This window comes from Episyrphus balteatus, chromosome 1 (genome assembly GCF_945859705.1).
Source record: "Episyrphus balteatus chromosome 1, idEpiBalt1.1, whole genome shotgun sequence".
In the NCBI taxonomy this organism is placed as follows: domain Eukaryota; kingdom Metazoa; phylum Arthropoda; class Insecta; order Diptera; family Syrphidae; genus Episyrphus; species Episyrphus balteatus.
In genome coordinates, this window is record NC_079134.1 from 60327933 (window position 1) to 60392349 (window position 64417).

The window sequence follows — 64417 nt, forward strand, 5'->3', positions numbered from 1 at the left end:
GATAAAAGTCTGAACACACTACCTACTACTGCAAAGGTAGAAATGTGAACGGACCTTTAGTAATTTAGAAAATATCCCACTGAACACATCTCAAAATATCCCACTAGACTGGAAGTATGAAGTGCCCCTCCTGGAAAGGAAGTTTCGAGAGGCAGGGACGAGAGCCTTCGAGGACGTTCTCGAGTCTCGAGATTCCGGTATAAAAGGGCAGCGTAGACACCGACGGAGACAGTTTAATCTTGAGGTGAAAGAGTACAGTACAAAGTGAAATAAAGTGTTGCGAATTATTAGTAGTAAATAAAGTGATTTAAAAGTGTGTTTGTTTGAGCGATTAATAAAAGTAAATTGAGTTGAAATAAAGTGTGTTCTTATTTGAACGGAAATATAAGTGGAAATTAAATAAGTTTTATTGTGAACCCGGAATAAAACATTACATTGGTGTCAGAAAAGTGGAATAAAACTTATTTATTTGTGCGAATCAGATAATTTCGCGAATAAAATAAAGAGTGCGCGTGTGTTTTAACAATAAACAAAGTGTAAAACATTTTGAAATAAGAAAGTGCTCGCGTTTTGAAAAGTTAAAATGGGTAAAACACTAAATCAGTTAAGTTTGACTGAGTTGAAGGCGGAATTAACTAAGCGAGGTATTCCTACTGAAATGATCCCATTATTCGTCTACAGGATTATTTAACCCAGAAAAACGAAGATTTGGATACATTTCAATTCGAAGTTGAAATGATAGAAGAACGAGTAAGTACTAGTTCCGATATGTCATCCATGATGGCTGTTCTCCTTGCAAAATTTGTAGAACAGAAAGATCAAATGGAACAACAACGTAAAGAACAAAAGGATGAAGCGCAACGAACAGAACAAAAGAGTGAACAACAGAATCTTCTCGAAAAATTGGAAACCCAAAAGAACCTTCTGGATGAACAGAAAAACCTCATCGAAGGTAAGCTTGATGCTATCGAGAACAAATTCGTTGCTCTTGATGCTTCCATCAAAGGTGTTGAAAAACAATCTCAAGAAAAGTTCGAGAAAGTTGAAGAAAAACTCGAGAAAGTAGAAATAAAATGCGATGACAAATTGAAAGGAATGGAAGTTAAAATGCAAAGTTTTACCGAAGAACTTGACAAAGTTCGAAAAATTAAGGTGCGAGAAAGTTCTGGTGAGTATTTAAAGAAGAAAGAAATGCATCCACCAACCTTTGATGGACAAAGTTCTTGGTCGATCTACAAGAAACAGTTTGAGGCAGCTGCCACAACAAATGGCTGGGATGACGAAGACAAATGTATAGCGCTGACTCTTGCTCTTAGAGGTCCTGCTGCTGAGTTGTTACAAACGTTACCACCAGAAAAGAATGGTAACTTTAACGCTCTTGTCCAGGTCATTGAAAAACGCTTTGGAGATGGCCATGTGCAGAAAGTCTTCCGCGTCCAACTCAATACAAGAATCCAGAAAAGAGGAGAAACTCTGCAACAACTTCAAGCAGATATTGAAAGGTTGGCTCATCTGGCATATCCGACAGCAGGAGACGACATTATCAATCAGTTTGCGACAGAAGCCTTTGTACGTGCTGTATCTGATATAAATCTTCAGCAAGCAATTCGAACAGCTGGAAAACGTTCCCTTCCTGAAGCATTAGCGTTCGCACTAACTATGGAAGCAGCAGAACAGGCTTCTCAAGGTGTTCATCGGGTAAGAGAAGTTGGAGTGGAGGAATGCTCTTGTCAAAAACTCGTATTCCAAAGAAACCAGCGAGACGGAGCTGCTCGATGCTGGAACTGTAACAAGACAGGACATCTCCAGCGGCAGTGCAGATTGCCACCAAGAAGAACTGCTTGCGAACACTGTGGAAACAGGTAAGCGATACAACTAACACTCATGCTCAGAAACGAGTAAGAACCAACTTCGAGGGGCAGAAGCTGGTTTCTGGTATCGATGGCCCCAGAACCACAATTCAAGTCTCACAGACTAAACGAGACAACAAAAGTCTGACAGTGGAGGCGACCATAAACAACAAACAACACGTGGCTACAATTGAAAATGGTGCCACCGCGTCTATTGTACGAAAAGACTTGGTAAAGATAACATGGCTACATAACACCAACAGCTACCGTCTGAAGACCGCCACAGGAGAAGCAGCAAGAGTGTACGGAGAAGTTCGTCTTGAGATCCGTTTGGCAGAACTAAAGTTTTCCCATGTGTTTTTGGTGGCAGATATATGTGATAAGCCCATCATTGGAATCGACTTCATGAAGGAGCATGGAATCATCTTGGATATCGGTTATCAAGACCTGAAATACAGAAACGTAGAGATTCCAATGGTCTTTGGCAACAAAAACTCAACAACAATTAGAACTGTCATCAAAGAAGACATGTGCCTGCCTCCTTCTTCAGAAGTTTTTGTGTGGACGAAACTAAAGGGGAATATTGGAAGCCATCGATACCTCATGGTTAAGCCAGAAGTTGAGCAAAGTTCCCAAAACGTCATCATTGGGAAGACTCTTGTGGCACCAAAGAACAACATGGTACCCGTACGGATACTTAACATCAAACCGTACCCAATACAGCTTAAGAAAGGAGAAGTTGTTGGGCAATGCGAATCTGTGCCCGTAATAACTAAGATCAACGAGGCGGACACACAGATGACTATGAACTCGGAGAAACTAAAGACTCAAATTCTTAAATCAGACAAGTTGAGTCAACATCAGCTTAATGTTGCGGGAAGGCTTCTTCACGAATATGCTGATATCTTCTCTTCACCCAGCGGGTAGTACGGCCGAACACAACTGGTGCAGCATCGAATCGATACAGGAGATGCTAGGCCGGTTCGTCAACCAGCAAGACGTCTCCCCTTGGCCAAACAACGTGAAGTTGAAGAAATGATATCGACAATGAAGAAAGATGGACTGATCGAAAATTCCAAAAGCCCTTGGGCATCACCGGTAGTTCTCGTCAAAAAGAAAGATGGAAGCACTCGATTTTGTGGAAGGAGCACAATGGTTTTCGACTTTGGACTTGAAGAGTGGCTACTGGCAGGTAGAAATCCATCCAGAAGATCGCGAAAAGACGGCTTTCTCCACAGGAAATGGTCTGTGGCAGTTTAATGTCATGCCGTTTGGGCTATGTAATGCCCCAGCTACTTTTGAGCGCTTGATGGAGTGCGTTTTTAATGGATTAACCTGGAAATCTTGCCTATTCTATTTGGATGATGTCATCGTTTACGGAAAAACATTTGATGACCATTGTGAAAACTTAAAGGCTGTATTCCAGAGGCTACGAGAAGCACATCTTGAATCCAAAGAAATGTGCACTTTTCAAGACCGAGGTTAAATATTTGGGGCATATCATCTCATCCCAAGGAGTGAAGACTGATCCTGAAAAAGTTGACACTGTGAAGAACTGGCCAACCCCTCAGAACAAGCATCAACTTCGGAGTTTCCTCGGTCTGGCAACGTACTATCGACGATTTGTGAAGGATTTTGCGAGAATCGCTAAAAGCTTGCACCAACTTACGGAGAAGGGTAAACCTTTTAAATGGTCAGGTGAGTGTGAGAAAAGCTTTCAGGAACTGAAGCTGCGGTTATGTGAAGCTCCTATGCTGGTCTATTCGACTCCAGGCAAACAATTCATCATTGACGCAGATGCAAGTAATGTTGGAAATGGTGCTGTTTTATCGCAAGTTCATGACGGAGAAAAAAAGGTCGTTGCCTATTTCAGCAAGGAACTCTCGAAACAAGAAAGAAACTATTGCGTGACCAGAAGGGAACTTCTAGCTCTAGTATTGGCAACAAAGCACTTCCATAAGTACATCTATGGACAGAAGTTCCTTCTTCGCACAGATCATGGTGCACTAAATTGGCTTTTGAACTTCAAAAATCTAGAGGGTCAAGTAGCAAGATGGATTGAGATACTTCAGACGTATCAATATCAGATTCAAAATCGAAGAGGAAAGCTGCATTCAAATGCAGACGCATTATCTCGGCGCCCGTGCAAGCAAGACTGCAAGCATTGCACACGACTAGAAGAAAAGGAAGTTGTCGCTGTTAGAAGAACGACCGAAGCCCCACTCTAAAAGCATATTGGGCACAATGGGACTCACTTCATGTGCAAGAAGGGCTACTCAGGCGTAAGTGGGAATCCGCAGATGGTAAATCCTATGTAATGCAGCTAGTCGTACCTCAGTCAAAGGTAAATGATGTTCTCCGAGAGATGCACGGTGGAATTTCTGGAGGCCATTTAGGCATCAACAAGACGCTGGAAAAGCTACGACAGCAATTCTACTGGTTACGTATGAGAGAAGACGTTGAAAAGTGGTGCCGAAAATGTGATACTTGTGCCGCTAGCAAAGGACCGGCTAGAAAAATCCAAAGCAAGATGCAGCAGTACAATGTGGGTGCACCTTTTGAGAGAATTGCAATAGACGTAGCAGGTCCTTTTCCCGAAACCAACAACGGAAATCGATACATCCTTGTAATGATGGACTACTTCAGCAAATGGCCTGAGGCATTTGCCATTCCAAACCAGGAAACCAAAACAGTTGTGGATAAGATTGTCTTTCATTGAGTGAGCAGGTTGGGAGTACCCATGGAACTTCATTCCGACCAAGGAAGGAACTTCGAATATAAGATCTTTCAAGAGGTTTGCTCACTCCTTGGCATCAATAAGACGCGAACAACACCGCTTCATCCACAATCTGATGGGATGGTTGAGCGATTTAACAGGACACTTAAGGAACACCTGTCAAAAGTAGTCAATGATAATCAACGAGACTGGGACCGACATATTCCATTATTCTTGATGGCTTACAGAAGTGCAACACATAGTTCTACTGGACATACACCATCGGAAGTCCTATTTGGCTCAACAATACGCCTGCCAAGTGATATAAAATTTGGAAGTGTTCCAAACGAGCCACATGAAATGGATGAGTACGTAGATAACCTGAAAGGAACACTGGCTGTTATTCACCAACGGACAAGGACAAATATAAAAGCGTCTAGTGACAGGATGAAAACAAGATATGACGCACGAGCGACAGCAACAGGGTTTCAAGAAGGAGAACTTGTGTGGTTTTACAATCCCCACCGACAAAGGGACTATCACCGAAGCTACAACAAAACTGGGAAGGCATTTACACAGTAATAACCAGAATTAACGACGTGGTTTACCGTACACAGGGAGGGGTAAGAAACAAACTAAAGGTAGTTCATTGCGACCGTTTACATCGTTATAATGGTGAAAGAAGCAATGGAGTTGTTCGGGACGAACAATCCTAAGAGGGGGGCAATGTAACGATGAATTACTGAACTACTTTTAAGATAAAAGTCTGAACACACTACCTACTACTGCAAAGGTAGAAATGTGAACGGACCTTTAGTAATTAAGAAACTACCCTCTGAACACATCCCAAAATATCCCACTAGACTGGAAGTATGAAGCGCCCCTCCTGGAAAGGAAGTTTCGAGAAGCAAAGACGAGAACCTTCGAAGACATTCTCGAATCTCGAAATTCCGGTATACAGTACCTTGCCATATTATTAGGCCCAAGCGAAAAAAATACAATTTTTCGGTTCAGTTTTTGCTCAGTTTTTAAACTTTTTGTCGAAATATCTTGAATTTTTTTTGTCCCATTTACTTGCACATATCATGTAGATACGGATTGACTTGAAAAAAGTTTAAAAATTCATACTTTTTGAAAAAAATAACGTACAAAAGGGGATAAGCTCCAAAAAACGTACCTATGGAATTCACGCCCGGATAATTACCAGACCGGTCCAATACTCAATTTCTTGTACCTAGGAATAACGTGACATTCTTAACTTTATGACAAGGATCGCAACTTGCATAAATATAGCAGCTTCGAGCCTCCAGCCTATTCCGAAATCGTAGAATCAAAACTTTCCCAAGCTCCTTTTTGTGTTGGTCTGGAGTTAAGGCGTCTTCCACAATATAAAAAGAACCTTATCCTTTCCCTGAGATAGTACAACAGCCAATAATGACAAGAGGATGTTTTTTTATTGGAATAATGTACTTTGAATAGCTGTGCTCGTCTGGTCTTATAAAAAAGAAAAAAACTACCCCAAATCTAAGAACATGTTTAAATTTCCAGACGATCAGGGCTTCTATATTTATGCAAGTTGTGATCCTTGTCATAAAGTTAAGAATGTCACGTTATTCCGCGGTACAAGAAATTAAGTATTGGACCGGTCTGGTAATTATCCGGGCGTGAATTCCATAGGGTACGTTTTTTGGAGCTTATCCCCTTTTGTACGTTATTTTTTTCAAAAAGTATGAATTTTTAAACTTTTTTCAAGTCAATCCGTATCTACATGATATGTGCAAGTAAATGGGACAAAAAAAATTCAAGATATTTCGACAAAAACTTTAAAAACTGAGCAAAAACTGAACCGAAAAATTGTATTTTTTTCGCTTGGGCCTAATAATATGGCAAGGTACTGTAAAAGGGCAGCGTAGACACCGACGGAGACAGTTTAATCTTGAGGTGAAAGAGTACAGTACAAAGTGAAATAAAGTGTTGCGAATTGTTAGTAGTAAATAAAGTTTTGAACTACGTTCTAACTACGTTTTAACTACGCTCAACTACGTAAAAAAAGTAGCGAAAACGAAATTGCAAAGTGTAATTGTCTTAAGGACATTGGGCCTTACCAATAATGAAGCGCTAAACACACGTTTAAGTATCGTCGGGTTTAATTTTACCGTCGCGTTATATTGGGTGTATACTAATAATCAAAATAAACACGCGTTTAACTAACTGTGCTTCTATTACCAAATCTATTATATTTGTTGTCAAAATGACATAATTGAAGTGACATTTTTTGCACGTAATGTAATAATGAACAAAAATATAACTACAAAATACCTACATACCTTCATATATTTTTATTTTGGTTGTAAAAGTAAAAAATGGAGCCCAAGCAAGGAGGCCAAAAGTGCATAAAAAAAATGTTCATCTCTCGTGAAGTACGACGATTGACTGACTCAATACAATGGTGTAGTTGCGGCTGTAGCTTGTAGTACTGCCAAAATTTTACTGAGGGAAACAACAACAAAAGTTGGCAGCAGCTGATCAAAAAGTTGAGAATTATTCAACTTGCGCTACAAGCTACAGCCACAGCTACACCATTGTATTCAGGGGTTAGTTTTCTTTTTCAGTAATGAATATTATTAATAAAAAAGATAAATATTTATAGACAAATACATTTTTCCATTTACTTATTTAATAAATTGCCGCCAATATTATTAATTTTTCTCAACAGCTTGTTGACTTGACAAATGTTTTTTTTTTGCTGACAAATGACAGTACAAACCGTGCGTTTACATTTAACCGCGCGTTTATAGTTCAGTTTCCCAACTATAAAATTAACGTGGCGTTAACCCATAACCTGACTATTAAATTGGTTATTGGTATGGAGAAATATTTAACGCTCAGTTAAATATTAAACTGAGTTTTTTTTTTTCTATTTTTTCTTTGCTTTTTTTATCTAAAACTATTAAAACTTAAAGTAAATTACTAAAATTATATACTTACAATTAAAACTAAACTTATTATTAAACTAACTATAACTAAAAAATAAAACGTGAAATATTTCACAACAAAAAAACGTGTGCAGCATTTCTTTTTGGGAGTTGTGGAAATCAACCGAAAAATTCTAATCAAGGCAAGTGTCGCAGTTCAAAATTTGGTCCAGTCGAATCGGATTCCACGTGCGGAAAGAAATCCACACATTGCTCAGCCATCCGAGCACATCGTTAAGATTTTTGCAATCAATCAAGCGTTTTAATATTGGACGCACCATATCGCTACGATTTGCAAACTTTTTGGCGAAAAATCGTCAAAAAATCGTGGTCAGCGTCATCGTGGTCGTCTTCATCATCATAGTTGTTGTGCATTGTGGCACATTTTTGGAGTCCTGGTGCTCTTTCATCATCGTCGTTGTGCATTGTGGCACATTATTTGAATTTTGGTGCCTTTCTTATCATCGTTTGAGTTGTGGCACATCCTTTTTCATCGTCGTGGGGCGTGGTGGCGCATCATTTACAATAGTTGTGCATTGTGGCACTTCATATACATCGTTGTGGAGCGTGGTGGCTCATTATTTTCATTATTTGTGCGTTGTGGCACATTATTTAATCGTCGTTTACAAGTGGTACATCAAAACCACTACTTTTAATCGTATTTGTGCATTGTGGCACATTTTTTGATCAACGGAGCTAACTGTGATTCAGTACCGTTACAGTCACCGTTATTTTGCATCGTATTTGTGCATTGTGGCACATTTTTGGATTAACAAAGTGAACTGTGACTCATCACTGTTACAATCTCCGTTATTTTTCGCCGTGTTTGTGCATTGTGGCACATTTTTTGATCGCTGGAGTGAACTGTGACTCATCTTCACTGTTACAGTTACCGCTATCATCACGCCATCATCATCACCACCCCACTCATCGTGTTTAAAGTCACCACTCATCTTTTTCGAAATCATCAATCATCATCTTTAAAGTCATTATCATCATTTGCGAAGTCGTCATCATTATCATCATCTACAAAGTCATCATCATCATCTTCAAGATCATCAGTATCATGTATATCATCAAGCATCATAAAATTTAAATGTACAAGGTACTTTATACAATTATATACTTCAGTGTTTTTGTAGAAAACTATATTTTTTGCATTATAAATTTTTATATTTAATTTTTCACATATATTTTGATTCGTTTTCATTTTTTTATACGTATTTGGTATCAATATCGTACAATTCACTTATTGCAAATCGTATCTATCGATTTTTTAAAATCATTTTGTTTTTGGTGAGAATCTTTTTAAACGCGGGTTAAAATTACATAGTTATTATGTCATAATGAGTTTGCTGGACGATTTAATTTTTGCATCCGATCAATTGGTTGAATTTTATGCGGCCTTTAAGGCAAAACCAGCCACAGCTCATTCGGTTTCGTTGCTCGAAGCATTTCAAAGCGAATTAAAAAGTTTATGGCAAGACGTTAAGTTTGCATATGCGCGATGCATCCGAGGAGACGAAGATCTAAAAGATTCACTATGCGAAGTTAAAGCAAAATATCAAAGTTCCTCTTCAACGTTCTTTCAATGTTCAAGTGACATTGCGGATTTATTGAAAGCACTTAATGCAAATCCTAAAGTTTCTAACGATCCAGGTGTACAAAGCACTCTTCCAAACAGTGAACATTCCCACAACATAAAAGTCCCTGCTTGCGATACGCAAGATATTCATGGCAATTATTTAGAATGGGATATGTTCACTGCTGTTTATATAAACCATTCAAAGCTTAGCGATGTACAAAAACTTTTTCATCTACGGTCTAAAACAAAGGACGCAGCTTTTAATATCGTAAATAAATTTGGTTTAACCGACAATAATTTTCACTTGGCGTGGAATGCTCTAAAGGAGCATTATGAGAACAAACGAATTTTAGTTAACAATCAAATACAGATTCTTTTAAATCTAAAACCTATTTCTTTCGAATCCGCAAAGGATATTAAAAATTTGCAAAGTCGTACGATATCCAAACCGATGAGTGGAATGCAATTATTACCTTTCTTTGTGCATCTCTTCTCTTAGATACGACACTTAGTCTATGGAAAACATCTTTAAGCAAACCAACCGAAATTCCTTCATGGGAAACCATGGACACTTTTTTAACAAATCGGTATCGTATTCTTGAGAGTGTTTCTGAGATGAAACTTAACTCTCATAACAAAACATAAAAATGTATCGAGCTACAGAGTAGACGTGTTATTTATTGGCTGGCAAAGTAATCAAATTAATCAACTCATTTTATATTCGATTGTACTCGATTGAACCATATAAATTATCTGAATCAGTTTTCTATCTAAACAAACAAAATCAGTGACAGTGACACTAAATAAAGTTGTTTAAATCCACTTTAAATCAAAAAAAAAATTAATTTACATTGAAATAATTTTGTTAAATTCCCTTGGTTTCCTTACTGTTCTTTTTTTTCTCTTGCTCATACCTTAAAAACATGTCGCACACAAAACGGTCGAGATCTAACTCCCCGTCGAACCTCAAGTCACCTGCAACATCACCAACTTCATTGCAACAAAATTCCAAAAAAGTTGCAATAGACGAAAACATATTGGGAACAATAATGGGCGAGAAACTCAAACCTCAAAGTGACCTCATAATTTCACTCATAACAAATAAATTGAAGGAGAATAATGAAATCTTGAAATCACAAATGGTAACACAATTTGCCGAATTAAAGGAGTCGATTTCTGACATTAATGTAAGAGTAAATCAGCTTGAAAATAATGCATCTACTTTAAATAGTCAACATAAGACCGTCAAAACCGTTATTAACGAAATCAACACCTCTCTATCTAATGTACACAAAGCGCTGGCCGACGCACAATCTCAAATCTTGGATCTGAACTCTCAAATTAACACATTCACACTAAAACAAGAGGAAATGGAAAACAAAAATGTTTCACGCGATGCCATTTTATTTGGAATACCCAATATCACAAATGAAAACATAAAATCATACTTTGAACACATCTGTCAAGTTATAAGAATACAACCACCAACTTAAAAAGACATCTTCCGTACACGCCCGCACCCGAACAGCAGCACTTCCACCACCATCATCATTAAATTCCAATCTGCATACGATCGTAATTATGTCTTAGCATCGATTGCAAAGTTCCACAAAGATCAAAATAGACAATTAAAACTAAGTGATGCTGGATTGGATTCAAACTCGAATATTTACTTGCGCGAGTGTCTAACAAAAAACAATAACAATATTTTGCATACGGCACTTCAGCTAAAAAAACAGAAGTCACTTTTTTCTGTGTTTACTATGCGTGGTAATGTATTTGTCAAACGTCACCAAAACGAAGATGAAATTAAAATCGAAAACATCGCCAAACTTAACGACATTGCCAGCCTACAATCATGAATTTTGCAGTATTATTTTTATTTTAAATTTTAATCCAGTTGTTGTCAAACTTTTTCTATTAATTAATTTTAATACATTTTTTTTATTCTCTTTTTTTTTTCTCTTTTTTATTAATTTCATTTTAATTTCATATAATTCATTTAAAATATTGTTTAATTATTACATTTTTTTTTTTTTTAAATTTACATTTGCTAAAAATTATTCTTTAAGCAAAAAGGTTTTAAAAAACAATTTTATTTTTATTTTAATACATCTCCATTTTATACTTTACTTTTTTTATTTACAGTTTTTATATTCACTGTCCTTCATGAGTTTGAGTTTGATGAGTTCTTTTCTGAACCTTTTATCGACGCTTTCCCTTCATGTTATGTCTTTTCCTTTATTTTTATTGATTTACAACAAAAATGCAGTCAACTTATGAAAGAGGAATTTCAGCGAGTGGATCTAATCACGGAATCATGCGTTCGATGTTAGATGTTTTTAGCAAACAAAAGAATGGACTTAGGGTATGTCACTTAAATACTCAAAGTTTAGCTCCCAAATTGGATGAGTTCAAATATTTGTTCGAAGGCTCTAAAGTAGACATAATTTGCGTATCAGAAACTTGGTTTTCTAACCAAATTGAAGATGTGTTGTACAGGGTTCAAGGTTATAGAATTTTTCGTGGAGACAGAGTGGGAAGAGTGGGTGGTGGTGCTGCAATTTATGTGAAAGAGGGAATAAAATGTCGTTTTAAATGTGCATCCACAGTAGGTGGTTTAATAGATTATGTTTTTGTCGAGATCAAATCAATACTTGGAGATCTTCTTGTCGGATCTGTTTACATACCCAACAAGAATATCGACCCAAATCCAGTTTTCGAACTTTTAGAGTCAATTTCATTGTCGTGTCCTAATATCATAATAGGTGGTGATTTAAATAGTAACCTTCTAGTAGAGAGAAGTATAATTGATAGCATGAGTACACTTAATCTGACCCCGGTCAATGTTTCCAGCCCTACTCATTTTACCGCCGATTCAAGTACTCTATTAGATGTCTTTTTTGTTAGTAACTGCAATGACGTACTTTTTTATAATCAATTAACAGCTCCCGGATTTTCTAAACATGATCTTCTTTTCCTGACATACAATTTCTCGGTAAACTATTCAGTTCCAAGTTTCCAATTTAGAAATTTCAATGCAATTGATTACAGTCAATTGGAAATAGATACTCGAAATGTCGAATGGTACAGTGTGTTATACATGTCATCGACTAATGATCAAGTAAACTTCCTCAACACGAACATACGTTCTCTTTTTAATGCACATGTACCAATTAAAACTAAAATTATAAAATATGGACTTCACCCATGGTTTACAACCGAAATTCGACTTCTTATGGAGCAACGTAATAAAGCCTATAAACTTTGGAAGCGATATCGGTTAGACAGTCACTTACAGTTGTTTCGATCTTTACGTAATAATGTGGTACAAAAAATAAAAACATCTAAAAAAATATTTTATAGCAACAAGTTAAGTCCATCGCTTCAAGGTCGCCAGCTCTGGAAAAACTTAAATGATATAGGAATCGGAAAACAAAATTATATCCCCGATGAAAACCTGGACTTAAATGCACTCAATCAAAAATTTACTAATTCTGCTTTACCTACTGTAAGTGTAGATACGACAGACTTGCCTCTAGTTAACTCCGCTGTTCCAAGATTTGAGTTTGAATGTGTAGATGATGTTGAAATTCTTTCTTCTTTGATATCTATTAAATCAAATGCAGTAGGCTTTGATGAAGTTCATCCTAAATTTGTAAAAATAATTTTACCAGTCATTCTTCCATTTTTAGTTCATGTTTTCAATAATATAATAACATCTAGCTGCTACCCGTCCCAATGGAAAATCGCTAAGATACTACCTTTTAAGAAACATAATAGCAATGATTACAGACCGGTTTCAATTCTGCCCTTTCTTTCAAAGGTTTTTGAGCGAATATTACAGAGGCAAATAAATTCACATCTGCGTTCAAACTGTTTGTTGACTCCAATGCAATCTGGGTTTCGCAGACTCCACAGTTGTATAACTACTACAATCAGTGTAGTAGATGACATAAGAGAGTCGATGGATGAAGATAAGGTAACATTTTTGGTTCTTCTCGACTTCTCAAAAGCATTTGACACTGTTGACCATACTAAGATGTGTAACAAACTATCATCTCTGTTTAGTTTCTCGAATTCAGCTGTAACTCTTATGTCATCTTATCTAAATCATCGAAAGCAAGCGGTTTCAGTGAAGAACAGTACATCTGATTTTCTTTGCACCACTAGGGGAGTCCCCCAGGGTTCAATTCTGGGGCCAATTTTATTCTCGATGTATGTGAATGAACTTCCTTCTAAAGTGTTATCTTCTGTCCACATGTATGCTGACGATGTCCAACTTTATAAAAGTTGTCCTTTAGGTATGATTGAAGATGGTGCGCATGCAATAAATAACGATTTGGATAGTATTTCGACCTGGTCTGAAGAAAATGGATTGTTTTTGAACCCTTTAAAAACAAAATGCTTGGTTATTAGCAAAAAGGTGTTGGATCTTTCCTACTTTCCTGACATTAATCTTTAAGGTTCAAAAATAAACTATGTTGAAAAAGCAAAAAATTTAGGAATAGTGTTTAATAGAACCCTTACAAGGAATGACCACATTAATTCTACAATTGGCAAAGTTTATGGTGTTTTAAGGAAACTTTGGATGTCTCATAATTACACTCCACAAAAAATACGTATGTTGCTGGCAAAAACGCTCATACTTCCCATTCTTTCTTACGGTTGTGAAGTTTTTAGAAATTGCGATGCATCTAGCAAGAGAAAACTTAATGTTGCGTTTAATAATACCGTGCGTTATGTGTTTAATCTGAGACGATTTGATCGTGTTTCAAACTATTCGAAGTTAATTTTAAATATGCCATTTGATCACCTCCTTGCCTATAGGGCATTGGTTTTACTTTCGAATGTGATTGAAACTCGTCAACCTAGTTATTTGTTTGATAAGCTACGCTTTGGATCCTCTAGCAGATCTCATCAACTCATTTATCCACGATTTACATGCTTAACATCTGAGCGACAATTCCTAGTTAGCTCTATTCGCCTATGGAATTCTCTACCAGGGCAAATACGGAGGTGCGGCGGGACTGAGAGATTCAGGATCGAACTTAAAGCTCACTACTCTAATTAATATATTTTTTTTTTTTTCTTCTGGTTCCGCTTCAAATCTTTGCAATTTTACTCTCAAGTCTAACTTAAATAACTTTGAAATAGAGACTCGAGCGTTAGTTTTGAAAAAACTCACTAGTAATCTTCCAGCAGTATCAATGGATCTTGATCAAACACACTGTAATTTTAACTTTCCGTTGGCAGATCCTTTCTTTTACCAGAGTTCAAGTATTGATATGCTCATCGGAGCAGATCTTTATCCAGATATAGTTTTGGAAGGGGTGAAGAAAAATGTTTTAAATTCTTTATTAGCACAAAACACAGTTTTTGGATGGGTTTTACTCGGTCCTTATGACGATATTTCCATTATTTCAAATTTTTCCACTTTTGTCTCGTATAGTGACGAGCCTCCACCAAGTCACTGTATTGAAAGATTTTGGAAAATCGAGGAATTATCTCAAATTTACCTACTTTCTCCATCCGACCAATATTGTGAAGATTTATATCGAAGTACAACTTTTCGAGATGCAACTGGAAGATATATTGTTAAATTACCCTTTAAGAATCCTACGGAAGAACCGCAGTTGGGTACTTCACGTTTCAATGCAATGAAACAATATCTTCGAAACGAAAAAGGTTTAAAGTCTAAGCCCATTGTTAAAACAGAATACGATAGAGTCCTTTCTGAGTATATTGAATTAGGTCATATGTCATCCACGCCACCTTACGAGTTGTGGAACGATGGTTGTGTTCAATCTTTCTATATGCCACACCATGCTATTTTTAAGCCCCAAAGTATCACTACAAAACTGAGAGTCGTTTTCAACGCATCTTGCTCATCCTCCAATGGCAACAGCCTTAACGATCTTTTGTATCCAGGTCCCGTTCTACAAAGTGACATTACGTTGCTCCTTCTTAACTGGCGTTTCTATAGATACGTTTTCAACGGTGATATTGAAAAAATGTACCGCCAAATTGGTATTGATCCTGATCATGCACAATATCAACGCATTTTATTCCGTCCCAATGGGGATCAAAAGGTCGTCGATTATAATTTAAACACTGTCACCTTCGGAGTAAATTGCGCTCCATATCTCGCAATACGCACTCTTCATCAATTATCATCCGATGTTGAAAACAGTTTCCCTTTGGATATTTTATCAGCACGTAGAGCACAGACGGAACTTATAACGGCTCTGCGATCCGCTGGTTTTTATTTAAGAAAGTGGGCAGCTAACGATTCTGAATTATTAAATCACATTCCCAGGGAAGATCTTTTAAACAAAGATTTCTTAACTATCAAAGATGACAGTTCAACAAAAACACTTGGTGTTCAATGGAACGCCTCCACTGACACTTTTTCCTTTTCAACCAACCCACAAAGTTTATCCGTGGTTTCTACAACCAAACGCGATGTTTTATCAGCCATCTCAAGATTGTATGATCCTGCAGGTTGGCTTGCACCCGTTGTTGTAACTGCGAAAATAATCATCCAACAAATTTGGAAAGATGGAACTGAGTGGAAGCAAAATCTTAAGGCTCTCACCCATCAAAAGTGGAAATCTTTTATATCCGATTTCTCGGAAATAGAGAAAATCACTATTCCTCGTTGGGTGGATTATTCCCCTTGGAAAAAAATGCAACTTCACGGTTTCTCGGATGCCTCCGAAAAGGCTTATGCGGCCACTGTTTATGTTCGGGTCCGTCATGATTCTTCGTTAGAATCTCATTCATTATGGGCCAAATCTAAATTTGCGCCTGTTAACACACTTTCACTTCCTCGCCTTGAACTCCAAGGTGCATATCTTCTGTCACGTATGATTCGAATACTACTCAATCAATTTGATTTTTTAAACAATATCCCTATTCATCTGTGGACTGATTCCACAATTGTTCTTGCGTGGCTTAGCAAACCACCAAGTACTTGGAAAACCTTTGTTGCTAATCGAACTTCAGAAATTATAACGAACGTTCCTGATGTACAATGGAGTCATGTTCCCTCTGCTGATAATCCCGCCGATTTGGCGAGTCGTGGTATCTCCCCTGGAGAACTTAAATCAAATCAATTATGGTGGACCGGACCTAATTGGTTACAAGAACCAAAATTAAGTTGACCCTCCCTTCAGGAACATGATCCTCCGGATGAATCAGTCCTTGAACTAAAATCAATTTCAAAGCATGTAAATGTTGCACTGCAAAAAATCGAATTCGAAAACAAAATTTTAAACAGATTTTCTTCATGGCATAGAGCGCTCCGTGTAATGAGCTATGTATTTCGTTTTCGTGAAGCCGCTCGTAAAGTTCCAAATAGAACCGAATATCATACGATATCCCTTTCTCATGAAAGTATCAAGTCTACAAAAACAAAAATTATCCAATTAACTCAAAAACAGTATTTTGGAGGTGAATATTTTGCCCTCGTTCAAGTAACAAAAGTACACTCAAAAAGTAAAATTTTATCACTTAGCCCGTTTCTTGACTCCAACCAGGTAATACGTTCTCAAGGTAGACTTGCATGCTCAACTTTATCATACAATGAAAAATTTCCTGTCATTGTTCCCTATAAATCTTATTTGTCACATCTTATTTTGTCTTATATTCATCATTTGTCGTTACATGTTGAAATCCAGTTGATGACCCGTTTGGTGCGTTCCGAGTATTGGATACCCAAACTATCAAAACTGATCAAAGACTTTATTCGAAAGTGTAAACCTTGTGTTTTATACAAAAAATCTGTCCAGGCTCAATTTATGGGTGCCTTACCGGCAGAAAGAACAGTTTTAAGCTTACCATTCACCAACACTGGCATTGACTTTGCTGGTCCATTCACAATTCAAAACTTCTACGGAAGAAAATGTCGTCTAGAAAAGAGCTACGCATATCTCTTTGTCTGCTTTGCCACAAAGGGTATTCACTTGGAAGCAGTCAGCGATTTATCCGCTGCTGCATTCTTGGCCGCTTTTACACGCTTTGTTTCCCGTCGTGGACTGCCGGCAACAGCGTTTTCCGATAACGGAACAAATTTTGTAGGGGCATCTAAGTTGCTTATTTCAGATCTTCAGAAAGCTGTTCAAAGTTATCCTGCTGACTCAGCACCCAATTTTTCAAAAATCACTTGGAAATTTATTCCTCCTGGCTCCCCACACATGGGTGGTTTGTGGGAGGCAGGGATGAAAAGTTTCAAAACTCACTTCAAAAAAATAGCAGGCAACGCAAAATATACCTTCGAAGAATTTTCGACCCTACTTACTCGAATCGAGGCATGCCTCAACTCTAGACCTTTAACTCGAATGTCTGATAATCCTGAAGACCTACTTCCATTAACTCCAGGGCACTTTTTACAGGGTGGTCCTCTACTTAGTCCCCCTGAGCCTTGTGAATCTCAAAAGAACATTTCCTTTATGCGAAGATGGAACACTCTCAAAGTTATTCATCATAAATTTAGTTTGCGTTGGAAGGAAGAGTATTTAAAAGGGCTCATGAATCGCTATAAATGGAAATATCCTCAAAGGGATATCGCAGTGAATTATCTAGTCGTTTTAAGAAATGAGCAGCTTCCACCGAATGAGTGGCGGCTTGGTAGAGTCTTAAAGGTCTACCGTGGTCCCGATGATAGAGTACGCGTTGTTGATGTTAAAATCCAAAAAGGGGTTGTTACTCGTTCTGTCGTCAAACTGTGTATTTTGCCTTCGGACTGATTACAAACAAAAATAAAATTAAAACACTTAACTTTGAATTTTTATTATTTTGTATAAACGTATAAAACACTGATTAATGAATTTTATCACTTAATGGAATTTTTTCCCAATGAACTGCTATAAAATATATCTTGTATAATCCATTTTCTTTTGCTAAGTAAAAAATAATATGTAAAAACTCAAATCATTATCTTCAAAAACAAAACAAAATTTGAATTGTTCAATTTGGATACATTAATTAATTTTGTAATGTACAAGTTAATTTCAAGTCAAAACTATGAATTAAAACATATAATACTATAAATTGATTTTAACTTTATTGAATGTACGAACTTGGTGGTTGTAATGATCGAATTGTGAACTTTCTTCTCTTTACAATTGCAAATAATATTGCAAGGCGGGCGGTAATGTTGAACTACGTTCTAACTACGTTTTAACTGCGCTCAACTACGTAAAAAAAGTAGCGAAAACGAAACTGCAAAATGTAACCGTCTTAAGGACATTGTGTTTGCACCTTGGATTATTCAATTCAATTCAACCAGTTTCAAGTTCCATTCATTCAAATTGCTTCATTCAATCATTCAACCACCACCAACTTCACTCAAAGCTGTCATTCTTTATTCATTCTTTTTTTGCAATCAGTCGAGTCCAGTTCTCCATTTTTACTTTTTTTTCATAAAATTAATTAAAACCTAAAAACTTAAAGCTATTGAAATTTCTTATTACTTATAAACTAAACTTATAAACTAACTATCATAGTATACTTAAATAAAACGTAAAATATAAAACAAACAAATCTTGTGCAACATAATTTTCTTTGGATACGTAGAAGAATCATCTAGTCGGCAAGTGTCGTCGATTACCAGTCTTAAGCCAGAACTATAATTGGCGGATGGAGTCGGACGCTAATGTCAATTGTTGTTGTATTTCCATAATGTCGTTTTCCAAAATTCAAGGAGTGACACTCCTAGCTATATAATCACTCCAAAAGGAGTGATTTCAAATTCCAAAATTGAAAAAGGAGTGAATTTTTGGAGTAAATTCTTCGCTCCCAAAATTTTGAAGGAGTGACGGAGTGATTACCAATACTTCTACATTTGACTTCATGGACTGCTTGTCAAATTGTTGGGTGGTTGTTTTAACTTTTTTTTGTGAAGGAAATTATATTTATTTACAAAAAAAAATCAATAAAGTATTGTAAAAAATCACTAAAAGTGAATTTAAAAAATTGTGTTATTATTTTATTGATTATTTCGTATTACAAACACATGTAAAGCAAACGTCAAATCACTCCACTTGTCAAATTCTTCGTGAACAAATTCCAAAATTGCACGAAAAAAGAGTGATTCACTCCCATAATTTTGGAAAACGACATAAGTTTCCATCCGACGAGTGCGCTCGCAACCGCACTCGTCGGATGGAAACTTATGGAAATACAACAACAATTGACATTAGCATCCGACTCCATCCGCCAATTATAGCTTTATTTATAATTATATTATGTCTGTTCCAAGTCTGTTCAAGTTCTGTTTTTTGAAGATTTACCCCCAATCCACAGTTTGTTACCCATTTTAGTTGCTTATTAAGAGCAGTTTGCATTAGTTCTATTATAGTATGGAGATGTTTTCCTGAAACAGCAATGGCGACGTGTCGTCAGCGTATGCAATCACTTTGAATCCATCTACTTCTAGATTGACTAGTAGTTCGTTAACCACTAAGTTCCACAGGAGTGGGGAGAGTACCCCTCCTTGTGGTGTACCTTTACTAACAGATCTTCTTGCTGAGAAATCTCCTAGAGTTGAGTTAATAATTCTGCTTTTCAGCATAAGGTCTATTAGCTCGCTCAGTGAGCTATCTACTTTAAGGCTCTTCAGTGCATTTGTGATTGCTATGTTGCTGACGTTGTTAAACGCGCCTTCAATATCAAGAAATGCAACTAAGGTGAACTCTTTGTGATGGAGGGAATATTCAATAGTGCGCACTACAGTATGTAGTGCTGTTTCAACCGATTTCCCTTTACAATAAGCGTGTTGTGCTGTAGATATAAGATTGGGATCTATGACATTACGCAAGTGGATATCAATCATTCGTTCTAGAGTTTTAAGAAGGAATGATGATAAGCTGATAGGTCGGAGGTGTTTCGGATTGACATGAGGGAATTTGTATGAATACAACTTTAACTTCTCTCCATAGGGCAGGGATGTGTTTCAAGTTTACACATCCATTCAGAATTATCTCTTAGATGGGAATTAGAATATCTGATGCCATTTGAAGTTCGGCTGGTATTATACCTACCATCTGGTCCAGCGGATTTGTATGGTTTGAAGGCGTTGATGGCCCACTTTAGCTTCTCTCTTGTAATCAGACCGAGATTGTTTTTTGAATTTGTGTCTGGCCCTGATGGGTCGACTCTGTTTATGATGTTTGAGATACTTGGAAAATGAGTAGGTATCTAGTAGCAAATTGAGTGATTCTTCACAGGAGTTGGTCCAGGCCCCGTTATTTGTTTTCAAGGCACTGGGCATTAAAGGGTTTGTTGACAGAATTTTTCTTAATCTAGAGGCTTCTGAAGAGTCTTCTATTTTTTCACAGAAATTTCTCCAAGAAGATGTTTTACATTTTCTTAGCTGTTTTTTGTAGACTTTCAGGGATTCTTTGTATAGGTCCCAGTCTGAAACATCTCTAGTGGATTTGGCGAGATTGAAAAGTTTTCTACAAGCTTTTCTGTGCGGTTCTAGCCCTGAGTTCCACCAGTGTGGCTTCTGCTTTCCTCGTACTTGTATGAGTGGGCAGGAGTTATTCATTGATAGGTTAAGGGCAGAAGTGAGATCATTGACTTTGTTGTCGAGATCGATTGTATTTGAGGGATAACTTAGAAATTCGGGTTTAAGTAAGCTTTTCAGAGTTTCCCTGTATTTTTGCCAGTTAGTTTCGCGATAGTTTCGGAATGCTAACTGTTTAGTAGTTAAATCATTAAGACTAAATTGGATGTATCTATGATCAGAGAACGAGTGTTCTTCAGATACTTTCCAATTTAAGATCCTTTGATGAATCGAATCGGAGACAAGAGTATTGTCTAGTACTTCTTGTCGGTTTCTGGTAACGAATGTTGGTTCATTGCCAGTATTACTTACTATCAGGTTAGTACTCAAAATAAAATCAAAAAGTGACTCACCTCTATCATTCATGTCGGTACTTCCCCAGACCGTGTGATAGGCGTTTGCATCGCAACCAATTATGAGGCAGATCTTTTGCCTTTCAGCATCGGCTACAAGCCTCCGTAGTTTTTCGCCAGGGAGAGGGCCGAGATATGCCGACGCAATCCAGATTGTTCCTTGGTCAGTTTGCAATCTGACCGCGGTTACATTTCGATCGATGTAATTAGGGAGTAAATATACATTAGTGTTACTTCTTGCTAATATGCATGATCTGGGTTCACCTTTGTCCAATGCATATAGCAAGTTGTACCCAGGAGTCCTGAGTCCCTGAACCATGGATTTGCAGATCCATGGTTCCTGGACCAGCACCACGTCTTCCCCATTCTTGTGGATTCGGAGAAGAACGGAGGCCGAAGCCTGCTTGGAGTGGTGAAGGTTAATCTGAACTAATTGGAGCATGAATGCTGCTGTTAGTAAGATCAGCCCCCACCACCGTAAGGTCGAGGTCTTGTTCGGATTCTGACTCAGAAGATGAACGTAGGAGTTCATCTTCACTGAGTAGAATCTTGTTGAGATAGTCCTCTGTTTCCATCTCAACATCGGAACTATCTGGGATTGGAGCCATTATGGCTAGCGTTTTAGAGCCCGAGGGGACCTCCTCAGTTGGGGAGATTACCGGCGTATCAACCTCCATTGATGGAGGGTTGATATTTAAGGCAATATCTTCTTCCTAAGAGAGAACCTCAGGTGCCGGAAGTGCTGGAGGTGCAGCTTTTGCACTCTTCTTATCTTTTTTGTAGATCCTTAAGGTTGTGGAAGTCCATCCAAACCTTATCTGACTTTGGTTCGCGGCTAGGGGAGTCAACGACTCCTTATTGATGACAATTATTGCTGATCTATAAGGGCCCGTTGGTTCCTCCAGCTTTGCGACTTTCCAGTCGTGAGTGGGTAGGGATGGATTTCCAAACTGGATCATTTTAAGTACAGTATCTTTGCAGGCTAGCTCAGCTGGGATACTGATGCGAGCTCTAGGTGTGCAAGGAATGTCTTCCTTTGCCACAACCTCTAGCTTGGCATCAGGCCATAGCCCCTCTAGTCTGCTGATAGCAAGCTTATATAGATCACATGATCTCTTGTCACCGAATGCGACGAGCTTGACGCGGCCTTGGTGCCATCCTGCGTCCTCAACAACTGCAGGCTCACCCGGGTTCTCCATCATGAGAGTCTAGTAGGAGATCTGCAGTTTGTTTGAGACCATCGTCCAACGGTCAAAAGAGATCATGCCATCGACATTACTTCTATCGATAACTGCGAGGACTTGTCCTTAAGAACGTCACTAAAGGACAGGTCTTTCCTAGTGTGAGTGCTAGAATTATGCACTTTTTGTCTTTTAGATTCCGAGACGGAATCTTCAACAGACCTTTGTCTATAAGAGACAGCCTTACTTCCTTCAGGGAGTGGAGTAAACAACGTGTTCTGAAGGGGTTTGCTTTGACTAAGGGTGGATTCGTAAGAGACGGTCCGTTTTTCAGTCATAGCATCCCCTTCAGGGCCCGTAGAATTATCTACATTAGTGCTTGGGGTGTCAGTAGTACTGTAAGAGACAGCCGTACTTCCACTGGTGGGAGCTACCAAGGTAGCAGGGTTTGGATTGGTGGTTGTTCGCCGGCTTCCAGTTTTGCACTTTGCAGTCTTTCTGGAGGCTGAGGTCGACTCAACTTTCCTTTTCTTTTTGTTAGCGTTTTTCTTCCTTTCCGCCGAGCTAACTTTTGTCACTGGCGACTTAAGGGCCCAACCCATACAATCCGTCGCATCCGTTACGTCGACGGATTTAACTGACAGCTTTATAAAATAAACACGTTCTTATGAGAACCGACCCATAAAACGCATTAGTTGAGTCCGTCATGTATGGGTCGATTCTCATAAGAACGTGTGTATTTTATCGGGTTGTCAGTTGAAAACTTCGACCTAACGCACGCGACGGATTCTATGGGTTGGGCCCTTTAGCCTCTTTCGAGGCCAAGCCCTCGCCGGCAGTCGCGACACCTGCCGACACTTGAACGTTCGATTTTCTATATTTTTGTTAGTTTTTTATTTTCAAGTTTTCTAACATTGAGGTTATTTTTGAGTTATGTTTGTGGTGAGATCCTGCAACTGGATTGCTGGAGGATCCCACGATAAGCACCCGCACCACGACAAGGTCAACTCATAGGGGGTGATATTTATATATAAATACTATCAATTATAAGCAAACGGATCTCATTATTTCTTACATTGGATTTACATTGTTTATTTATTTGGTAGAAAGTAATTGAGTTCAGTCTGGTCCCCTGAAGCCTGTTTCTATCCTGAGTGATGGTTGCCCCAGCCTCCAAAAACAAACGTTCGCTTGGAACAGACGTGGCTACGATGGGAAGATATACCATTTGAACCCGTGCAAGTTTTCAAAAAAGAGTTATCATATCTTCCCAAATCAAGATTGCGTCACTTTTAATTGGTATAACAGGAGATGAGAGGTACATTTGTACTTCTGTTTCACTCATAGTTGCATTGATTTTCGTTGGAGACGATTTATCTTTTATGTTCTTATGAGTTATTTGCTTGTGATATTTGCATATATCAGACAAAATTTTGAAGCTTTGAACACTAGACAAAAAAGATTGAGTTTGAGAGTTCAAGTTCTGCTATTATGCAAAAAAAAGAAAAACGAGTAACAAAATAAACGATTTCGATGTTTTGCAAATTTAACGTCGATGTATCGGCTTAAGAAACATCGATGTATCGTTTGCATCCCTAAAAGTGACTAAAAGCACTATCGAAAAAGTAGCTCAAATTCCACTCATCCAGTCCTATTCTGAATGACAACTCCCGGGAAATGTGCTCTGGAGAAGGGCTCCTAAATAAAAAGCTTAAGCAAATTTTGCTCCATTTACATTTGTCAAATGTGTACTGTGGGACACACAGTATCTCTCGTCTCTTCGCCTACCCGAGTTGTGACTGAATATCGAAACGTGGGCTACCTGAAATAGGTATATAAAATGGAATAATTATCTTAAATACTTTATCCCATAATATCGTGGTCAAAGAATTTGCCAGGATTTTAGAGCATGCTAGTCCTAACGAAACGCTTATGATACAAAATTATTGCGTTCGCTTTCCAGTTCGATTTCAAACTTTTAGCTATATACATTCTGTCCAACAGTTAGGGTTGGGAATAAGTTAGATTCTATCAGGATGCCGATTGTAATATGAAAGAAGATGTGTCTCGCATAAACGGGGCTTATCTTGTACATAAAGAACACCAATTTCTTAACTTATTCTAGAAAATAAACTTTGAATTGGCCCCTAATTAATGACTTTTCTTAATTATTTGAATGTATTCCAAGTTGATTGCCGATTTATGATTATTCTGTTGAAACAAATATATTTTACTAAGCCATACATATTTCACCAATTTATTTCTTTTTTTGGAATAGATCTTGGTGAGTTTATACCAAATTTCAAATCGAAGATTTTGCAATGCAGCTTAACTAAACATCGTATCCAACAATGTGGCGCTTTCCAATACATTCACCAACATAGAACCAGAAGCACACTTCCATTGTTACCAATGTGTTTAACCATGCCTCGCGGACAGTAACATTTTTGTATGCTCCAGTACGGGCACCGTTAATAAGTCTGCCGATTCCTTGTCGAATGACGGGTATATCGCCAGGGGTAGGTGGTGTCAGTTCCACTCTAGCGTACTTCATGAAAACGTCCAACTGTGGCCTGGCCTGAGCCATTAGTTCTGAAAAAAGTTCGTTAATGACTATTGCGTAATATATCAGGGTTAGGTAGAATGCGATATTCTTACTGTTTACTAAACCAGACCCTTTTGTAGCGATGCTGGCCATTTTGTTGCTGTTTCTGCCTTTAAATAAATTTAAATTATATTACAATTAAAAGAAAAAATTATTTTTAATTCTCACTTTTACAAATTAAGATGAACCACGGCACAGTAAAACTGACAGCATATACTATAGACAAATAAGTACTTATATATAGATAATTCTTTGCGACGTTTACATAGTGAGACTTAAGAATTGGGTTCAATCCGAATCGAAATTTTAGTCCAGATATACCAGATCGAAAATGCGGAATTGAAAAAACATATTTGCTTTTATTTTAAGCAAACACAAAGGCAAAAGAAACTAAACATAAATAAAATCAAGAGTTTGAAAATTTTTCACCAACTACTGATGTTTCAAGATGTTTCTAGGTTTACTGATAGTTTTCGATTAGATCCAGTTCACGAAGTGCAGTTCTCAAGGGCCCAACCCATAGAATCCGTTGCGTCCGTTCCGTCAATCCATCCGTTGAAGTTGAAGGATGGGACAGAAAGGGGTGACCCATAGAATACGTAGTATGACGGATTGCTTTTGGCAGCTCACTTCAAATTCCAAGGTGTGTTCGATATTTTATCGCTGAATGTGCACTAAGGAAGTTCTGATGCAAGAAATTTTTAACTACACTTATGGCCAGTTGTACAAACGTGGTTCAGCCTCGGGTCAGGAATTTAACTCGCCGATTTCGGTGGATTAGCAGTGGATCAACTCTGGTTCAGGGATGGATTTAGCTATTTCAACCTATATGGACCTAGAAACAGTGCTAAAACTTAATATTTTCAACGAATTCAGAAGATAAAAGTTGCTGAACCACGGATTAAATATTTGTACAACTGGCCCTTAAGGTATAAGGTATTTTCAAAATAATTTTGTGACAATTTTTCCAACCACATAATTAAAAATCATGATGCACAAAGCTTATATTTCAGTTTAAAAAACAATAGGGTATTCACGATCTGGTGCAACAGGCCTAGTAAAAATGTAAAATTTTATTTTTTTACAATAGATCGTGAACGCCCCTTTTCTTATCTATAGTAAATATTGAAGCATGAATGAAATCCATGATGTTTTTTTTTTAACAGGGTTGTTCCTCCACTGTTGCTACTTCTTTTTTTTCCATTTTTTATAATTTAATTCTTTGTTTTGTGCGGGTTAATTAATTTTCACAAATTATTTTACATTAAAAGAAACTAAATTGCGGGACATGAGTACCGACAAGCCGACCACCATAATAAACAGAATAAAAAAGACAAATTGTTTATCATGGGCGACGCGACGGTGAGGTGCCATCTGTCAAAAATAATTTTACTCTATTGTATTTTTATTTTGCAATAGGTCTAGGGTATAGCAAAAGTGCAAGACTGTTGAAAAATTTTAATCCGTATAGGGGTATTCACGATCCGATGCAACTGGTCTAGTATCATTGCAAAAGTGCAAAAGTGTAAAATCTTAAAACACTACAGCAATAAAATATATGGATTGAAATTTTACAATGGTCTTGCACTTTTGCTATACCCTAACCCTATTGCAAAATAAAAATACAATGGAGTAAAATTATTTTTGACAGATGGCAGCTCACCGTCGCGTCGCCCATGATAAACAGTTTGTCTTTTTTATTCTGTTTACAATGGTTGTCGCTACTCATGTCCCGTAATTTAGTTTCTTTTGATGTAAAATAATAAGTGAAAATTAATTAACCCGAACAAAACAAATAATTAAATTATAAAAAATGGAAAAAAGAAGAAGCAACGGTGGAGGAAAAAAAACATCATTCATGCTTCAATATTTACTATAGATAAGAAGAGGGGCGTTCACGATCTATTGTAAAAAAATAAAATTTTACATTTTTACTAGGCCTGTTGCACCAGATCGTGAATACCCCTTATATTTTGTTGTAAGATTTTACACTTTTGCACTTTTGCAATGATACAAGCATAAACAAAAAATACCAAGACTGGAAACTTTCGTACGTCTTTCCCCCCAAAACCCTTTTGTGTACAGTGCTGTCTGTGAATATATGTGAAAGCCACCACGTTGGTACATGACGTTAACACGCACACATTTATAGATTCACGACATTCACCACACATTTGACACGAACACAATGATAGGTTCACGACATTCACCACACCTCGCAGCTTGTAGGCAAACGTCAGTTGACCGCCGAGTTTCCAGTCTTGGTATTTTTTGTTTATGGATACAAGACCAGTTTCATCGGATAATGAATACCCCTAATTTGTGCAGTTTTTTCCAAAAACAAATAACGCTACAAAGAAATAAAAATTTTTTACTTTTGTAAATTTCCCACTTTTTCACTTTTTAGGTCATTGTAGTTAAGGCTTTATGAGCAAAAAAACGGAATCAAATAAAATATTTTTATTAAAAACAAAAAATGCAATGGACAAAATAATGTTTCTTCAAATCTAATGGTCTCGTCTAAAAGCTTGAATTCTTTACTTTGAATTGTTGTTAAAAACATAAAAATGGATATCATCGCTATCTGTCAATAAATTGCACTTCATTTTTTTTAATAGCCGTTTTTTATTATCACTTGATCCATATAGATCATTAATTAAAATGTAATACAACAACTACATGAGATCTTGCTTTTCATCAGGATCACGAATCGTGATCTTGCTTTTCATCAGGATCACGAATCGGGATCACGAATCTCATGTAGTTGTTGTAATATATTTTAATTAATGATCTATATGGATCAAGCAATAATAAAAAACGGCTAATGTTAAATTTTCTTGATTCTCTCTGCTTCGATTTCAGTCTATTTTTCCTTGCGCAAACTATTGACGTTATCTGTCAATAAAATGCACTTCATTTTTTTAAAATGGTAAATTTTTCAGATACTCTCTGCTTCAATTTCAGTTTTTTTTTTCATACATACTTCATTTATGTTGATTGGATCTTTATAAAGTGAACGGTTTTTTAAGCTCCTAGCATTGATTTAAAGCTTTTGTTATAAGCTTTTTAATGGTGCAATTAACATTTATGTGTGTCAATTGCATCCTCACCAATTATCGTTTTTACAGAACGCAAAGTTTGATTTCATTTTTTTGCTCCTAAGTGTATTATTGTTGTTCTTTTTTTAATGAAATAAAATGCACGACTAGATTACCTCTAGGTACTTGCTCTTCAGTTAAAAACAATTTTTTATAACAAATTATGAGTTGTAGGTATGACTTTGGCATAGTAAAATTGAACTCTACAACAGAATTTGTATATTTAATTGATATAATTAATTAGATATATCATTAAATGTTACTTTTATTACATTTTCTTCACAAATATACAATTAAAGTTCACAATTCATAAAATCGGAGAAGAGAAGAACTCAGTTCTTACCCTGCAAACCAAACCTCAGTAGTTTAGGGGAAATTACAACCACCAACAAAGTCTTTACTTTGTAGATGTATGTGTTTCCTTATTTACCAAAAATATTGTAGTTTTGTTTCTCCTGAAAAAATAAACTCTTTGGTAAATGGGAGGAAAAGAGTGCGATGTATGCAATGCTCAAGGTTTTCTCTCTTTTGTAATGGCGGCTCGCCATTTTCCTGCATTTCTAGTGAAACCTTGATAGCCACAGCAACATAAGCTAAGCAAAAAAAAAACATTTCTGTGCTCCAAAATAAAACAATTTAATTTGAAAAAATAAATATCGTCTTAATCAGTGTTATTTGTGAAAATTATTTTCAATGCACAATGTGTAGTAGCACAAATTCTTCGGCACGCCACAAAAATTCCACCACCATTTCTTTCCATCATCAAAATGCACAACCTCAGCCTTGTGCATTTAGAAAAATTAAAATAAAAAAAATGATACAAAAACCACCACCCATGGATTTGGAAAATATATAGGTATGCTTATTTTAAAATTAATAAATTATGTAATTGTTGATTTCTGTGTCTTCTAGTGGAGATCAATTCCAGACATGAATGACTGAGTTTACAGTTCGAAATTTTCCTCCACGCCATCCAGAACGAGTGAAACGAATCTTATGTTTAGTAGAGACTACAATACTTGAGTGTGATCCACATTTCACAGACTTGTAGTGTAAGTTAAAGAGATTCCCTTCTGCTCTTTGTGAAGCTGATGGTACTATTTTTTTTTTCTCAGGTCTGCACCCTCCGACCACTTGTTGATGTGTTCGCTCTAATCCTAGACAAAAACAACATTCAACAATTCTATGTCGAGTATAAAAATGACGTCAGAGACTCCTTGCTCGCCACACTATTGGATGCAGTCCGTTCGAGTGACAATCAAGATGTGCAAGTTCGTATTACAAATACATTGCGAGGAAAGCATTTTGTTCCCCTCAACAGTTGTGTGCATGAAGCGACTCTCCTTCGTTTAGTGATAAAGAATTTCCAAAATTTCTGACGTAGATGTAAGATTTAAGAGAAATTCAACGCCAACATTCCTCATAGAAGTCTGAAGTAAAGTGTCACACAAGACGTTCATGTTTTGATATACAATTCGAATGAATAAATCTAAATCTCTAACCAAAGTTTTAACTTCAGAGTTTATTTGTAATTTCATTTGTAGTTTCAAAAGGTTTAGATTTACTAGGAACAAACTACTTCTCTTCGTACAAATTTCACCACTTAATTACGTACTTCTAGATTCAAGGAGCCATATGGAGTTTCAGTGGTTTTTATGTAGCTAAAAAAGTACTGGAAAATGTACATCAGAAGCACTTCCAGATGTGCTTCGCTGATGTAGTTTTGAAGTACATTTGTCTGTACTTTTAATGGAGGGGAAATTCATTTCATCTTGCATGCAAGAAAGAGATAGATGCTTCACGTATTCTTATATACAGAAAGTATATAACTGAGTTTTTTCCCGAACTCCTATCTTTTTTCAGTGGAAAAGAAGTATGTACTTCTTTTACGTACATATTTCCCCGGTTTTTTCTGTAGTTCTACGTCGAGCTGTCAGTTGAAAACTTCGATGGAACGGACGCAACGGATTCTATGGGTTGGGCCCTATAGAATGACATATGGCTGTGTAAGTGTCAACAATGACATATGTCGGTTAGCAGTTTAGTGTGTTTTCGTGGATCGATAATACAGTTCATCCAAGCGAGTTCACAGATTGAAATTTGATTCGGTTGCGGATCGAGTAGATTCCCGGGGACTGAGTCACTGCGTCTTCTGTAATAGGCATGATTGCCTTTTTATGTGTACTGTGGTGCAAAATTTAACTGAAAAATTTAGCAACAACTGTGGTGAATGACCCACCAAGTGTCCATGGGTGCGTAAATACGAAACACACAGAAACCTAGAAGGTCATTCACCACACCTCGCAGCTTGATGGCAAAATTGATTTGACAGCTCAGTCTTGGTAAAGTTTGTCGAACGCATGCTATAAATCATGTAATTAGAGGCCAATAGCCCTGTTCCATTGGATGTGGTAGTTTATTCGTGAGTAGAAATCTAGTACAACAACTACACATTCGTATATCCTCGAGTACATAGAGGAAGAAGTACATAGAGTTCATGCTCGAGTAGAAGATCATGCCCTGCAAACCAAACCTCAGTAGTTTAGGGGAAATTACAACCACCAACAAAGTCTATACTTTGTAGATGTATGTGTTTCCTTATTTACCAAAATCTCTCCCCTCAAAATATTGTAGTTTTGTTTCTCCTGAAAAAAATAAACTCTTTGGTAAATGGGCGGAAAAGAGCGCGATGTATGCAATGCACAAAGTTTTGTCTCTTTTGTAATGGAGGCTCGCGTTTGATTTTACTTTTCCTGCATTTTATATTTTCTAGTGAAACCTTGATAGCCACAGCAACATATATGTTAAGAAAAAAAAACATTTCTGTGCTCCATTTGATAGATAAATAGAACAATTTAACTTAAAAAAAATAAATAATCTTCTCAATGTTATTTGTGAAAACAATTTTCTAAAAAAAACAATCTACCAACATTTCCACCATCAAAATGCACAGCCTCAGCCTTGTGCATTTAGAAAAAAAAAAAAATCATAAAAAAATGACACAAAAACCACCACCAATTGATTTGGAAAATAAAGGTATGTTTATTTTAAAATTGATAAATTATATAGTTGTTGATTTTTCTGTCTTCTAGTGGAGAACTGAAGATCAATTCCATTCATCAATGACTGAGTTTACAGTTCAAAAGGTTCCTCCACAGACTTTGTAGTGTAAGTTAATAAGATTCCCTTCTGCGCTTCGTGAAGCTGATGGTATTGGCTGTGTTCCTTTGGGCTCAGCAAAGTAATTTTTAGTACTTCTGAATCCATTCAAAGACATTTTTTCTATAGAAGAAATGGAGTTGAATACAACCAGAAGTACTTAGCAGTAGATACTTAAGGCCAAAGGACCAAAGTAATATTTGTTTATTTATTTCATCAAGCAGAGTAACATCTCTTATAGACTAATTTTTAACAAATTAATGTAAATAATATTAAATAATATAAGTAAATAATGATAATATATACAGCTATAAATATAATTTAAAATTTAAAAATTTAAAAATACAAATACATACAATTATTAGAAAACTGAGGTGGAGCAGATAAATAACAATAAATATTACATCAATTTAAAGAAAACTATTGATAATATTGTAAGACCATCATCAAATTCTTTTTGAAAAATTCCCTGGATATGTTTCCAAAAATATCAATATTATCAATTGCAAGGTTTGTTTCTCTTATACAACGTGCAAGAGGTTCGTTTCTACCATAATTGGTTCTGTAAAAATTTTCACGAAAATGAAAGTTAACTCTGAGATTTCTAGATGGAAAATAGAAATTTATACGCTCCAACAACTGAGGACAATTAGAATGGAAGTTGATTAAATCTTTGATAAACATTATGCAAAAATATTTTCTTCTTAAATCAAGCGTTTGAACATTGAAAAGCAAGCATCTTGTTGAATATGATGGTATTTCAATATTCCAGTTCAATTTAAAGAACAATAAATTTGTAAGTCTTCGTTGGACTCTCTCAATCCTTAAAGAATGGGTTTCATAATAGGGATTCCAAATTACACAACAGTATTCTAGTATCGATCTTACGAGTGAGATATAAAGAGTTTTTATCGTGAATGGGTCTGAAAAATCAAGAGTATTTCTTCGAATAAACCCCAGCATTCTGTTAGCTTTATTAACTATGTAGTCAATATGATCGGCGAATGAGAAACGTACGTCCAAAAACACACCCAAATCTTTTTTAACCGTTACCCTTTCTAATATGACAGAGTTGATATTGTATTCAAAAACTATTGGATTCAGTTTTCTGTGGCAAGTAAAACTTACACATTTTTTAACATTTAAAAGCAATTGATTCTCATTGCACCAATTAACAAGACTTTGAAGGTCTTGCTGAAGAAGAAGACAATCATTAGTTGATTCAATTGATCGAAAGATTTTAAGATCATCAGCATACATAAGATATTTAGAAAATCTGAAGTTGGAAGGGATATCATTTATAAAAAGAATGAAAAACAATGGACCTATATGGCTTCCTTGTGGGACACCAGAGGTAACTGTTATTTTCTTTGATCTTGAGGACCCAATTTTTACAAACTGAGTTCGGTTACACAAATAGGAAGAAATCCATTTGATAAAGCTAGAGTGAAATCCTAGCCTAGAAAGCTTAAAAATCAGGATTTCATGGTTAACTTTGTCAAAGGCCTTAGCAAAATCAGTGAAAATAATGTCCGTCTGCAAACCATCACTGAAACCATTTATAACGGAGTCGGACAACATAGCAAGATTTGTAGCGGTCGATCGACCCTTAACAAATCCATGTTGTGATTCAGATATTATATTTTTAATCATGAAATTTAATTTGTTACATACCAACATTTCGAACATTTTTGGAATCACCGAAAGCTTGCAAATTGGTCTATAACTTATCACATCCTGCTTTGATCCTGATTTATGTACCGGAGTTATATAAGAGATCTTCCAAGTATCTAAAAACTCACCGATATTAAGTGATTTGCTGAATATCAGAAAAAGAGGTAGAGCTAAGGAATCGGCACATTTATTTAATGCAATGGGAGGGATACCATCAGGACCACCACCTTTATTAATATCAAGCTTATTTAAGGCTTCAAAGATATCAGAAATATCCAAACTTATGCTTGATATATCCACAACTTCAACAGGAGAGAAATCCGGAAACTTTGTAAAAGAGGAGTTTGAGTAAACAGAGCTGAAGAAATCGGCAAACAAGTCACATATAACACTTGTTTCACTAGATATATTCCCAGAATACTACATACAATTAGGAAGACCAACCGATTTCCTTTTTGAATTTATGTATTTCCAAAATTGCTTACTATCGTTCTTGACTTTGGTTTCTATTTCTAAAATATAGCTGTTGAATAGAAAATTGTTCAGACAGTTAAACTCTAAATTGCATTTTAAATAATTCTGTCGATAAGCAACATTATTTTGATCAGTTTTGTATTTCTTGTAAGCTTTATTTTTCCTGTTTTTTAGATTTATTAGCCTTCTATTAAACCAAAGTGGATTCGAATAAGACCTAATTGTTTTTTTTTTGGAATGAATAAATCAAAAGCAGCTTCAAGTGAGCTCAAAAACATATCAAACGCTTGACTTAAACTCAGATTCTCAAAAATGTTTACCCATTGTATCGATTTTAAATGATTATTAATAGCTTCAAAATTTGCACGGTTATAGTTATAAGTGAAATCAGACGATTTCATTGGTTGTTTAATAAATGATAGAAACTTGCAATCGATAATAAGACATATGTGATGAATTGAATTTTGAACGCCAGGAAAAATCATTTTTATCGACATAAGCTTCGAAATTAGTGTCCACAAATACTAAGGAACACAGCTATTATTTTTTTTTCTTAGGTCTGCACCCTCCGACCACTTGTTGATGTTTTTGCTCTAATCCTAGACAAAAACAACACTCAACAATTCTATATCGGGTATAAAAATGACGTCAGAGACTCCTTGCTCGCCACAGTATTGAATGCAGTCCGTTCGAGTGACAATCAAGATGTGCACATACGTATTACAAACACATTGCTAGGCATGCATTTTGTTTCCCTCAACAGTTGTGTGGATAGATATAAGATTTTAGAGAAATTCAACGCCAACATTTCTCATAGTGGTCTCAAGTAAAGTGTCACACAAGACGTATGTTTTGATATTATATAATTCGACTGAATAAATCTAAATCTCTAACCAAAGTTTTAACTTCAGAGTTTATTTGTAATTTCATGGGTAATTTCAAAAGGTTTAGATTCACTAGGAACTAACTACTTCTTTTACGTACAAATTTCACCACATAATTACGTACTTCCAGATTCGAAGTTTCAGTGATTATTCGGTAGCTAAAAAAGTACTGGCAAATGTACATCAGAAACACTTTCAGATATGCTTCGCTGATGTACTTTTGAAGTAAATTTTTCTGTACTTTTAATGGAGGGGAAATTTATTTCATCTTGCATGCAAGAAAGAGATAGCTGCTTCACGTATTCTTATATACAGAAAGTATATAACTGAGTTTTTTTCCCGAGCTCCTAGAAGAAAAGAAGTACCCACTTCTTTTACGTACATATTTCACCGGTTTTTTCTGTAGTTCTGCGTTTGCTGGGATGTGTTAATTTCAGTACTAGATCTACTCATGAGTAAACTACTACCTCCAATGGAACGGGGCTAATAATAGCCATGGTATTAGAAGACAAGGTATGATCATTAGAGTCGCCATTTTACAAAATGGGGTAATAAGTTTTTGAAGTTTAATCTGACAAAGTCGAAAGCAACAACAATTTCCAAGACAAATTTGTTAACAACAACAATTTCAATGGAACAGCTGTCAAAATTTAAGAAGCCATCTTTTAATCTTCCATCTGACGGTTCTCGATACAAACTTTTTTCTAATGATCAAACCTTCTCTTTTTATACCATGAATATAGCTGTATACCTACCTAGTATGTCAAATAATAATAACTGTCACTTTTTATTTGAAATATCAAATCAAAACAAACATTAAATTAAGCGGATTTTTGCATGGTTTTTTGCTAAGACTTTCGTCTGAAATTAATGTGACAAATCATGCGTAAATGTGATGATTTTCCACTTAACTTGAGCGGGAGATCATCTTATTTTTATGTGAAAACGTTTTAATAAAAAGAGAACTGGCAGCCACTGGGGATCGAACCTACAACTACTGTTGGGTCACTAGGCGAGTGCTTTACCACTGTGCTATCTCACTGTTGGAAATAAGTATGATAAACTGCAACAAAAGGTATAACTACAACAAAAAGTGAACATTTTCAAGCTAATTTTATGACACTTTTTCCTACTGCAAATTAAAAACAAAAAATGATGCAGAAAGCTTATTTTTTGGTTTCAAAAGCAATTTTAGTTGTTTTTTCCAAAAATAAATCGCCGGGGAATGTCAAAATTTTACTGAGGGAAACAACAACAAAAGTTGGCGGCAGCTGAGCAAAAAGTTGAGAATCCTTCAACTTGCGCTACAAGCCACAGCTACAGCATTGTATTCAGGGGGTTAAGTTTTCATCCTTGGTGGTTGTGACTACTCACTATTGTAAAGTATCGATTTTCAAATTAAATGTCACAATAGTGACAATCGCAGCTTTTGCTTATTTATTCTGAGGCGCTTATACTGTCCGAGGACCGCAGTAAACGTTGAACAGATTAAACAAAAACAAAAATGAAACAACACTAATTATGAACAAGAAAAAAAGAAAAAAAACGAAAAGTTGTTGTATTTTAACAAAAGAATGAAACAATTTTATTAAACAATAAAATAAAATTACCAAAAAATTAAATTAAATGAAAATTAAAAAATTAAATCAATAGGCAACATTAAACGTTGATGAATTAATTTTGTTAAATTATTTAGGGAAAACGTCGTAAATAAAAAAATTAAGTAAACGATTCGGAGATGGCTTATTATCAGTGCCCCTGATGTAATATTTTTTTGAGATCGGTAGCGCTAGGGACCCTTTCCCATCCATGGGGGTAAGCCTTGTCGTGGCGGATGGGCTTACGGTGACTACTACTATGAAGCTAAGAGCTATGCGATCGCGAAACTTGTTTTCTTAGAAGGGCCTCCCATGGTCGACAGGTCGAAGCGGAGGCGGAGTAGGCTGTTGCTACTAATTACCTGCCCCCAACGAAGGAGTGTTCCCACCAAGGCACTCCCAACAATTGACGGTAGCGGAAGAATTCATTTATAGAATCAACGGTAGCGTCAAGAGTTCCAGTTAGGCCGAACTACTTAGTGAAACCCTTATATGAGTTACTCCGACATATTCAGAGCACAGATCTATAAGGAGCAAATCACATCTAGGCAAAATAACATCAAGGTGAGCCTAGCGATACACAACAAGATCTAAGAGCTTTCCATTAAGCGTGCATGCAATTCCTTGGGTTAGGCGACTGGAGATCACCGGCGTAGTAAAAGACGATCAAATTACAAAAACAGGAGCATGCCAGTGTCGACAATTGGCGAAAAACGTTTTCGGGCAATTTTCATAAAAATTTCGAGCATTATGGAAGTACTTGCTATCACGAACAGCCCTACCCCGCCAAGCAGTACCGCAGCTACACACAGTACTGATCCTGGACCGATTAGAAATAATCGGGTCAGAGCTATACGGATTCCAGGGGCTAGCAAAGTAATGCACGAGGTTAGGAGAAAATTGAGAGTCGCGAGTTGGAACGTAGGAAGTATGAACGGCCGAAGCTGTGAACTAGAAGAGATGATAAAGAGAACGCGAGTGGACATCTTGTGCGTCCAAGAAACCAAGTGGCGAAAAACTGGGCACCAATCTGTCAGGTCGGCCTTTAAATTTTATATTTGAATCGCAGTAAACAAGGAATTTGTTTTTGATTTAATTTATAAAATGTCATTTAAAAATATTATAAAAAATTTTTTTCGTGTTTATTCGCGGGAAATCATCAAAAATTGTTAAAAAATTAGAGGTGTCTGTGGTTTTCCGGTTTTTGTGCGTTTTCGTCTGTAATTTAAAACAATTAAGAATTACGGAAGCTGACATTGGTGGCAAAATTGTCATGTTTTGACAATTTAGCGACCAATGTCAGTTCGGAAGACCAATGTCCCAAAGGAAGAGCTTTTGTTTGTGGGTGGAGATTAAAATGGACATGTAGGGAACGGCAACGAAGACTATGAGGACTGCCATGGTGGCCTTGGATTCGGAGCTAGAAACCCTTCTGGTGAAGAAATTCTAAGCATGTGCAGGTCACATGGTCTTATAATGTTGAATACCATGTTCATTAAACAAAGCCGACACCTTATCACTTATAGCAGCGGTGGAAATGAAACACAGATCGACTACCATCTGGTTTCTAGTTCCATGAAGCCGTTAGTGAAAGACTGCAAAGTGATATTAGGAGAAGCGATCGCCCAGCAACACCGTCTCCTACTGACAGAATTTTTTATGGAGACGAAGGCGGCAAACAAACAAAGAGAGGCTACCGGGGGAATCAAGTGGTACAAGTATGCGATAAAAAGCATGCTCTATCGCAAATTTTTCACAGCATTCCTTATCGCACACAAAACTGTCAAATAACTGTCACTTTTTATTTGAAATATCAAATCAAAACAAAAATTAAATTAAGCGGATTTCTGCATGGTTTTTTGCTAAGACTTTCGTTTGAAATTAATGTGACAAATCATGCGTAAATATGATGATTTTCCACTTAAAGGCTTAACTACATTCACCACTTTTTGAAAAAGTACAAAAGTGAAAATATTTTTATTCCCGCCAGCGGAATTTTTTTGTTAAAAAGGGTTTACAAATTGATATTGGACGAAAAAATAAGCTTTCTGCATCATTTGTTTTAATTTTCTAGTCCGAAAAACCATACAAAAATGCGTTTGAAAATTTTCACTTTTGTACTTTTTCACTTTTTGAGCCAATGTAGTTAAGCCTTAACTTGAGCGGGAGATCATCTTATTTTTATGTGAAAACGTTTTAATAAAAAGAGAACTGGCAGCCACTGGGGATCGAACCTACAACTACTGTTGGGTCACTAGGCGAGTGCTTTACCATTGTGCTATCTCACTGTTGGAAATAAGTATGATAAACTGCAACAAAAGGTATAACTACAACAAAAAGTGAACATTTTCAAACTAATTTTATGACACTTTTTCCTACTGCAAATTAAAAACAAAAAATGATGCAGAAAGCTTATTTTTAAGCTATTGCATAGATTTTAACGCAGGCCTGGCATGGGGAGCTAACCAAGAAAAAACGTAACGAAAAATTAGTACATTTATGATGGTATGTGTGTATATGCATATGATACGATTGTACGAAGCTTGCATGGATGTGTGAATGGTTTTGGTTCAGCCAGAGAGGGTTATATAAATTGTGTTAGACAACAAAAAGAGGAGTAAGGAGGAAGACCATACATTGTTCTGTATTTTCTTTTCTCTTCCCATTCTTCTCTTTCTTGATCAACTTTTTGTGATTTGTGAAGGAGTAAAGCGTTGGAATGCGCTTGCGATATTAAATCAGAAGAGAAGAGAAAAAGTATGATAGGTAGATACAAAATATAATCATTTGTTTTGTGTAGTGTAGGTAAACAAATTATAATTGCATAAGTTGATAAAAAATGCAATGCAATAGCTTTACCGCGGCAGTCCTCGAGTGCCACAAGTCTTTTTATTTGGTTTCAAAAGCAAGTTTGGCAGCAACGTTTTAATAAAAAGAGAACTGGCAGCCACTGGGGATCGAACCTACAACTACTGTTGGGCCACTAGGCGAGTGCCTTACCATTGTGCTATCTCATTGTTGGAAATAAGTATGATAAACTGCAACAAAAGGTATAACTACAACAAAAAGTGAACATTTTCAAACTAATTTTATGACACTTTTTCCTACTGCAAATTAAAAACAAAAAATGATGCAGAAAGCTTATTTTTTGGTTTCAAAAGCAATTTTGGTTGTTTTTTCCAAAAATAAATCGCCGTAGAATGAGAAAATTTTATTTAATTTTGTAAATTTCTCACTTTGTGCAAAAAGTGGCCATTGTAGTTGTACATAGCTTAAAACTAAAGTTTTACTTACTGAATACAATGGTGAAGCTGTGGCTGTAGCTTTTAGTACTGTCAAAATTTTACTGAGGGAAACAACAACAAAAGTTGGCGGCAGCTGAGCAAAAAGTTGAGAATCCTTCAACTTGCGCTACAAGCCACAGCTACAGCATTGTATTCAGGGGGTTAAGTTTTCATCCTTGGTGGTTGTGACTACTCACTATTGTAAAGTATCGGTTTTCAAATTAAATGTCACAATTTTGACAATCGCAGCTTTTGCTTATTTATTCTGAGGCGCTTATACTGTCCGAGGACCGCAGTAAACGTTGAACAGATTAAACAAAAACAAAAATGAAACAACACTAATTATGAACAAGAAAAAAAGAAAAAAAAACGAAAAGTTGTTGTATTTTAACAAAAGAATGAAACAATTTTATTAAACAATAAAATAAAATTACCAAAGAATTAAATTAAATGAAAATTAAAAAATTAAATGAATAGGCAACATTAAACGTTGATGAATTAATTTTGTTAAATTATTTAGGGAAAACGTCGTAAATAAAAAAATTAAGTAAACGATTCGGAGATGGCTTATTATCAGTGCCCCTGATGTAATATTTGTTTGAGATCGGTAGCGCTAGGGACCCTTTCCCATCCATGGGGGTAAGCCTTGTCGTGGCGGATGGGCTTACGGTGACTACTACTATGAAGCTAAGAGCTATGCGATCGCGAAACTTGTTTTCGTAGAAGGGCCTCCCATAGTCGACAGGTCGAAGCGGAGGCGGAGTAGGCTGTTGCTACTAATTACCCCCCCAACGAAGGAGTGTTCCCACCAAGGCACTCCCAACAATTGACGGTAGCGGAAGAATTCATTTATAGAATCAACGGTAGCGTCACCAGTTCCAGTTAGGCCGAACTACTTAGTGAAACCCTTATATGAGCTACTCCGACATATTCAGAGCACAGATCTATAAGGAGCAAATCACATCTAGGCAAAATAACATCAAGGTGAGCCTAGCGATACACAACAAGATCTAAGAGCTTTCCATTAAGCGTGCATGCAATTCCTTGGGTTAGGCGACTGGAGATCACCGGCGTAGTAAAAGACGATCAAATTACAAAAACAGGAGCATGCCAGTGTCGACAATTAGCGAAAAACGTTTTCGGCAATTTTCATAAAAATTTCGAGCATTATGGAAGTACTTGCTATCACGAACAGCCCTACCCCGCCAAGCAGTACCGCAGCTACACACAGTACTGATCCTGGACCGATTAGAAATAATCGGGTCAGAGCTATACGGATTCCGGGGGCTAGCAAAGTAATGCACGAGGTTAGGAGAAAATTGAGAGTCGCGAGTTGGAACGTAGGAAGTATGAACGGCCGAAGCTGTGAACTAGAAGAGATGATAAAGAGAACGCGAGTGGACATCTTGTGCGTCCAAGAAACCAAGTGGCGAAAAACTGGGCACCAATCTGTCAGGTCGGCCTTTAAATTTTATATTTGAATCGCAGTAAACAAGGAATTTGTTTTTGATTTAATTTATAAAATGTCATTTAAAAATATTATAAAAAATTTGTTCATGTTTATTCGCGGAAAATCATCAAAAATTGTTAAAAAATTAGTGGTGTCCGTGGTTTTTCGGTTTTTGTGCGTTTTCGTCTGTAATTTAAAACAATTAAGAATTACGGAAGCTGACATTGGTCGCCAAATTGTCATGTTTTGACAATTTGGCGACCAATGTCAGTTCGGAAGACCAATGTCCCAAAGGAAGAGCTTTTGTTTGTGGGTGGAGATTTAAATGGACATGTAGGGAACGGCAACGAAGACTATGAGGACTGCCATGGTGGCCTTGGATTCGGAGCTAGAAACCCTTCTGGTGAAGAAATTCTAAGCATGTGCAGGTTACATGGTCTTATAATGTTGAATACCATGTTCATTAAACAAAGCCGACACCTTATCACTTATAGCAGCGTTGGAAATGAAACACAGATCGACTACCATCTGGTTTCTAGTTCCATGAAGCCGTTAGTGAAAGACTGCAAAGTGATATTAGGAGAAGCGATCGTCCAGCAACACCGTCTCCTACTGACAGAATTTTTTATGGAGACGAAGGCGGCAAACAAACAAAGAGAGGCTACCGGGGGATTCAAGTGGTACAAGTATGCGATAAAAAGCATGCTCTATCGCAAATTTTTCACAGCATTCCTTATCGCAAACAAAACTGTCAAATAACTGTCACTTTTTATTTGAAATATCAAATCAAAACAAAAATTAAATTAAGCGGATTTCTGCATGGTTTTTTGCTAAGACTTTTGTCTGAAATTAATGTGACAAATCATGCGTAAATATGATGATTTTCCACTTAACTTGAGCGGGAGATCATCTTATTTTTATGTGAAAACGTTTTAATAAAAAGAGAACTGGCAGCCACTGGGGATCGAACCTACAACTACTGTTGGGTCACTAGGCGAGTGCTTTACCATTGTGCTATCTCACTGTTGGAAACAAGTGTGATAAACTGCAACAAAAGGTATAACTACAACAAAAAGTGAACATTTTCAAACTAATTTTATGACACTTTTTCCTACTGCAAATTAAAAACAAAAAATGATGCAGAAAGCTTATTTTTTGGTTTCAAAAGCAATTTTGGTTGTTTTTTCCAAAAATAAATCGCCGTAGAATGAGAAAATTTTATTTAATTTTGTAAATTTCTCACTTTGTGCAAAAAGTGGCCATTGTAGTTGTACATATCTTAAAACTAAAGTTTTACTTACTGAATACAATGGTGAAGCTGTGGCTGTAGCTTTTAGTACTGTCAAAATTTTACTGAGGGAAACAACAACAAAAGTTGGCGGCAGCTGAGCAAAAAGTTGAGAATCCTTCAACTTGCGCTACAAGCCACAGCTACAGCATTGTATTCAGGGGGTTAAGTTTTCATCCTTGGTGGTTGTGACTACTCACTATTGTAAAGTATCGGTTTTCAAATTAAATGTCACAATTTTGACAATCGCAGCTTTTGCTTATTTATTCTGAGGCGCTTATACTGTCCGAGGACCGCAGTAAACGTTGAACAGATTAAACAAAAACAAAAATGAAACAACACTAATTATGAACAAGAAAAAAAGAAAAAAAAACGAAAAGTTGTTGTATTTTAACAAAAGAATGAAACAATTTTATTAAACAATAAAATAAAATTACCAAAAAATTAAATTAAATGAAAATTAAAAAATTAAATCAATAGGCAACATTAAACGTTGATGAATTAATTTTGTTAAATTATTTAGGGAAAACGTCGTAAATAAAAAAATTAAGTAAACGATTCGGAGATGGCTTATTATCAGTGCCCCTGATGTAATATTTTTTTGAGATCGGTAGCGCTAGGGACCCTTTCCCATCCATGGGGGTAAGCCTTGTCGTGGCGGATGGGCTTACGGTGACTACTACTATGAAGCTAAGAGCTATGCGATCGCGAAACTTGTTTTCTTAGAAGGGCCTCCCATGGTCGACAGGTCGAAGCGGAGGCGGAGTAGGCTGTTGCTACTAATTACCCCCCCAACGAAGGAGTGTTCCCACCAAGGCACTCCCAACAATTGACGGTAGCGGAAGAATTCATTTATAGAATCAACGGTAGCGTCACCAGTTCCAGTTAGGCCGAACTACTTAGTGAAACCCTTATATGAGCTACTCCGACATATTCAGAGCACAGATCTATAAGGAGCAAATCACATCTAGGCAAAATAACATCAAGGTGAGCCTAGCGATACACAACAAGATCTAAGAGCTTTCCATTAAGCGTGCATGCAATTCCTTGGGTTAGGCGACTGGAGATCACCGGCGTAGTAAAAGACGATCAAATTACAAAAACAGGAGCATGCCAGTGTCGACAATTAGCGAAAAACGTTTTCGGCAATTTTCATAAAAATTTCGAGCATTATGGAAGTACTTGCTATCACGAACAGCCCTACCCCGCCAAGCAGTACCGCAGCTACACACAGTACTGATCCTGGACCGATTAGAAATAATCGGGTCAGAGCTATACGGATTCCGGGGGCTAGCAAAGTAATGCACGAGGTTAGGAGAAAATTGAGAGTCGCGAGTTGGAACGTAGGAAGTATGAACGGCCGAAGCTGTGAACTAGAAGAGATGATAAAGAGAACGCGAGTGGACATCTTGTGCGTCCAAGAAACCAAGTGGCGAAAAACTGGGCACCAATCTGTCAGGTCGGCCTTTAAATTTTATATTTGAATCGCAGTAAACAAGGAATTTGTTTTTGATTTAATTTATAAAATGTCATTTAAAAATATTATAAAAAATTTGTTCGTGTTTATTCGCGGAAAATCATCAAAAATTGTTAAAAAATTAGTGGTGTCCGTGGTTTTTCGGTTTTTGTGCGTTTTCGTCTGTAATTTAAAACAATTAAGAATTACGGAAGCTGACATTGGTCGCCAAATTGTCATGTTTTGACAATTTGGCGACCAATGTCAGTTCGGAAGACCAATGTCCCAAAGGAAGAGCTTTTGTTTGTGGGTGGAGATTTAAATGGACATGTAGGGAACGGCAACGAAGACTATGAGGACTGCCATGGTGGCCTTGGATTCGGAGCTAGAAACCCTTCTGGTGAAGAAATTCTAAGCATGTGCAGGTCACATGCACGGAGAAAAAATAAGGTATGAGCTACCTTATTTCTGGTATATTTAACTTTAATGTAAAGTTTAAATAGGGATGACTCCCCAATAAAATGGAATTCACCTTACTTTTCTAGTAAATTTATAGCTTAGGATTAACTTTACAGTAAAGCCTTTTTTTGTATGACTTTCTAATAGAAATTACTAGAAAGTTAGGTACATATTTTACCTTACTATAAGGCTGAAAATACTGATTTTTAAAGTAAATTGAACTTCTCTATGGAAGGTATATAATTTAGTTCCAGATTGGATCAAATAAAGTCAATTTCATTTTTATTGATGACATTTTTCTAAATAAAATTGTGTGCATTTATCTTACAAAAATTAAAATAAAAAAGTTGAATTTTGTAATTATTGAAAAGCATAACTAGGTAACACGTACTTAATCCTCAAAGCTATTTAGAAGTAAGTAACGTATGACCCTGTTATGTTTTTCAATAATTACATAAATTACCTAGTTTATTATAATTTTGTAAGGTGCAAACAAACAATTTTATTTAGGAAAATATCATCAATAAAAATGGAATTGACTTTATTTGATCCAATTTTTATCTAATTCTTCATGAATTAATTAGATTGAATGATGTTAATCCATATGGATACCTATATATTTTTCTAACACAAGAAAAAATATGCTATCCGTAATTACGGAGCCAATAACAACGCCTAAAAGAACACAAAAATTAATGAAAAGATTACACTTCCAAAAGAAAAACACAAATGAGAAAATAATTTTTTTAGATTTTATTTCTTTATTAATTATTCCGCACCCTTATTTCCAAAACACATGGAAGACAAAATGGCAGACTTTTCAATGACAGCAATTAAGAGTTATTACTATGTATAGGGGAAAATTCCTAGAATTAGGTAATATTATTACCTTAGTGTAAGGTAAAACTTATTCACAGAATAGTTAAATTTGTAAAATATGTTTTACTAGAATCTTAAAGTGAAAAGAGTCATACACTTTTTTGGATGAAGGTTTATTTTACTCTACGTAAAGAAAATATTGCTACTCGTAAGGTATATACTACTTTATTTTGTTCACCATAATTTTCTTGTAAAAATTACTTTACGGAACCAAGAAATGTTCAATACGTAAGGTAAATTTTACTTAAAATCTAGGGCTTTTTACTTTAATTTCCTTACTAGTCATATGGAGTATAAAATACTAGATTCATTTTTCTCCGTGTGGTCTTATAATGTTGAATACCATGTTCATTAAACAAAGCCGACACCTTATCACTTATAGCAGCGGTGGAAATGAAACACAGATCGACTACCATCTGGTTTCTAGTTCCATGAAGCCGTTAGTGAAAGACTGCAAAGTGATATTAGGAGAAGCGATCGCCCAGCAACACCGTCTCCTACACGGAGAAAAAATAAGGTGTGAACCACCTTATTTCTGGTACATTTAACTTTAATGTAAAGTTAAAATAGGGATGACTCCCCAGTAAAATGAAATTTACCTTACTTTTCTAGTAAATTTATAGCTTATGATTAACTTTACAGTAAAGCCTTTTTTTGTATGAGTTTCTAATAGAAATTACTAGAAAGTTAGGTACATATTTTACCTTACTATAAGGCTGAAAATATTGATTTTTAAAGTAAATTGAACTTCTCTATGGAAGGTATATAATTTAATTACAGATTGGGTCAAATAAAGTCAATTTAATTTTTATTGATGACATTTTTCTAAATAAAATTGTATGCATCTATCCTACAAAAATTAATTAAAATAAAAAAAGGTTTGTAATTATTGAAAATCATAACTGGGTAACACGTACTTAATCCTCAAAGCCATTTAGGAGTAAGAACGTATGACAATGTTATGTTTTTCAATAATTACAAAAATCACCTTTTTTTATTTTAATTAATTTTTGTAAGATAAATGCATACAATTTTATTTTGGCAAATATCATCAATAAAAATGAAATTGACTTTATTTGATCCAATCGTTGCGAATTCTTAATGAATTAATGTAATTATCCCGCACTCGCCACCTAAAAGCTTTGACAAAAAAAAAAAAAACATCCAACAAATGGATGGAGATGGAGAACAAATGGTGCACTTTTCAATGACAGCCTTAAGAGTTTTTTCTATGTATCAAGGGCACTTATCTCTATTGGGGAAAATTCCTAGAATTCAGGATTATTATTACCTTAGTGTAAGGTAAGACTTATTCATAGAATAGTTAAATTTGTAAAATATGTTTTACTAGAATCTTAAAGTGAAAAGATTCATACACTTTTTTAGTTGAAGGTATATTTTACCCTACGTAAAGAAAATATTGCTACTCGTAAGGTATATATTACTTTAATTTGTTCACCATAATTTTCTTGTAAAAATTACTTTACGGATTCAAGAAATGTTCAATACAAAAGGTAAATTTTACTTAAAATCTAGGGCTTTTTACTTTAATTACCTTACTAGTCATATGGAGCATAAAATACTAGATTCTTTTTTCTCCGTGTACTGACAGAATTTTTTATGGAGACGAAGGCGGCAAACAAACAAAGAGAGGCTACCGGGGGAATCAAGTGGTACAACCTGGAGAAGGAAAAAGGCGATGCATTCATCTCGGTTATGAGAAATTATCTGTGCGAAACCACCAGCAGACTTCAAAACGAAGAGTGCAAAGTACAAAATATGTGGGACTCTCTGCAACAAACTTGCTTCATGAAGGCGATGTCACTGCTAGGAACATCCAAAGGAAACTACCAACGCGAAAAAGAAACATGGTGGTGGAGCGATGAAGTCAAAGCAGTGATATCAAGGAAAAAGACCGCTTTCCAAGCTTGGCCATAATGCCCCTCTCATATTAGAGATGAAAAAGAACGACTCAAAATGGACTATAAACGCTACAAGAAAGAAGCAAAGAAGAAATGCGCCCAGCATAAAACAGAGAGTACGGAAAGTATGTATCGCGAGCTTGGGGAAATATCTGATCCAGCTGCTGATGCAAATCAGGCTATCCAGGAACTGCGAAATGCCAAGATGAACAAGGGTGCACCTATCTTCAAAATTGCCGCTCAAAGGTGAAGGAATGCTCAGGAAATTCATTCACCAAAGTTCATTAACGATGCTCAAGGCCTACTACTTGTGAATGACGACAAAATTCTCAACAGGTGGCGACAGTATTGTGATGAACTCCTAAATGAGCAATTTCCCAGGATATACTTTCCAACAGCCGAACCTAGTTTAAAAGAAGTACCCAACCTTACAGTCGAAGAAGTAAGCGTGGCGGTGAAAAACTCCAAGAAAGGAAAAACGATTGGTCCAGACGAAATACCCTCTGAGTTCTGGAAAAAGATGGGAGACATTGGGTGTAAATGGCTAAGGATTCTAAACTCCAAACTCATTAGCGGTGACCAAATGCCAAATCAGTGGAGAGAAAGTTACCTTCTCCCAATCTACAAAGGAAAGGGGGACACACGAAACTGCGAAAACTACCGATCGATTAAGCTGATGCCACATACCATAAAGATCGTTGAACGGATTTTGGATGGCCGGCTGCGAAAAATAATACGGCTGTCTGATGAACAGTGCGGGTTTGTCTCGGGTAAATCAACCACAGATGCCATACAGAGTTTAAGAATCCGAATGGAAAAACACCGTGATTCCTTAACGGATTTGCATATTGTGCTGGTTGATTTCGAAAAAGCATTCGATAGACAACCACGAGATCTGATATGGGTGTCTCTGAGACAGCGAGGGGTTCCCGAAATCTATATGCGGATGATCAAGGACATGTACGATGAAGTAAAAACGAAGGTAAAATGCCCCGCAGGAGTCACCGAAGAGTTCCCAATCAAAGTCGGCGTGCACCAGGGAAGCGTCCTGAGTCCTTTGCTTTTATTACAGTCCTTGACTTTCTGCTTGAAGGAAAAGTGAAGGATCCGAAAGTGAATCAAATATTCTTTGCTGATGATGGAGCCATCATAAGTGAAGATCCAACATCCTTGCAACGAGCACTTGATGTGTGGGTGGATGTTCTGGAGGGAAGTGGGTACCGGATAAGCGCGAAAAAGACAGAATATCTCTGCTGTCCATTTTCTGACCCAGACGGCCCTATTCCGGACATTTACCTGAATGGAATAGCACTTCCCAAGTGCGAAAAGTTCAAATATCTTGGATCTATGATCAACACCCAAGCTTCTTGTGATGACGACATCAACCATCGAATAAGTGTAGGGTGGATGAAGTGGCGCGAAAACTCTGCCATCTTCTGTGACCGAAAAATGCCCCCTAAACTGACAGGAAAGCTCTATACTGCAGTTGTTCACTCAGCACTTACATACGGTTCACAATGTTGGACAATATACAGAAAGTATGAGAGTAAACTGACAGCAGCTGAGATGAAGATGCTTCGTATGACAGCAGGAGTAACAAAGCTTGATCGAATCAGAAGCAAGAAAATCCGAGGAAGCCTTCACGTCAAAAACACCATCTTGGATAAAATACAGCATGACCGTTTAAGCTGGTACTGTCATGTACAAAGACGAAACCCTGAGAACCCAGTTCAAAAAACGATCGCCTATGACGTTCCAACGCAATCGCGAAGAAGAGGCAGGCCTATGAACTCATGGAGAAGACAAATGCAACGACATCTGCATTGGCCCTAGACATGGAATAATTCAAAATCGAGAAGCCTGCCGACGTTTCCTGAGGTCAGCCCGGCAAACCCCACATGCGGAGCCGTAGTGTGAAGCAGTAGAGTGGGAGAGTTGTGACCCCATCCGAGATCATGACTATCGTCGATAATGGAGAAGAAGAAGACTCAGCTTGTTGACTAGCCAACTCGAATCAGACGTTAATGGTCAAGCTGAGAACACTTTAGACATGTTTCTTACTTCTGACCCTGATAAATACACTGTTAGTGTATTATCGCCTCTAGGCAAGTCAGATCACTGTGTCATATCTGCAAATTTCTCATGTCTTAAAAATTCAGTTAAAGAAAAAACACCAAAAAGAATTGTTTGGCAATATGAGAAAGCCAACTGGGAGGGTCTCAACGATATCTTTAAAAACTTTAACTGGTCACTAGTTGTAGAAGTAATAGTAGTGTGTGTGTGATTTTATTGAAAACAAAATATTGAGTTACATCATGCATACTTAAACACAAAATATAGCATTGGCTTTTGTAGTCAGCCAGAAAAAAAAGAGTATTATTTAGTTAACATTACATAAATTGAATAATTATAATACTTATAGTATTTTTATGTTAATTTTTTTTTGTTTACAAGAAAAATTTTGAAGTACCAAATTAAAGTTATATAATTAATATGGTTTCACGCCTATATTTTAAAAAGCTTCATTTATAATTTGCATTCTATAATTATATGCTGTCTTGATGAATGAGTATAGGTTCGTCCAATTTTGGCCGTTGAGTATGTCCTTGGTTTCTTCTAAAGTCAGGAACCATTTTCCCCAGTGTGCACGTCGAATCGTTTTCAATATTGGGCATGTTCCCAAGAAGTGAAGGACATTTTCGGTTGCTCGCAGGTTGCAAAGTGTTATAACAATCGAAAGATGTTATATTATGGGAATTCGCAGGGATTAATATTTAAACAACTCTACTGGTTTACGTATTGAATGAGACTCAACTTGTCTTGTCATTCCGATAGTCGCGAGCCCAACTTCCTCAGTGGATAATCGTCGGCACGTTTAAAGAGTCAGCACAATTCAATTATTGTCTTATTGCACTTTGATTGACCCAAAACAATATCCGAATGGACAATCAAAGTGAACATTACAATTGAAGTGTGCTGAGTTCAACGCACGACGATTTCCTCTGGTAGGTATGGAAGAGGGCACAACATCCCTCCCCACCCGGAGGAAGAACTCACGATCAACCGGATGACGATCGACAAGATTAAATAACACATATTTATTTAGCATTTTCTTATAACAATATAACAATTGATTTCTTATTTTCTATAAATTATCTTTTTTTACATAAGTAAGTATCTATGGCTTATTTATTTTTTAATTTAATTTCTTTCTAGTTAATTATGAATTTTGAATACATTCAATATTTTAAATATCTTTAAACCATTTTTATGACATTATGTTATGGAACTTACAAATTTAAAGTAATCATTATGTTTAAATAGAATGTTTAATTTTCAATGCATTATATAATATTATGTTTTATTAAATATTTTAATTTCAATCTATTTTATTATTTTGAATACAACTAACATTTTCTTATTTCTTTTTTATAGTCTCTTTTTTTTAATGTTATTAATTAGTAATATATTTGGATAAAATACATTTAATACTTTTTTCTTATTATTTTGAATATTTTGCACATGAATCTTGTATTTTTTTTTTTTAATGACAGTTTCAACCTTTAGGAGTTATATAAAATATTATAATTCTCGGTCAGTATGTTTAGATTAAGTTTGGTGTTGTTTGACGGCTTGCTGCGGATGCGATGATTGTCGTTTCCATGTGTTAGGACGTCAAGTTAATCTGGAATTATTAGTCTTGACTTCAGTCTGCTTCAATTTGGGAGAACCAATTGCCATTTCTATCTCTCGTCTTGCACAAGATGCGATTGCTTAAATTTCTAACACAATTTAACTTATTTATGATATGATGTTGAAGTATACCCATCTTTGAAGGGTATTGAATTATTTTATCGAAGTTGAATGCCTCCAGAAAGTATATTTAAGCAGGAACGGGATCGCCAAGATTAGCACTGTTACCAATTAGGTGACTGTTGTGCAGTTCGACATGTAATTTCGGCTTTGAGTTACGCTACATATCAACTATTACTTATGAGTTTGACATCTGGTATGTTGATGCTTGTAACTTCTTCAATTCGAGTAAAATATCCCTTAGATCTTACAGCTTTCTGGCATTGGTGAAACATCTTTGTGGTTAAATGTGGTAGTTTTTATGTGAGCAATAGTGTGTGTTTAATACAGAGATAAAGATAGGCGGTTCCCCTCCCCACCTGGGACTAGATTTTTTACCTCTGGTACCGGCAGAACATTTTATTTACAGTTCACAGCATCTTTCCCAAACATAACTTCGTGACCATTCATTTTTAAGTTTTAAAGTAATATTTATAAAACAATTTTCATTTTAATTTAGAGCTCCTTTACGTAATAATGTCTTAATGTCTTTGTATTTTTTTTTTTTTTATTTAATAAAGTTTAATACTTAATTTTAATAATTTTTTTTTCATATTTAGACTATTTTTACATTTCATAATATTTTTTCTTATTGTTCAAATAATTTTCAAGTACTTATTACGTTTTAGTTTCATAAAAATTTAATATTTGAATTTGATTTTTTTTTTTTGTACTTTTATTTAACTTAAAGTTAAGTTAATTGATTTATTTAAGTTATGAATTAATCAATTATATTTGTTTTATTTCATATATGTATAAATATTTTTTTTAGTATAATAGGTATTTATGTATTTTTGTAGTTTTTATAAGAAACATTTTTTTTAATAATTAATTTTTTAAGCAATGGTTTAAATAATTTATTGATCTTCAATTAGTTTTTATACTTTCGTAGTTGTCAATCAGTTATTTATTTATGTAGTTTTCTTAGTATGTATATATTTTTTATTTAATTAGTGCAACTTTAAATATTTAAGGCTTTAAACAAAGAAAAGAATTGGAATAATGAATTGAGAAGAAAGTGGAATATAATGAATTGAGGTATTAAAGAAAGGAAAATATATGAAAAGATTTTGGTTAAAGAGTTTTTGACATCTTAATGTTATCTGAAAATAGAAAAAAATTGGATTAAATGCTCAAAAACAAAGATAAATAATAAATTACTGAAATTTTGAATAAAATAAGTTTGTAGTACTATCTAGTTTAAAACTCAAGACAGGATTTACAGGATTTAGTTTAAGTGGTTAGCTTTGCGTACCCACGGACATAAGCCTCTTGATTGATTGCACTCTGTGCTCCCTTCAGGTCCATAAGGCTGATAGTTAAGGCGAAGCAATTCCCCCCTGGTTTTGAAAATCGATGATATTAAACTAATTGGAAAACGGTCATTGAAATAGTTATTTTCGCCAAGGTTGTACTGCAGCAGCTTATACATATTTCGGGATTCGCTCTTATGAGCCGATTCTTCAGATTTAGCAAACATTGAAACTTCAATTTTTTCCAACAATGTAGGGAAGCTGTCTTTCCAAGATTCTAAGTTATTTTCTAATAACTGGACCTCATGCTGGGTGCCGAGTCTGGTCCATTCTTCAAAGAATTGAGTCTCTTGGGATAGAAGATGTCTTACTATCTTGTTTGGCAGTCGATGATTTGGGAGCACTATTATTTTGGATATATAGTACAGATGCATTTTAAGGGTGAAGACGTAGAGCGGCGCGACACCGGTCTCTAAGTGCAGCATATATGTGGGCTGTGGGGGTATTTTCCGGGAGCCAGAATATCTTTTTTATAAAATACCTTAAAAGTTTTTCAACTTCCTCATGCTGATTTATTCCCCATACTTGACCCGCATAACACATAACTGATCGCATGACCGATTCAAAAAGCTTGTACTTAGCACTCGGAGCAATATGTTTTTTCCCAAGTACTCCGTTCCAATTGCAGTTGATTGCTTTTTTTGCTTCCTTCAACTTTTCCTGAAGATGCTTTTTGAAAGAGAGCTGCGGGGTTATGATAATTCCGAGGTATTTATACTCCCTTACCACCTCGAGTTTCTCACTTTCCCATTGCCACTTCTCATCCCTTGCATACCGTCCTGTTCCATTTCGAAAAATCATCACTTTAGACTTTCTGGTATTAACTGTGAGACTCCACAGCTGGCAGTACAATTGCAATTTGTTTATCATGATTTGCAACATATTTGGAGTCTCTGCAAAAATGACAATGTCGTCTGCATAAAGCAATGCTTTTATGTCTGTACCCGCAAAAGAAATACCTCCTGGTAGAAACGATGTCAGGTCATCTAAGAAGAGTGAGAAGAGGAGTGGACTCAAAAGGCAACCTTGTTTGACTCCTGATGTCGTTTGAAACCAGTCTGATCCATACCCATACTGCTGATAAATTGTCTTCATACAGCCGGGGTATTATCGTTAGCATTTTTAATGACAATCTGAGACAACTGAGTTTATAGAAAAGAGCGATCCGGTTGATTGAGTCGAAGGCTGCCTTAAAATCAATGAAGAAAGCATATAATTTCTTTCCTTTGCTAATGTAAGAACTAGCGATACTTGCTAAGGCGAAAATATTGTCCACTGTTGAATATTCCTTCCTGAACCCAGCTTGAAACTCACTTAGGATGTTGTTTTCTTGTGTCCAGAGTGTCAGCCTGTCTAGAATGACTCTGGTAAAAATTTTCATAACTGCGTTCAAGAAAGATATACCTCCTCGATAGTTGTTAGGGTCGTTTACATCACCTTTTTTAAATAGGGGAAAGATGATATTCTTTCGAAAGTTTTGAGGAATTTCACCGCTATCAAAGATGTAGTTAAAAGCATCCGTAAGCTTTGCTATGTAATTTTCCGATGCGTACTTGTAGAATTCGTACGGGACACGATCCTCCCCAAGAGCCTTATTAACACTGCATCTGCTAAGGACATCTGTTATCTCTTGTGTTGTGAAAGCACGGTCGAGATAATCGTTTCCCACTCAAGGGTAGGCAAACTGCATTTGATTAGGGCTTCCCGAGACACAAAGTAACCGTTCGAAATGTTCCGCTAATATAGTTATGCTTATTTCAGTTTTCCTCGCAAACGGTATGCCATTTAATTTCCGAGTAAGCTTACAAAAAGTACGACTGTCTCTTACTTCCGATAGTCTCTGCATGAGAGAGCGAGAGTATTGTTTTTTTTTTTTTTCTTTACAAATTATTTTGAAAGCCTTATTTGCTTCTTGATACCTTCATTTTGCTGACATTGAATCTGTTGCTCTGAGAAGTTTCAGAAAGCTGAAAGACTTTTTTCTTGCTGCCTCGCAATCTGCATCAAACCATGGATCCTTCCAGTTTTGCTTGCGGCGTGATTGAAATGTTTGTGCTGTTTGAAATAGGCTTGAAATTAGCAGATCAATACCTCGAGAGGACTTTATTTGGTCATCGTTTAGAGTATTTATACACAGGTCAAGGTTCATTTGATATGACGCCAACCGAGTTCCTTTCCACTTAAGTTTAGGCAGCAATTTCAGACCTTCATTTCTTTCTCCTTGTAATTCACTGAATTTACACTTAACATTCAATGGAAGGTGATCAGAATATACCAGTTCCTCAACGCTTAGATCATCTACACAATCAAGCCACCTTCCACGAATGAGGCAGTAATCTATTGTGGAACAGAAAGTTCCTCTTATAAAGGTGAAGTTACCGTTTTTGTCGCTCGGCATTCTCCCGTTCAACAGTGTTAGTCCGATTGTTTCACACATTTCTATGAACTTTCTCCCTTTGCTGTCTACCGTTGTGTCACACGCTGATCTCTCATCCCATATTGATGCTGGCACAAATTCTGGCTCCACCTGAAACAGCTGCGAAGCGCCCACACTTGCGTTACAGTCCCCGATTAACATAATATTTTCTCTACCCAGCTCCAACAGAAAGTTATACAACTCAGCAAAATCATCCATCCACTTGTTACAATTTATATAAACTGGTATGATATAAAATTTTTCATTAATCGCGGTTATTTCAACAACCGTCCTATTCATCTCGCTAAAAAATCGTCAACTTGTGCTTTTTCGAAACGATTTTTTTATTTCGAACAGACATCCTTCGCTCGCTCTTCCGTAGGCCTCGTAGCTGGAATCCAATTTAATATAAATCCCGGAAAAAAATTCTCATATTTGTCTGTGTCCTTATATATAAAAGTTTCAAATAGTAGAAAAATATCATTTAGTCTAATTTTATCAAAAAATTCTTTATAAATTAATTTGTTTCCTAAACCTGCTACATTATACGAATAAATTTTACATGAAACATTATTTACAGTTACATTACTTAAATTACTAGTGTAAACATGACTGACGGTATTTTCGTTAAAAATAATTTGGCAGCACCTGACTATCTACAGTTTGGTGAGCTGTGGTAGAGTTTTCATTAGTTGACACATCGTTCGACAGCTGCTGCAGTAATGACATTCCTCCATCATCATCACATGTCAACACATTACTCCGGTTAAAATAAAATGTTTTTCCCTCGATTATGATGGTCTCTCCGCGGACAAATGGTTTGATATTTCGATTTTTCGATGATATTTGTGACTTTATTTGGAAAAGTTTTCGTCTCCTTTCCCTTGCTGCTGCTGGGTAATCTTTTTGTAGTGAAATACCTGTGCCTTTTAACCGTGTTGCCGATTTTAGAATGCGCCGGACATTCTCTCTGTTTTTCAACTCAACAATCACGTTTTCTGTGTTTACATTTCTAGAACGAATCGTGCGTGTATCAGCAATTACTGCCCTGTCTTGAGTTTAGAGCAAATCCATGCAAAGTTCTCTTGCTTTTGCAACTCCTTGGACCCCCGCCTCAGTTGGAAAGTGTAGAATAATGTTTTTCTCGTTTGCCTTCTTTGACATGAGCTCAACTTAGATTGGAAATGCCACTTTTGAAATTTTTTGTGTTTTTTTTTTATTCTAATTTTTTTTTAATTAATTTATTCAATTATTTTTTTTTTTAATTTTTACTGTACATAAGTACACATATAATAAATGAGGTGGGGACGCACAATGGGGCAAAATGGCAAAAAGGTGGCATTAAATCAACCAATAGAGCTATCCACTTGAAATTTGGAACAAATTTTGACATAGTCAAAATTTCGCCACGCCCATTTTTAGGGTCACCACCCATACACTTTTTTAAGATTTTCGAAATTTCTCGGAAAATCCTCAATCAGTTTCAATTAAACTTTGAATGCCTTTTATAAAACAGTAATGCAATTGCAATTATAAAAACAAATAAAGATTGGGATTGCCACTTTTGAAATTTATTGTGTTTTTTTTTTATTTTAATTTTTTTTTAATTAATTTATTCAATTATTTTTTTTTTAATTTTTACTGTACATAAGTACACATTTAATAAATGAGGTGGGGACGCACAATGGGGCAAAATGGCAAAAAGGTGGCATTAAATTTAATAATTTAGATGTCTTTATCACTCTCAATTTCGACTAAAAAATGGGCATTTATGGAAAATGACGTCATTAACTAAAAATGAACTATTCTCACAAGGTAGCAAAAAGCAGCAAGAAAACTTTTCATATTCTAAAACTAGATAAAACCCAGAGCAAAATGACATCTAAAACTTATTGGCGTTTTACGGCGATCACAACTAAATTGATATTTCTCTTCCTTTGACACAATCTCCTGAATTACACGTGGTTTAAATTAATTTTTTCTCTTTCATTTCTAATTCTCTATTATATTTCAAAGAGAAATAGTTGGGTTATTCAAAACAAAGCTCAACTTTATGATTTGATTAAATGCCAGGTTTTTTGAATTTTGCCCCATTGTGGGACGTTAAGATTTATATGGTTTATTTTTTGCCTTATAACGTAGACCACACTACTGTGCAGATATGAACACAAATTCAATTCTTTCCGGAATGAGAAATTTTATTCCGAACAGGGTAAAAACAATCAAACTGAAAGAGAATTCGTGGTTTAACTCGAGCTGTAAAGAGGTTATCAGGCTTAAGGAGGTAACGTTTCGATGTTTTAAAGTCAACCCTACTGAAGAAAACCGAGCAAAGTTTAAACAAGCAAGAAAGGCTAGCAACGCTCATATTCGATGAACCAAATTTCTGCATGACCAAAGATTACGACAAAAAATACTAGAATGTCCCACAGGTAGTAAATTTTTTTTGGTCATTTGTAAAGAATATTAAAAACTCTACTACATCTTCCTTTCCAACACTCGTTAACAATGACACTCCTTTTTTTAGTTCACGCGAGAAAGCTTACCTTCTTGGCCGGCAGTTTGCTGCCAATTCAGCTTTACCAGAAAGTGTCATGACTCTTTCACTTGAAAGAGTAAATAGTTGTATTTGGGACCCATCTTTTTTCGTACTCGTGGAGTGGCAAGAGTCCTTAAAGATCTTGACATACACAAATCCGCTGGCCCGGATAGTATTCCTCCCATCGTTCTGAAGAGGTTTTCGTCCACGCTGGAAAAACCACTGCGTAAGCTTTTTCATCTGTCCTACTCTACTGGTCTCGTTCCGAGTGGATGGAAAACAGCATTGCTCTTACGTCCCTTCTTTCCAAGGTCATGGAAACGCCGATTAATTTCAAACTTAAGAAATATCTCGAAGAACGGAAGCGTCTTAATGACCGGCAGTACGGCTTTCGTAGCAATAGGTCCACTGGTGATCTGATGGTATATCTCATCGAACAGTGGAACAAATCTTTACATCGTTTTGGAGAAAGTAAGATTGTTGCACTTGATATTTCAAAATCATTTGATGATGATGATGCCAAACATCAAGCTCTCTTATCGAAAATACTTGCATTCGGTATTGATGAATCTCTTCTTCGTTGGATTAGAAATTACCTTTCGAATCGTTCAATTCAAGTTGTATTGGATGGATTCAAATCTGAAACCCATAAAATAAACACTGGTGTGCCCCAGGGCTCCGTTTTGTCTCCGACTCTCTTCCTCATTTTTATTAATGATATGCTTTCTGAAACTTCTAATCCACTAAATTGTTTCGCTGATGATAGTACCCTCAGCTTTTCATATTCGTTTGAGGATTCACACCCATGTCCATCGGATGTGGATCTTCAACGACAAAATATGATAAGCTCATTCAATTCTGATCTGGAATGCATTGTCCAATGGGGAATAAAAAACCGCGTAGAATTTAATGCTTCTACACAGTGCTGCTAACTATCGTTAAAACGAAACCTTCCCCCTTTGCCACTATTCATGAGTGGTACTTGCATCGAGGAAACTGATCAGCTTTCGATTCTAAGTATGTCCATTACAAACCACCTTTTGTGGAATGAGCACATATTCGATATAGCCAAAAACTCTGCGAAATGCTTAGGTTTCCTGCGAAGGTGTAAGAAATTCTTCACCCCTTCTGATCTAGCTACAATTTATAAAGCATATATTCGTCCAAGGCTCAAGTACAATTCCCATATCTGGGCAGATGCTCCTAAGACTCACTTGAGTTATTTGGACAGAATCCAAAATAGAGCTTACAAAATGATAGGTGATAGGTCCATTACAGATACAATCCCATCTCTTGAGCACCGACGGAATGTATCATGCCTGTCCTTATTTTATAGGTTTTTTTTTAAATGTTCAAACGAAATAGCTAGTTGCATTCCTCCCCTTAAACAATTCAACCGTAATACTCGTACTTCAAGGAATGCCCATCAGTTTACATTAGAGCCCAATTTCGGGCGTACCGTCAAGTATAGGGATTCCTTCTTTAGCCGTACTACGAGAATGTGGAATGCATTACCCGCCTCAGTTTTTCCCTCCCATTTTAATGTTCAGAACTTTAAAACCAATCTTCATCGGCATCTCCTTTTAAAACCTTCCCTCTTTCCCTAAAGCTCGTACTGTGTTTAAATACATATAAAGGGTACCCAAAACCCCTTTAGTACGCGCAGATTATATAAAAAAAAATAGGCTATATCTAAGAATATGACCTCACAAGTGAACTTCTACATATCTACCTATTTAAAATTAGAAAAAACTTAAACCCTCTTGGAGCGTCATCTAGCGTCAAAATAAAATTCTGAAAAAATTAGGGGATTTTTTTTTATTAATTTGAAATAGTTTTTCCACTAAGGAACTTGGTTCTTAAATAACGAGCGCCCTAATGTACATACATATTATATTTATTTACGAACCCCAAGAAAAGAAAAGAAGAAGAAGAAGAAGAAGAAGAAGAAGAAGAAGAAGAAGAAGAAGAAGAAGAAGAAGAAGAAGAAGAAGAAGAAGAGGTTCATTGACAAAGTTAGGAAAGCCGGTTCGCAAGTATTTTTTTCTTTCTTTTTTGGACATGGTTCTTTCCGATTATCTTCTCAATGGGCTCTGTGCAACCATCTCTGACTAAATTGTATGCAAACATTTTATACAAAAATTATAGTTAACGGCATTTCTCTCTCTGTGGCTTAAATGATTTATTTGAGATAATTTCCAAAAGCTTTTTGCATTCAATCATCAACAATTTGCTTACATATGTACATTTTACAATAGGGTGCTTCAAAAAATGTTAGTGGTTGAGAAGAAAGTAATTCTTCTGAAAACGAGGCGCTTTTGCTTAACTCTAAGGGTCCTTATTTTATGGTTTGACTTTGAGATGCTTTTTTTTAGGAAATGAAAAAAGTTAGTGTGATTTCAGTTTGAATAAAAACGAAAATCTATATGTTAAACGCATAGAAAACTAAAAATAAAATAACGACCTTTTAAAGTTCAGCTACAGGATTTTTTCTTGACGACCACTAGTATTTTGGGGGGAAAGAGTTGAAAAAAACCACAAACAAAACAGTTTTTAAGCACCATATTGTACATTGGGGCATTCCATGAAAAATGGTAACTTTTTATAATTAGGAAAAAGAGTAATAGAAGGGATTTATTGCAATTAAAAACTTCTTTAGAGGCAGATAACTCTTTGTCAGCAGTTAACAAGTGTTTGCGAACTTAACTCCTAAATCGATATTCACCCAGCCAAACTTTTCATCAAGTTTTAAGTGAAAAAAAAACGCTTAAACGTGGTTGACTTAGAGCGGAATTCATAGTCGTTACTCAAGTTAAGATTTTTCTCAACTCCAGTAAGGTGAGAAATATTTCAAGCAGTCGCTCAAGGGAATTGAAAATAGGGCTGTCACTTGAGTAAAGAAAAATCTTGTCTTGAGGAAAATTTTTTCTCAAACTCGAAAATTTGACTGATTTGAATTAACTGTCATAAAAAATAAACATTTTTTTTTATAATTCAACTTCGGTTTGATTTGTCGCGATTAAACAATTTTTAGAAATATATAGACTCAAACAAATATTCGCGATTCATTTATTTTATTATAAAATAAGTACAAATTTCAATTGGTAAATACAAAAAATCAAACTCTCGCAATGACACTTGCGTTTTAATGTCAATTGACTGAAAAAAACTTAAGCGTTTCCTCAAGTAAAAAAGCCTCCTCAAAGGTTCACTTGAGAAAAATTTCGACTCCAGTGAAGACTATGAATAAGGATAAGCTTGAGCGAGTGCTTAAGATATTTCTCAACTTGAGTGACGACTATGAATTCCGCTCTTAATGTCGCATACGTTACGCAACATATGAATCTAATTTATGGTAACTATATTTGTTAAACTGAGACTTGTGAACGAACGCTTGATTATATATGTCGAAGGGATAATCTTAAATTATTTCTAAGTGTTCAAATCCATCTAAAAACTGTTACGGCACTTAAAATCTATTTCAAACACCAAAAAACATGCAAAAATTTCATATACGTTACAATGGAAAGCTCCATTATGTATATAGTTATTCGAGAAATGAGTCACTGGTGATCGACCCAAGTGATTTAGTTTAACATGCTTAGATATTTTATGGTATTCTTTCTACTCTTGAATTATATTTTAAAACTTTCTTATAATTTTTTAAATATTTTGATAAAAAGACTAAAATTTTATATTTTCTATATCTTTTAAATAAAGGTTGTTCGAAATTTTATATACAGAATTTATTTTAACCATTTAACTCTTGGTAGTGTTTAATTTTTCGAAGAATTTTGTTCACACTAATCACTTTTACTAGAAAAGAATCTAATTTTATTGCTGTAAAAAGGTCCAAAACGCTTGCAAATAGGCTAATATTTTTTATTGGTGAAAAAAATTGGCCGCTTATTTCTTCCAATTATATGAAGCAACGTCTTGAAATATTCCTTTCGAAGAAAAAAAGTTTCCGTTAAGCCTGGTACGCTGCTCGCGCTAAATTTTAGCTCCCATACAAATTATCGAAAATTTTTAGCCGAGATAAAATGGATCCCATACAAGTTATCGATAACTTGTATGGGAATTTTATCTCAGCTAAAATTTAGCGCGAGCAGCGTACCAGGCTTTACGTGGCAAATAAGTTGCCTTTTCAATCGTCAGTTAGACTATCAGAAGAATAAATTTCAATATAAAAAATTTTATTCCTAGGAATAATCTCTATCTGAGGTTTATCTGACTATTGAAAAATTGGCCCTTAATGTATAAATTGATAAAATAAACATTTCGTTTTGTGTACTTGTGTACTTTTTGTATATAATTTTTAAGCATAAACTAAGAAATTTAAATTGAGGCATAATTTATTTGAAAAGGCATAATTTTTTTTCAAGTGAGGCATAATTTTGACTGAATGGGTTGGCAACGCTGGGCATAACGGTCTTGAGTTGGAATCGTTATTTTTCTGTATCTTTGATTTTTTTTCTTGTATTCTTGTTGTGTTGTTGCATTGCAAAATCCCGTTTTAACTGTTTCTTTTTTAAGGTGGGATTTTTGGAAGAAAAATAGAGCTGTGTGTGTGCAGATGGATTGTGGACGTACTTAAAAAGACAACCTGAACAATAAATGCATTTTTTTCTCTAATATTTTTTTCATAAGGTGGTTGGCATGAGGTGATCTGCGGTGTTGCAATATTGTTTGTCAATTAAAAAAATGGAAAGGCTAACAGAAAATCGTCGTTTTGAAGTAAAAGAGCACCAAAGAAAATAGAACTCAGATACGATTACCACTCAAGACCGTTGTGCACATATTTTTTTTTTTCTTTCTGTCCATAGAAATAGACCTTGTGGCTCGAGTATCGAGTCTTCCTGGCGCACGTTTTTTGTTTCTTTCTATCAAAAGAAAATACGGTTGATGCTGGTCAGTCTGACTCAAGGAGAACGGTTCATGAAAAAAAACAACAAAAAAACTAACTCAGTAGTTCAGTACCTAACCTACTTACAAAAGATCTATTAGAAGAGAAAGAAAGAATAAGGAATATGTACCTACTTGTACATATTTGGGTTGGTTTTTGTTTTTGTTTGTTTTTTTTTGCAATTTAGTTTTGTTTTTGTTTCCTTGGATGGCGGGATTGAGTAATTGTGTGTAGGTATGCAAAAGGATTGTGAATGCATTTTAAGAAAGTAGTAGGTACCTGATCAATGAATGAAATGTTGTTCTTTAATATTTTTTTTATAGGATAGGTTAGGGTTAGGAATAAACAAAATGAGATCTGGTTTTGGGATATTTTTTGTAAATCAAGGAAAAAAAATGCATGCACAGTTTTATGTGTTTGCGCATTGATTTGTTTTGTGTTTATTTTTTTTTTGTCCTGTTGAACTGGGGCACAGTGTGTCGTCCCCTTATGATAAATCACTTTTTTTTTTGTTAAAAATTAATATTTTTGCTATTAAAATATAATTTAGAAGTGTCAACTCATATGGAAACATATTTATCTTACAAAATAACCCAGGTTATGTATTCAAAATAAGCTCCGAAACATGAGTACCTCGGAAATCGAAAATATTTTGAGGAATTTATGGGAATCTTTGAGAGTATATATTTCACGTTTGGTAATTGTTTGAAAAATTTTGTTAATGTTATTTTGTTTATTTGAGTGTTGTTGTAAAACGTATAACAAAAAAAAATTAAATTTATAAAATTATATATGAGTTATTAAAATTTCTTTGATAAATGGCAAAAAAAAAAAAATTAATTTTTAAACTTAATTTAAAAAAATACTTATTAAATCATATCGATAATTTTTTTATATTATTTTGCCATAGGCCTATACTTAATATTGGCAAAGTTTGGTCTGCTTTTGTTTGCGATTACCAGAGATATTCACATTTATGTGCTACGAGTCAAGTACTCAAAATAATTCATTTTTTGAGAAACATCTTCAAGGGGATCACAAAAATGAAAAAATCGATGTTTTTAATAATTTTTAGCCATACACAAGTAACAAAAAGCTGTTTATGTAATTAAAAATTTAAATTTTTAATATAATTACTTGACCCGGCCACGCTCTACTGTGTATTATAGCGTATTTACCAACCTCGCCGATATAAGAATTTACGAAAATGCAAATAAAACGTTATTTCAAAATTTGAAAGCGATTGACAAAAAACTATTCGAGATTTGCTATGAAACGCAAATAAACATACGATTTTTTTGTATAGAGAAGATAAACAAAACAAGTTGACTTCAACTTAAGATTTCTCAAGGTAGAAAAAAGATATTGAAAAGATTTAAACGGGCTTTAAAAGAAAACATTTAGTTCTTTTAGAAACTGTCATAAATTTATTTAAAATAAATCACCACGTTCAAGAACATAACCTCAAAAACTGTTAAAAAACGACATTTCAGATTTTCTAACGGGAATATTTCAAAAACGTGATATGATAGAATTTTTCTGAGTTCGGATTCGAGTTCAACACACCAAAAACCTTACGAAAAGTATATTTTTGTTTATAAATAAAAAAAAAAATTAATTTTGCTCACAAGTGGCTTCTTCAATAAATATTAATTTCATAAATTATACTAAAAAAAAAAGGAATAGGTTGTTTAATTTGTTAATTTGTAATTTTTTTTTCTATTCCTGCCATAAAAACACAAAAAAAAATATTAAAGCTCCAAAAACTTAGCTGCAAGTATTTATGATAAACTTTTGTATGGGCTCGACACTGTGTGGGGTATCAAATCATGAGTATCTAAGTAGGTAGGTGAAACAAGTAGGTTGTAGCAAAGATTATAGAATACAAAGATGTCGCATCCCATAGAAGTTATCGAAACCAAAAATTTGAAGTGTCGTATGTGATCAACATGTTGCTAGCTGCAAAATGTTGCGAGAGCGAGGGAATTCCTTAAAAAAATGGAATCTCTTTCGTTGTATTTCTTCTGTTTTTTTATTTTGTTTTGCTTCTTACGGCAACGGTGCCGATGATGATCACTGTGGTGGAGTTTTTTTTTTCTTACTTTTTGCCAGTTCGTCTACCCAGATCTTCCCTCTTGTGAAAGGATTTTTTGCATTCCCGTTTTTTCCTTTTTTTAGATTATTTTTTTTTTAATATGAAGACTTTAAGAATTATATATTTTGTAGAATATTTTTAAGCCGAGGGTGGTTTCTGCTTTTTATTTTTTTGTTCTCTTTTTTATAAGATGACAACGCACAGGTGCATTGGTTTCAGGTGTGTCTGTGTATGTATCTTTTTTTCGTTTGCTACGGCAATCGTCCTTGAAATTGTTTTTTTTTGTGGTGGAGGATAATTATATAAATTTTTGTTCTTGTTTGATTGCGTCTGGCAAAATCTTTTCTTTTGTAAGGATTTTCTTCATTCCAGTTTTTTTTCCTTTTTTAGATATTTGTATATTTTTCGTGTTGAAGATTTTGTGGAATATTTTTTTGCCAAGGGTAGGTTTTGTTTTTATTTTTTGAGCTCTTTTAGTGCTATTGCACAGATGCATTGCTTTCAGGTGTACACACATAGACTAGCTCAAAAATTTAAAGGAACAACAAAAAAAACAGTGATTTTTTAGTGATTTTCGATAGGCTGTATTTCAGTAAAAAAATTATCGTAGGTATTATGACAAAACAAAAACATGTGAAAGCTATATTCTTCTTGTTTAGGGATTTTAGTACCTACCAAATGTTTTATTTCAAAAGGTAAAATAGCTAAATCATAGGAACTGTGTAAAAACCAAAATTTTTCAATTTTTTTTGTTTTTTTTTCTAAGAAAGTGGGAAAATTTTTATTTATAAAATGATTTATTACTATTACAGGTAAAATAAGTTTAAAAAAAAA

The 64417-nt window shown here is 35.6% G+C and overlaps 4 protein-coding genes and 1 long non-coding RNA gene across 5 annotated transcripts; 3 read left to right on the forward strand and 2 right to left on the reverse strand.

Annotated features, from left to right (window-relative positions):
- Positions 1-14336: 14336 nt before the first annotated feature.
- On the forward strand, positions 14337-16292 carry LOC129921489 (uncharacterized). Its single transcript, XM_056003334.1, has one exon. It carries the CDS (start codon positions 14337-14339, stop codon positions 16290-16292), a length of 1956 nt encoding a protein of 651 aa, XP_055859309.1.
- A 147-nt stretch (positions 16293-16439) lies between these two features.
- LOC129921497 (uncharacterized) lies at positions 16440-17876 on the forward strand. Its single transcript, XM_056003348.1, has one exon. It carries the CDS (start codon positions 16440-16442, stop codon positions 17874-17876), a length of 1437 nt encoding a protein of 478 aa, XP_055859323.1.
- Positions 17877-17993: 117 nt separating this feature from the next.
- LOC129921503 (uncharacterized) lies at positions 17994-21370 on the reverse strand. The gene is made up of 3 exons (XM_056003361.1): positions 21052-21370; positions 20654-21009; positions 17994-18029 (listed from the first exon to the last, which is right to left on the reverse strand). Exons 1-3 carry the CDS (start codon positions 21368-21370, stop codon positions 17994-17996), a joined length of 711 nt encoding a protein of 236 aa, XP_055859336.1.
- A 3090-nt stretch (positions 21371-24460) lies between these two features.
- LOC129907043 (ATP synthase subunit g, mitochondrial-like) lies at positions 24461-25109 on the reverse strand. Its single transcript, XM_055983086.1, has 3 exons — positions 25006-25109; positions 24891-24947; positions 24461-24824 (listed from the first exon to the last, which is right to left on the reverse strand). Exons 2-3 carry the CDS (start codon positions 24928-24930, stop codon positions 24565-24567), a joined length of 300 nt encoding a protein of 99 aa, XP_055839061.1. The 5' UTR covers positions 24931-24947; positions 25006-25109; the 3' UTR covers positions 24461-24564.
- A 2807-nt stretch (positions 25110-27916) lies between these two features.
- On the forward strand, positions 27917-30965 carry LOC129907047 (uncharacterized). The gene is made up of 3 exons (XR_008770944.1): positions 27917-28791; positions 28848-28987; positions 29051-30965. It is a non-coding gene; the product is annotated as an uncharacterized LOC129907047 (long non-coding RNA).
- The last annotated feature ends 33452 nt before the right edge of the window (positions 30966-64417 follow it).

Bases quoted from the DNA above. Each gene is read 5' to 3' on its own strand.
- LOC129921503 (XM_056003361.1), bottom strand. From the start codon at position 21,370: ATGGTTCAGGGACTCAGGACTCCTGGGTACAACTTGCTATATGCATTG. The intron at 21,010-21,051 runs GTGAGTCACTTT...CTAACCTGATAG, and splicing joins TACCGACATGAATGATAGAG to TAAGTAATACTGGCAATGAA. The intron at 18,030-20,653 runs GTACGAGGAAAG...TTTTTTACTTAG, and splicing joins ACTCCTGCCCACTCATACAA to CAAAAGAAAATGGATTATAC.
- LOC129921497 (XM_056003348.1), top strand. From the start codon at position 16,440: ATGAGCTATGTATTTCGTTTTCGTGAAGCCGCTCGTAAAGTTCCAAAT.
- LOC129907043 (XM_055983086.1), bottom strand. From the start codon at position 24,930: ATGGCCAGCATCGCTACAAAAGGGTCTGGTTTAGTAAACA. The intron at 24,825-24,890 runs GTAAGAATATCG...AACTTTTTTCAG, and splicing joins AGGGTCTGGTTTAGTAAACA to AACTAATGGCTCAGGCCAGG.
- LOC129921489 (XM_056003334.1), top strand. From the start codon at position 14,337: ATGGATCTTGATCAAACACACTGTAATTTTAACTTTCCGTTGGCAGAT.